General features: G+C 57.5%; 3 protein-coding genes across 9 annotated transcripts; all 3 read right to left on the bottom strand.

Moving 5' to 3' along the window:
* Nucleotides 1-28909: 28909 nt before the first annotated feature.
* Nucleotides 28910-47849, bottom strand: LOC144279299 (soluble scavenger receptor cysteine-rich domain-containing protein SSC5D-like). The gene is made up of 9 exons (XM_077840779.1): nt 47825-47849; nt 47327-47353; nt 45997-46311; nt 45301-45414; nt 35269-35595; nt 33885-34199; nt 30504-30704; nt 29178-29300; nt 28910-29007 (listed from the first exon to the last, which is right to left on the bottom strand). The coding sequence occupies exons 1-9, from the start codon at nt 47847-47849 to the stop codon at nt 28910-28912; spliced, it is 1545 nt and encodes a 514-aa protein (XP_077696905.1).
* Nucleotides 47850-49310: 1461 nt separating this feature from the next.
* On the bottom strand, nt 49311-54669 carry NAT14 (N-acetyltransferase 14 (putative)). Of its 3 annotated transcripts, none has more exons than XM_077840126.1 (3): nt 54637-54669; nt 53578-53682; nt 49311-50859 (listed from the first exon to the last, which is right to left on the bottom strand). In XM_077840126.1, the coding sequence occupies exons 2-3, from the start codon at nt 53656-53658 to the stop codon at nt 50314-50316; spliced, it is 627 nt and encodes a 208-aa protein (XP_077696252.1). In that variant the 5' UTR covers nt 53659-53682; nt 54637-54669; the 3' UTR covers nt 49311-50313. The 3 variants fall into 3 exon arrangements, with proteins under 3 accessions (XP_077696252.1, XP_077696251.1, XP_077696250.1); XM_077840125.1 differs by having other exon boundaries at nt 54610-54663; XM_077840124.1 differs by lacking the exon at nt 54637-54669 and adding an exon at nt 54237-54306.
* A 1447-nt stretch (nt 54670-56116) lies between these two features.
* Nucleotides 56117-62766, bottom strand: ZNF628 (zinc finger protein 628). 5 transcript variants are annotated; one of them, XM_077840115.1, is made up of 2 exons: nt 62600-62766; nt 56117-60140 (listed from the first exon to the last, which is right to left on the bottom strand). In XM_077840115.1, exon 2 carries the CDS (start codon nt 60127-60129, stop codon nt 57127-57129), a length of 3003 nt encoding a protein of 1000 aa, XP_077696241.1. In that variant the 5' UTR covers nt 60130-60140; nt 62600-62766; the 3' UTR covers nt 56117-57126. The 5 variants fall into 5 exon arrangements, with proteins under 5 accessions (XP_077696241.1, XP_077696239.1, XP_077696240.1 ...); XM_077840113.1 differs by lacking the exon at nt 62600-62766 and adding an exon at nt 62255-62433; XM_077840114.1 differs by lacking the exon at nt 62600-62766 and adding an exon at nt 60230-61489.
* Between the last annotated feature and the right edge of the window lie 6225 nt (nt 62767-68991).

Genomic DNA, 68991 nt, shown 5'->3' with positions numbered 1-68991 from the left:
TTGGTGTCCCTAAACCTCTGGCTGCCAGAAGCTGGGACTTGACAACAAGGGGTGGATCACTTGATAAATTGCCCTGTTCTGTTCACTCCCTCGCAAGCACCTGGCATTGGCCACTGTCGGAAGACAGGATACTGGGCTAGATGGACCATTGGGCTGACCCAGTGTGGCCATTCTCACGTGTCCCTGCAGCTGGGGGAGGGGTCCCTGCAGCCGAAGGGGGGGTCAGTGCTAGTTGGACAGAGTGTAGGTGCCAGGGAGGATGCTGCTCCAGGCCTAGTCCCACTGCGCCTAGGCTCAGCTCTCAGGCATGCCCCCACAACAGTGGCCGCTTGAGGTGCACTGTCCCTTAATCAACCCACACTAAACATAACCCCAGTTGTGTCCTGAGTGCCCGGCATGCACAATTCCCTGCCAGCATGACCCACAGCACAGACCCCTCACCTCCCCAGACCCATGACATCGAGAACCCCCAAACCCATCCGAGAACCCATGGCAAGGAGACAAACAGCCCCACGCACCCACAGGATAGACCCCCCCCCATACACATCTGGGACCCACAGCACAGAGCCCATGCACCCCAGGATCCAGAGCACAGTAATCGCCCCAGTGGAACCTCTAGCTGCATGCAACCCTGCCATTCCACAGCACCCTTCCCCACCTTGGGACACAGGGTCAGCTCCCTCCCCAGCACCCCTCTGCTCATTGGGACACAGGGACAGCTCCTTCGCCAGGGCCCCACCCCTCCACAAGGCACAGGGTCCTCTCCCTCCCCAGCGCCCCTCCGCTCCTCGGGGTGCAGGGTCCACTTGTGACGAAGTGGGAATGTTCTTAATATTTTCTCTGAATACTCTGTGTGTGCCTCAGTTTCCCCTATGCATTTCTTAAGTATCTAGGTGGTAGGATAAGGGCATATGATTGTTGCAGAGCCCTAGAGGGGAAAGGGTGTGCAGGGGTCTGCACAGAGAATGGCCGACACCCTGTCTCCTGGCAACTGATGGCCGGGGCCTCTCCCACACAAGGTGCCAACTGAAGGTGTTGGAGAACAAAGAGATCAGGTGGCCTCCTGGCTTCGGAAAGAGACAAAGGCCAGAGGAGCAGCTGGAGGGGTTTTCAGTTTGGAGCTGGCTGGGGAAACGGAGGGAGGCCCAGCATCGGGGTCTGGGTTCCCTGCCCCCAAGATGGACCTGACTGAGGGGTTCTGTTGTCTGTACCTACAAGCTCTGTTTTGGACTGTGTTCCTGTCGCCTAATAAACCTTCTGTTTTACTGGCTGGCTGAGAGTCATGGTGAATTGCAGGAAGTATGGGGTGCAGGGCCCTGACTCCCCTACATTCCATGACACCGCTCTCTCCCCAGCCCCCTCCCCTCCTCAGGACACAGGGTCAGCTCCCACCCCAGCCCCTCTCCCCTCCATGGGGCACAGGGTCAGTTCCCTCCCGGGTGCCTCTCCCCTACACAGGACACAGGGTCCTGTCCTTCCCCAGCTCCCCTCCTCAGGGCTCAGTGTCAGCTCCATTCCCAGCACCCTTCCCTCCTCGGGGCACAGGGTCAGCTTCCTCTCCAGCACCCCCCATAGACATGTGGAGGTTGGGAGCTGCAGTGGGTGCCTTGAAGGGGAGGAAAGGGTTTCCAGACACATTGTCCACCCCTTCCCTGACTGTAGGGCCCCAAACACTCCCTGAGGTTGGGCAGGGGAGCTGTGCACAGGGGGCGTCTGCATGAATGGGGAACCCTCAGGAGGAGGAGCTGCCCCAACTGCACCAGACCAAAAAGAGGATGCCCCTCCAGCCCCCAACTCCAGGACAGACAGTCACAGCCCAGAGATGCTGGGAGAGGTTACACTGGCCCAGTGTCGGCAGGGACACCAGCCAGTCGTGAGGGAACGGGTGCAGCTGCTGAGAGCAGGGGTCTGGGAGCCAGGACTCCTGGGTTCTATCCCCAGCTCTGGGAGGGACTGACTTTGATGACAGCTGTGTGCGCTGTCATGCAGACTGTTGCCATCTACTGGCCGAAGCCGGGACTCCCAAAGCCTGCAGGAGCTCGCTGTCTCTGGGCCAGTTCTGGAGGCAGCACCTTCCTTCCCTTGCAGGCACTGCTGTGCCTGGCCCCTCCGGACCCCTCTGCCCACTGCTCTCAGGAATTGGGCTGCTCCCAGTGCCTCAAGCTCTGAACCTGCTGGGGTAAGGCCCGGGCCTGCCTGTGCAGCGCCGAGCGTTTGGCAGACGCAGGCAGACACGGGGCAGTCGGTCATCCAGTGGATTCAGCTCTTTATTCGCATCTGCTCAGCCTGGGATGGCGTGCGGCACCCGGGGCTCTCCCCCTCCCGGCTCCTGCCTGTCCATGCAGCACGGACCCCTCCGGGGGAGACAGTCGTGTACCCCGAGGGGGGGAGGGTGCAGCCCCACCCCGGCGATGGCAGGGTTTATCAGGGACGGCTCCCTTGGCTGGAGTTGGAGTGATGGCCCCGGAGACCCGTGCTCCGAGCGGGGCCTGCCAGGGCGAGCTGCCCCATTGTTAGCGAGACACGAGCCCCAGTCTGTGCCAGCGTTGTGCGGCAGCCCACAGAGTGTGGCTCACAGTGGGAGGGGAATGCCCTGGGCGCCTGTGGTTCATCCCTGAAATGGGAATCCCCCCGGGCACTAACCAAGCCATGCCCCTGCACAGCCAACAGCCATCCCCGGGCTGGGCGGGCAGGGCCAGGGAGCCTGGCAGCAGAGAAGAAGGGCCTGGCAGCAGGGGGGATGCACTGAAAGCTCGGGGACGGGGTGGGGGGGAATCAATGGAAGGCCGTGGAGGAGCTGTGGCCGGCTCAGCTGTCCTGCAGGATGAAGAGAACACGGGAGGTTAGGGAGCACTGCCCATGGCCCCGGGCGAGGGCTGCAGGGAGCGCCAGGCACCTCACCCAACCGTGTGCTTCTGTCAGCCCCATTCTCACCCCTTCACTGACACAGCCAGTGCCTATGGCCACTCCCTGCCTGGACCCAGGAGTCCTGGCTCCCAGCCCCCCTGCTAGCCACCTGGATCCCACTCCCCTCCCAGAGCTGGGATAGAACCCAAGAATCCTGGCTCCCAGCCCCCCTGCTAACCACCTGGACCCCACTCCCCTCCCAGAGCTGGGAGAGAACCCAGAAGTTGTGGGGCTCCCTGTATCTCCCTCTCCCTGGCTGTGGGCATGCACCTGGCAGACCACACTGACGTCCTCCCAGTGGGTGCAGTCGTTGTAGCTCCAGAAGCGGTGGGCACATTTCTGCAAGGTCTCCTCGGTGCCTTTGCAGCGGATGTCGTCCAGCCAGATTTTCCCTGTACCCTGGCCAAAGCGGGGCCAGTCCTGCGGCTTTGGGGCCAGTGGCTCGGCTGGGCCACAGCCCAGCTCCTGGCATACCACTTGGGCGATGGTCACTGACCAGTTGTCATCGCAAACGGTGCCCCACACCCCATCATACCGCACCTCCAGCCGCCCGGAGCACTTGCTTGGGCCGTCCACCAGCCGCAGTGCGAAGGGCTCTGCGAGGAAGCGGGGGGGTCAGCTGTGTCGGTGCCCCAATGCATGCTGGGAAGGCTTGGCCTGGCTGGTGCAGGGGGCTTGCCCGGCACTGACCCCCACATCGCAGGGGCGCCAGTGCTGTGCTCTCTGTGCCCAACTAGGAGGAGCAGCTGTTGCCAGGCTCAGCTGGGGCCATGGCACACGCTGCCCCAGTGGGCAAGGAGGCCGGGGATGGCCCTGCTCCAAGGGGACCAGCTTGGCACTCAGGGGGAAAAGTGCAGCCATCCCTGTCTGACCTGGGCCTCTGGCAGGTGGTGAGGGCCTGGTACCAGCGCTGCTTTCTCACCTTGGCACATGACTCCGGTGTCCCGGTGGTGGGGGCAGTGCCGCCCCTCCCAGGCTTGGACTCGGCAGTGGGTCAGGGAGGCCTCCTGCCCGGTGCACTCCAGCTGGCCCAGCAGGATGGGTGCTGAGCTCTGACCAAACTTGCTGCAGTGGTGGGTGACGTACCGCGGGCTCCCGCAGCCTAGCTCCCGGCAGAGCACCTTGGCGTCAGTCAGGTCCCAGCCCAACCCACACACAGCACCCCAGCGGCCGTCATGGTAAATCTCCACCTGCCCACTGCAGCGCGTGCTGTTGCCCACCAACCGGACAGGTGGCTCTGGGAGCTCTGCAGCTAGAGACAGGGGGAGAGATATGAATGAGGATCAGGGAGAGATCAGGGGCTGTAGAGAGCAACTTACAGAGCTGGGAAAGACCCAGGAGTGCTGGCTCCCAGCCCCCTGCTCTAACCACTAGGCTCCACTCCCCATGTAAGGTCTGCAGCCTTTTTTCTGCAGCCATATTAGGAGAGCAGCAGCCATGAGCCAAGAAGCAGAAAGTCCCGTCCTCACATTCCATCTAAGTTACATTAAAACAATATAGTAGCGGGCTGTTAAGAAGGCTCCTGTCCTAATAGTACCCACATCACCAGATAAAGAAACAGATCTTAAGATGTTTAAATAAAATGTTGTTTGATGCATTCTGTCTGGCAAGGTACCACTTATCAACACGTGTGGGTGTGAAATCTCTACTTTATAGCTTTGCCCACTTCTCTCTTGTTTATCTGTATGGTCTCTGTCTGGTTCTTTGATTGTTTCTGTCTGTTGCAGTTTCTGTCTGTTGCATAATTAATTTTACAAGATTTAAATCAGCTATGGTGGTGGGGGCTGATTGGTTAAAGAATCGTTTCATAATGGGCTAGGGTTGTGAAAAATACTGTTTTGTAGTTTCTTAGTTTAATATAATCGGTTAAGGTATAGCTAGGCAGGACTCAAGTTTCTTTATATAAACTTGCATTCATCTCCATGCAGCTGAAGAAGTGGGGTTTTTACCCACAAAAGCTTACACCCAAATAAATCTGTTAGTCTTTAAGGTGCCACCGGACTCCTGGTTGTTTTTGTGAATACAGACTATCACAGCTACCCCTCTGATACTATATAAACTGGGGTCCAAAAGGAAGTTTTTTTAAATCAACTCCAGGACACAGCCCAAGACCAAAGCTGCCAGACCTCAACACCCTGCCAACGACACTGTGCAGAAGTTGGAGTCCCCAGATGATCTGATTTTGACTGGCCAGCAGGAAAATTTCATCTGCCTTATTGGGAGTGCTGAGCATTGTATGCTTAGCCTGTGTATTCTGTGTTGGTAACTGTTAATAAATATAGGTTAAGGGTGTGATGAAGTGGGACTGTTCTTAATGTTTCCTCTGAATACTGTAGGTGTGCCTCAGTTTCCCCATGCATTTCTTAAGTTTCTAGGTGGAGGGATAAGGGGGTGTAATTGTTGCAGAGCAAAGGGTCAGTGTACATAAATGGCCGACACGCTGTCTCCTGGCAACTGATGGCCGGGGCCCTTCTCCCCTGCAAGGTGATAGCTAAAGGTGTTGGAGAACAAAGGAATTAGGTGACCTCCTGGCCCGGGAAAGGGACAAAGCCCAGGAGAGGAGGAGGGGCTGGAGAGTGAGTGAGTTGGGGGCTGGCTGGGGAAGTGGAGTGAAGTGCAGACATGGTTGTCTGGCTCACTGTCCCTCAAAATAGACCCGGCTGAGGGGTCCTGTTCTCTGTACCTACAAGCTCTGTTTTAGACCATGTTCCTGTCATCTAATAAACCTCTGTTTTACTGGCTGGCTGAGAGTCACGTCTGACTGTGGAGTTGGGGTGCAGGACCCTCTGGCTTCCCCAGGACCCCGCCTGGGTGGACTCGCTGTGGGAAGCGCACGGAGGGGCAGAGGATGCTGAATGCTCCGAGGTCAGACCCAGGAAGGTGGAAGCTGTGTGAGCTGTTTGCCCTGCAGACAGGCTGCTCACAGAAAGGAGACTTCCCCAGAGTCCTGCCTGGCTTCGTAGGGAGCAGTTCTGGAGCATCGCCCGGGGACTCCGTGACAACTGGTATTACTGTGTAAGGCTCTTTCCCTGGAAGGCCCCACAAACCCACAGAAGGTTACACCCTGAGCCCTAGGAATTGGGTATGGGTAGCCCTGAGCCCTAAGAACTGGGTAAGGGAAGGTGTCTTTCCCCTGGAGTCCTAGGAACTGGAAAGGGTCAAGGTGCCAAAGTCAACCAGGTTACACCTTAAGCTCTAGGAAGTGGGTAAAGGTGGGTGCCCTAGAGTGTGTAGGTAACACCCTCCCAGAGCCAGGAATAGTCCTCAGGAGACCTGACTCCCAGCTCCCCAACCCACGAGAGCCCACTCCCGTCCCAGAGCTGGGGATGGAACCCAGGAGTCCTGGCTCCCAGCCCTGCTGGGAATGTATTAGTAGCAGACGGTGTGTGTGGATGCTGACCCTACTGCATGAGAGCGTTTTCCCTTCATAACCTTGCCCCATGGCACATGACAGGGAGCAGAGCCCAGGCCCTGCTTGTCCCACCCTCCGGGCCTGTCAGGTCCCCTCCCTGCTCCCTGGGCAGACTGTGCAGTGCTCACCCAGCCAGGCCGCTCAGTCAGAACTGAGCACCCTACCCTGGGACTCCAGGCATCCTCCCATCCCTCCCTTAGGGCCAGGGCTCTCCAGGCCGGCTCACCTTGGCAACGAGCCCCCGCGTCCTCATCATGCTTGCAGAAGTTCCCTGGATCCGTGTACAGGCAGCTCCCCAGCGTCGCCTCTGTCCCCTCGCACTCCACGTTCAGCATCAGGACAGGGAGTGACTCGGGGCCCGGGCCGAACACTTTACCACTCAGGGCGTCCGTGGCCTGCCCGCAGCCCAGCTGCCTGCACACCACGGCCACGTCGCTCAGGTCCCAGCCGTCGTCACACACGGTGCCCCAGCGCCCGTCCAGACGCACCTCCACCCGCCCGGCACAGCGGTGGTGGCCACCTACCAACCTTACCTCTGGCAAAGCAAACAGCTGCTGGGACACCTGCTCCGGGACTGCGCGGGGAGACCCCAGGGGCTGCAGGGACTGAAGGCCCAGCTCAGCGCGAGGCATTGCCAGCGAGTGCAGAACAGGGCAGAATGGGCTTTCCTGCAACACTAACCCTGGGCCCTTCTCCCGCACCTCCCTTCCGCCATGTGCTGCACAGACAAGTCACTGAGCCCCAGGAAATGGTGCAGCATCAGTGCCCCTGCTTTACAGAAGGGAAACTGAGGCACAGAGACAGGAAGTGACTCCATTGCAATGAGTAACAGCTCACATAGAGGCAGCTCCTAGTGCCCTGCTCCAGTTTGCTCCCGTTGTGTGCTTGAACCCAGGCAGCTCCCTTGCTCCCATTGCATGCTGGGATCTGCACTCAGGCAGCCACCTCACTTCCATTGCATGCTGGGATCTGCGTTCGGGCAGCCTCCTCACTCCTGTTGCATTCTGTGACCTAACTTCAGGCAGCTGCCTAATGCCTTTGCACTCTGGGACCTGTGCTTGGGCAGCTGACTCTCCAAAGGGTGGCCGTGGTCACCTCTGCTCAGGCCCCAGCCGTGGTGCCGGGGGGTTGGGATCCTGGCCTGGGTTCTGGCAAAGGGCAGCCCCCTGGGGGCCAGACATACTTACCTGAGGAGGAGGAGACTCCCACGTCGGCAGCTGGGGAGAGACAAGGGGGAAACTGTCAGGAGCAGAGAGGGGCCCGTGCACCCCAAAGCTTCCCAGTCCCAAGGCACCTGAAGGAAAGTGGGGCTGGGCGGGACAGAGTCCGGAGCAGTTAGAGCCAGACACAGCAATGACACATGCTGGGACCCAGGGGAACGGGGGAGCCCCAGGCCGGCTGCCCATCGGCTGCTCTGCTCTGCTCCTCTCCATGGTGCACAGACCAGCCCCATGAGGGCACTGTTTGGCCCCACTAGCACTCAGACTCAGGCCTTTTCCCTGTGGGGGGACTCGGCAGGGCGGGGCTCAGCCACATCCCCTGGTCGGGGAAGAACAGGTGAGCTCGTTGTACCCACACCGAGCCGGCACCTCCCCATGATGGGGCGGGTGCCTTCCACACCCGGAGTGGCCCTCACCGAAGCAGAGCAAGAGGCACAGCAGCAGATCCATGGCTCCCCCAGGGCGAGCAGCTCCGTCCTGCCGCGATCCGGTGCCAAGAGCTCGTCTCACCCCACACCACCCAGGAAGCCCTTTTTAAGGTCTGGCACAGGACTGCCAGGTCAGCATGGGAGGAACCGGAGTGAGGGGCCGGCCCATGAACCCATCACAAGATCATTTCCGGGCACCATGGCACTGGGCTCAGCACGTGTCCCAGGGCTGGGGGAAGGAGGGCAGGGGAGTGACACTGAGGTCAGTAGTGTTGCCTGCAAATAAACCTGCTGATGTGGCAATGGATGGCCAGTGCTGCAGGAAGCAGGGCAGGAACTCAGTGGGAGGCAGTCTCCCCGTACAGTCAGTGCTGGCCCCAGTGCTATCCCTGGCTCTGGCAGGGGAGTGGGGTCTGGTGGCTAGAGCAGGGGGCTGGGAGCCAGGACTCCTGGGTTCTATCCCTGGCTCTGGCAGGGGAGTGAGATCTGGTGGTTAGAGCGGGGGGGCTGGGAGCGGGGACCTCAGAGGCACCTCCCCACTCCATGACTGTCCCGAGTCCCATGGCTCTGGCCCAACTTTCTGGGAGCCAGCAGCTGGCTGAGTTCAGACAAACTGGTCTCCAGCTGTAACTCAAGGCTGATGTTGTGCTTATGCCTAGTGAAGGAGGTGTGACGAATGCAGGGATGCTATGGCCGCCCCTTCATAACCTGAGATCCAGGAGTGGGATGCAACCAGGTGACTCTTGGCCTGGGAAGCAAGACAAAGGCCGGAGGAGGAGCAACGGGCAGGGCAGGGGCCAGGCAGCTGGAAGCGAGTCAGTCTCCACTGGCTTGGGGCACAGGAGGAGGGCCAGAGCCCTGGCTCTGGGCTCCCTTCCTCCCAGGGCCAGCCCACAACATTTTGGCACATGAGGCGGGGAGCTCAAATGATGCCCCCATGCCCCCTCATTTGGGCCAAAACTTTGAAAGATCTCAATTCTGCCTTCTTCCTGTTCTACTCCTCTCATGGTACTGCTCTGCTACCTACCTTCATAAAGGAGAACTAACAACTTAAAATGCCTTGTTCAAAAATTTTAAGTGTAACCCGTCTGCCCGTCAGAGTTGGCAGCAACAAGGGCCGGGTTCAGTATCTAGGGGTTCCGTTTCAATAATACAATGCAAAACCGGCTCGAGCTCCCACCCAGTGACCGGGGACAAATATATACCACCCCCCCTGAGTGCCTCTAAAAGGCAATACTTCCCCTCTCGCAAGCATAGAGTCTGAGTGTAGCAAAAACCTTTTAATAAAGGAGGGAAACAATGCAGGATTATGTTGGGGAAACACCACAAACAGGATTCATAACACCAACCACGAGTAAAAGACCCACCCCCAATTAAGTTTGGCAGTGTCCTTTCCCCCTCAGGGTCTTAAGTCCAGCAATCCAATAGTCACCTTCCCCCCACCACAGTTGCTGTCCTTGGTCAGTGCAGCCCCCAGAGTTCAGAAGTTCATCTGCAGAGTTTACCTCCCAGCCTGGGTGGAAATGAAGGGAGGTATGGGGGGGGGGGCATCTTACATGCTACGCTGCTGCTCCTCGATGGCCAAGTGCCATGCCTCCCCACGGGGTTCGCCTCCCCATGGGGTTCTGCTGCAGTCTTTACCACCACCCGCACCCCTCCATCAGCTTCCCAGCTATTTGCTCTACTCTGCTATCCACGCCTCTTCAGCCGCCCAGCTATCCACTCTGCTTATCCACTCTGCTCGCCAGCCATCTACTCACTAACTTGTCTTCAGGCCCCCCCCCGGCTACTTAACACAGCTCTCAACAGCTTCAACTCTTCAGTGATTGCAGCTCTCAATGATTTTTAGCTGGTAGCAGGGGGAGCCTCAGGGCTGGTGCACCACTACCCCAAAAAGAAAAGGAGTACTTGGGGCACCTTAGAGACTAACCAATTTATTTAGTCTTTAAGTTGCCACAAGTACTCCTTTTCTTTTTGCAAATACAGACTAGGCTGTTACTCTGAAATCTGTCACTACCCCAAAGTAAATCTAATGCTTAGATCTAGGCATCAGTGATTTCAACTCTACAGCACATAACAAACAAGGCTCCTAATGGAACCCATACATAGCAAGAGAAGAGTTTAAAGTACTGTTAAAGACCCACACTACTAAATACACATACCTATCCCCAACCTCTCTCAATTCCCTGGAGTTTGGAACCCATGTCCCTTGCCTGGCAAGTGCTACTTAGCTGGGGGCGACTCCCTTTGTCATAAAATGCCAAGTACAGTTCTACTGTCCTTGATTCACATAACCAAGATAACAACGCTTTATTACTCTGCCCCAATAACAGAGAAACTGGGGATCCCACAGTAGCCTAAATTACCATTTGGTCAAGCAGCCCATCATACTAGGCAGGGTGGGTGTGCCCATGCAAACGAGAGTGCCCATGCAAATGAGATCAGTCCCTGAAGTCCTTTTCCACAGCTCACCACCGGATGTCAGGGCAGAGCTCATTCTGACTGCTTACATAAGTAACACTTAACTTTCAAATGCCTGAACAGCAAATGTAACTTTTCTCCTCTGCATAGTGAACCCTGGCATTTTCATCTGTTTGAATAGTCAAAGTGGTGCTTTCCGTGCCTTTTTGGTTGCAAAGATTTGAACTGCTGAAGGTCCACAGTCTGGGCCAGCTCATGCTCTATTGAGATGGTTTCAAAGCTGACCAGCCTCTCCTGCGTTCTTGTGGAGCATAGATGTGTTTTTTATTAACTTCAGCTTGGAAAAGCTGCGATCTCCACTGGCAACTGTTATAGGAAGTGTTAGAAGTATGCACAGAGCAACAAAAGCATTTGGAAAGAGGGTGGTCATCTTATTTGTGCACATATATTCCAGAACAGCCTATGGAGTTGATCCTGCTGAAATGTATCTTGAAAGGGCTTTCAGTTCATCACCTAAATCAGTCGCATCAATATGGCGCATGTTATCATGTGCCAACACTGTCTCTAGTGCCCTGCATTGCTGGTATAGGTCTTCTTCAGGTATAGTGAGGAGTTTTGGAATATCATATAACATCCCAAATATATTGCTGTGTTCCTTGAGCTGCATGAAACGTTCTTCAACTGACTGTATTGCACAATCTAGCACCTGATTAAAGAATTCAACTTTGAATTGTTGTTTGGGGTCTCTTATGGGATTATCCCGTGCCTCCTAATCAAAATGTCGTCTTCTTCGGTGACTCTTGTATTCTTGAATGGGTGGGAAAATCGCTTCAGTGTGAAATTCCTCTGCCAACTTCTGTGCACTCTTCAGAACGTTTTGAAATCCCTCATCTGACTGGTAAGACTGTAGGTATGACTATGCTTTGTCCAGTTGTTCCATTGCTCCAGATATATCAAGGTCAACACCTTGGAGTCTCTTGCTTACAACATTTATTTCAAACACTATGTCATGCCACAACACTAAGCCACACAGAAATTTGAAGTTATGTATGTTTCTGGTGATTCCGTTTCCCTCTACCACTGTTCTCCCATGAACAGTTCCTGTCACAGCATTATCCTCCATAATGGCAACTATGGCATCATCTATCTTCCCAATTTGGTGTTTGATAGGCTTTATCGCCTCCACTCGACTTTCCCATCGTGTGGCACTCAGTGGTCTCAGTGTCAGAGAGGATGTTCCCAGATGTTGCTTCAAAATTTGCCATCAATGAGTTGATGCAGAGAAAAATACAGAGATGCTTTGAATTACATTAAAAATTCGGCAGCCTCACTAGAAGCTGATGCTGCATCGCTGACCACCAAGGTCAATGAATGAGAACTGAACGGGACAAAAAAAGCTTGAGGGGTTTAACTCTTGGATCCATGTCTGCACTGCTCTGTTCTGTCCTCTCATGTTGGCACCATTACCGTAGACCTGACCTCTCCTGTCAGCTATCGCAATTGCCGTCTCTTCCAGCTTGTAAGAAGTACATTTGTCATACCAGCTCCTGTAGTATCATCAATGTCAATAAATTCTAGAAACTGCTCTGACAGTCACCATTGCAGGGACATTTTCACTAGGTTCTGTTGTTATTACAAAACGCACCATTGAAGTAATTTGTTTCATATGGCTGATGTCAGGTGTGCAGTCCAGAATAACAGGGGAATATCTTGCTGACTTCAGATCTGCCCCAATCTTCTGTTTGACTTTTGTTGCCAGTGACTGTATAATCTCATTTTGAATTGTTTTTCCAAGGTAGTGGTGTGTGTACATTTCTTGGGTGGTGACTCTTCTTAGATGCTCCTGGAGTACAGCATCAAACTCAGCCATCAGCTCCACAGTGTTAAGGAAGTTTCCATTGTCTGGCACATACAGCGGATCTGAAGTGCCATGCAGTGCTTGGTTTTGGGTAGCAAGCATTCTCACAATGTCAGTAAGCCTTTTCAGAACATTTTGTCAGTAAAGAGACTCTGATGCAATCTTCTCTTGATGCTGATCATCTATGGTGGCCTTTAACCTTAGTCTCATCTCAAGCTCTTTCCACCTATGGAATGAATGCTCTCTGGTGATTTGCTGCCTTCTCATGGCATGCCAGATTTCTAGCCAGATTTTTCCAGTCCTTTGTTCCTGTAGAACCCAAGGTGGCTGGAACATTAGACTGGAAGAGTTTGCAACAAAAACAGTATGCAGCATTCTGGGTTTTTGAGTACAAAAGGCATGGCCTCTCCACTTTGTCACCATTGGGGATTTCACGCCAGTAATGTGTTGGATGGAAACTTCTATTTTCATTGTCTTTGGGGAACATGAAGTATTTCACTTGCTGTGGCCCATGCAGTACAAGGAAGTCCCTCGGGCTACTGCTCAAGTGGGTCCACAGTCCTGGATCATCTAGACCAGGGGTCGGCAACCTATGGCACTCATGCCAAAGACGGCACGCGAGCCAGTTTTTAATGGCACGCTGCTGCCTGCTGGGTCCCAGCCACCGGCCCCGCTCAGTCCGCTGCCGAACCCAGGGGGAGGGGGAGAAGCGGAGGCAGAGCGCGCTCACAGCTCGGGGAGGAGGCGAAGAAGAGGTGGAGATGGGGCCTTAGGGAAGGAAGGTGGAATCAGGGCATATCCCCTCCAGTCCCCTGCCGTGAGCCGCTCTGGGCAGGAGGCTGGGAGCACCTCCAGGACCCAAGCCCACACCCCCAGCCCCCAGCCCTGACCCCTGCACCTCCCTCACACACCCCCAGCCCCCGGCCCTGATCCCTGCACCCCCCTCACACACCCCCAGCCCCCAGCTCTGATCCCTGCACCCCCCTCACACACCCCAGCCTCCTGCCCTGACCCCTGCACCTCTCCCATGACCCCAACTCTGACTCCAGCACCCCACACACATACCCAGGCCCCCCACACCTCATGCCCTGACTCCTGCACCCCCCACATTCCCACCCTCACCCTGAGCACCAAACGGGAGCTCCTGCACCCCCCCCCCCACATTCCCACCTGCACCCCTCGCACCAAATAGGAGCTGCCCTTGTAAGCACTCCACACCAAAACCTCCTGCCCCAACCCTGAGCCCCCTCCCTCATTTTAGCTCCTGGCCAGATCCTACACCCCAACCCCCACCCTGATCCTTCACCCCCAGCTCTGTGCTCAGTGCACTCCCACCCTCAACTCAGTGCAGAGAGAGAGGAAGAGAATGGGCTAGAACCAGGGAGAAGGTAGGTACCCACTCTATGTGGGCAGGGACGGGATCCCAGACCAGCAGCAGGCTGACTGGGGCTGGAGCAGCACCTGGGCCTAGTCAGTGAGCAGAGAACCGAGGGGCTGGGCACTTCCACCCACCACCCGCTTGCAGGCACCTTAGAAGGCAACTTTGGGGGAGAGATCCAGCTGGGAGATGGGTTGATCAGAAGGAGGTCGCTCCCCCAGCCTGGCTGTCCCCCAGCACCTGGGACCCCGAGACCCACTGGGACACACTTGGCCCGTCATTGTCCTGAGCTTGAGAGAGACGTCCTGACAGACTAGGATCGGGGAGGGACCCACCAACAGCACCACCTCCACCAGGCCCCACGTGGGAGGTGAGTCGGGTTCCTGCTGACACCCCGCTCCCTCATCATGGGTCCTATCCCTGCCTGCCGTGTTGTGTCTTTCTCCTGGCCTTCCCCGGCTGCCTTGGGTCTGTGAGTGTCTGGCTGGGCCAGCCCGGGCTGCCTCTTCTGGTGTGTGGCTCTCTCCTTGTGCAGCTCCCAGGTGCCCTGCCTAGCTCTCCAGCCCTCTCCTGCTGGCAGTTCCCGGGGCCTTTGCGCTCAGGGAAGCTGGTGTTAATGCCCAGGAGTAACGAGCTTTTGAGCAGATGGTGACCTGCTGGGGTCGCCGGCTGCTTCCCAAGCTCTGTCACGGAGGACGTGCCATGAACCGATCTCCCCGGCGTAGCGCTGGCCAGTCCAGGGCAGAGATGCTGGAGCCCCCTGCTGCCCGGGTTGCTGGCATGGTCAGGCCGTTAGGGTGTCTGCCAGGTGGTGCAGTGCCACCCCCTCCTCGGCCCTTGGAGCCCCAGCTGCGTCCAAACCAGGCCATACGGAACCTAGGCATCTCCCACCCAGCAGGGGAGCTCTTCCCTGGGAAGGGCCGCAGGGGCAGGGAGCTCCCCACCCCCACATGACAGGTGCTGCCCCACCCAGCTGCAGGGCAGGGCTCCTGTTCATTTAGCCCTGGGGACAGCATCCCGCTGGGGCTTCTGCATGTCCTTGTCCTTGGCCAGAGCCCAGGGGTTGGGGTGGGGGGGAGAGGGTGCAGTGCCCAGGGGTTGGTGGGTGTGTGTGCAGACCTCATGGGATGGGAGGCAAAAGCGCAGGGGTTAATGGGGGTGTGGTGCAGAGCCCAGGAGACGGGGTGGAGCGCGGAGGCCAGGGGATGGGGTCGGGTGCAGTGCCCAGGGGATGGGGCACAGAGCCCAGGGGGTGGGGTGCAGAGCCCAGGGGATAGGGTGGGGTGCAGAGCCCAGGGGATGGGGTACAGAGTCCAGGGGGGTGGAGCGCAGAACCCAGGGCATGAGGTGGGAGGAGCCAGGTCAGCGGTTCACCCTTCATATTGCACCCCATCACTCAAAGCCTCACCCAGCCCCAGGGGAAGGGGGGTGACGAAGTGGGAATTTTCTGTATAATTTTTATGACTCCTGTGTGTGCCTCAGGGTCCCTCTGTGGTTTGTATCACTATCCAGTGGGGACACAGGGGTTAACGCTGCTCTTGGAGCCAAGCAGAAGCGAGGCCCCTTGCTGGCGGGTGGCGTGACTGGGTCACTAAAGAACTGAAACCAACCCAACTCAGCAGAGGGTCCAGAGAGCCAAGGGAAGCCCCAGTGCTGATCACGGGACACTCGTGTCTCCCTGGCCTGCTATGAACTCAGCACGGCCCTGCCCGGCGCCAAGGGGGTGAGTGTGGCAGGCAGCGGCTAAGAGCTGCCTTTGGGGAGAGGCTCAGGGCTCACCTGGGACTGAAAAGGACACGGAGAGCTCAAGCCTGGCCAATGGCTTAGCCCCTGCCTCTCCGTGCTAGTCCCCGGGCTGCGGGATGCGGCAGCCAGGTGACTAATTAGTCCTGCTCTCTGTGCAAAGGCTGCTAGTGTGGCTGGGAAGGCTCCCTTGGCCAGGTGCCCTGGAGGGGCCCAGTACAAGCCTCCTGCAGGTTGGCCTGGGCTCACTGCAGGGAGCCACAGGGAGAGACGGGGTTGCTGGTACCGAGGGCATGGCCCTGCCCCTGGGGACGGGCGGGGGGCCTCAGGGCCCAGAATATTAAAGGGGTCACTTGCAGGAGACTGGTGACCTAAACCAGACCCTGTGAATCCACAATGGGAAGATGGGCAAACTGGGCAGCCAGGCCGAGGGGGCCAGCCAGCTACCCAGAGCACGGACCCCGGGGGCCCTGCATTGCAGAGCACCCTGTGCTGGGGCTACCAGGGGTTACAGGCCACTGCCCTCTGCAAACAGGGCTCCCCAGAACAGACAGACAAGCAGATGCCGCAGATCCAGCTCCTTCCTCTTTACTGGGGGCCGGGCTCAGACTGACGCCTGCAGCCCGGAGCTCGGTGCCAACGAGGGGGGCAGACGGGCGTGATCTCAGGATGGATCCCACAGAGCTCTGCACTGGAGGTTGGGGGGCAGTGCAGGCAGCAGAGGTCAGTCTCTCAGCAGGGGACAGTGCAGGCTGGAGGTGAGTTCAGCCTGGGGGGAAGTCTGTCTCTCAGCAAAGGGGCAGTGCAGGCCAGGGGCCCAAGGAATCTATCTTTCAGCAGGGGGACGGCAGTGCAGGTTGGGGGGGGTCTGTCTCTCAGCAGGGGGCAGTACAGGCAGCAGGGGTCTGTCTTTCACCGGGGGGCAGTGTGGGCTGGGGTGAGTTCAGGATAGGGGATGTCTGTCTCTCAGCAAGGGGTGGGGGTAGCAGTGCAGGCTAGGAGGGGGCTCTCTCTCAACAGTGGGGGGGAGTGCAGGCTGGGGGGGGTCTGTCTCTCAGCAGGGGGCAGTGCAGGTGGGGGGGTCTGCCTCTCAGTGGGGAGGTCTGTCAGCGGGCAGGGCAGTGTAGGCTGGGGGGGGTCTGTCTCTCAGAATGGGGGCAGTGCAGGCTGGGGGGTTGTGACGCTGTGTACCTTGGGGGAACACCCAGCACCCCCATGTTCAGCCTTGTAAAATGCTCGTGTGGTATCTAATGCAAGTTTGTCTTCGGAAGGCTCATGAAATGATGCTGAAATGAGGCTCAAAGAAGAGGAGGCTGCCCACCGAAGGGCTATGGAAGAAAAAGAGAGAGAGACGAAAGAGAGAAAAAGAGAGAGAGCGAAAACACCAACTGGGCATGCTAGAGAAGCAGAATGAGAACCCCCTGACCCCAAGGACCCCATCACTCCTAAAATCCACAAATGGGAACACTTATGCCCCGCATAGAGTGAGGACGATGATATTGCTGAAGCTCTGACTGCCTTCGAGAGGCTGTGTGTAATACAGGAAATCCCTGATGACAAGAGAGTTCCTGCCCTGATTGCGAAAGTAACTGGTAACGCTGGAAACGTCGTCAATGGAATGCCGAGTGAAGATGCTTTAGACTATTGTAAATTTAAAGATACTGTTTTGCAAAGGTTTCAGATTACCCCTGAATCAGATAGAGTGAAATTTCAGAACCTCAAGAGGGATATTGGGATGAGTAATGGGGAAGATGTGAACAAAATGAAATATTTGTGGGGAAAATGGGTGAGGGGCAAAGAGGGGGCGAGTTTTGAGGGGATGTTGGATCTTGTTGCTCAAGAGCGTTTCCTAGGCATGTGTCAGCCTGAAGTGAAGCAGAGCCTGTGCGACAAGGATGTAAAGTCTGTGGATGGGATGGCTTTTTTGGCTGATGCCTTCAAACAGACTCAGGCATCTATTGAGGGCAGGCCACAAAAAGTGCGGTTTAAAACTGGTGAGAAGGGAGGATCCCATTTTGCCCCTGGGAAGAGAGAAGGGGGCTGGGAGCCTAAACATTCTCTTACCCAAAACCATTCCTTTAACCCTCATCCCAAATCTCCTGTAAAAGCAGAAAGGAGTACTGGTGGCACCTTAGAGACTAACCAATTTATTTGAGCATAAGCTTTCGTGAGCTACAGCTCACTTCATCGGATGCATTTCCTGGAAAATACAGTGAGGAGATTTATATACACACAGAACGTGAAGGGGAAAAAAAACAAACAAAAAACCTGTAAGGAGAGCAATCACTTAAGATGAGCTATTACCAGCAGGAGAGCAGGGCGGAGGGCAGGGGTGGGGAGGGACTTTTTGTAGTGATAATCAAGGTGGGCCATTTCCAGCAGTTAACAAGAACGTCTGAGGAACAGTGGAGGGGGGGGGGAAATAAACATGGGGAAATAGTTTTACTTTGTGTAATGACCCATCCATTCCCAGTCTCTATTCAAGCCTAAATTAACTGTATCCAGTTTGCAAATTAATTCCAATTCAGCAGTCTCTCATTGGAGTCTGTTTTTGAACAGAGGGTGTGGTATCATAAAGACACTTGTAAAAACACATCTGTGATAAAAATTTTGGTATTAATGTTAAGTTTTGGGGATAAGAATTTTGACAAGGATGTTAAACCTTATGATAATGCTACTTTCCAGTTAATACCTGTAAACAGGTTTAAAGCTTATCACAGCAGAGAAACCATAAAAAACCTGGTTTGCTGTGTGTGAATGGGGAAACTGAGGCATGGTGCCTCAAGGCCTTAATGGCTGGATGCCAAGAGAACTATAACACAAACTGCCTTTGAGCTAGTCAGGGACTAACCCTCTTGCAGTAAACTAAGAGGGGAGGTGTGATGCTCTGTACCTCGAGGGAGCACCCAGCACCCCCATGCTCATTCTTGTAAAATGATTGTGTGGTATCCAATGCAAAGTTTGTCGTGTAGGGTATCTTCGGAAGGCTCATGATGTACTGAGCATTGTTGTTATAATGATATTATAGTAATTGTCGTTACAGTAATTTTATAGTAATGTTATAGGTTATAACTTCATGTATATAGTTATGAGGCTGAAAATGTGTCCCAGGCAAAAACTCTCTAAGAGCAGAGGCACAGTTCACACCTCATCAAGGCATGTATGGGACAAACTCAGCCCAGCCTCACAGGAACAAAGGACACTGGCCTAGAGAGCAACAAAGGCTCTGTTGGACTCTCTCTTCCTTTGGTCAGTTTGGAGTGCGATAAGGTAATGCTCACCTGAATCTGAAGTGGGGGGGAGGGCAAAGCCAAGAGGGAAGAAAGGACATGCTAAAAGGGAGAGACATTTGCCATGATCTCTCTCTTCCACCTACATCTACAGACACCACCACCAAGCAGCTGAAGCGCTGATCAAAGGGGAGAGCCTGGCTGAAGGGCAACCAGCTAGGCTGTGGTGAGACACATCTAAGTTTGTAAGGGCATTGAAAGTGTTAAGATCAGCTTAGAATGTGTTTTCCTTTTATTTCATTTGACCAAACCGACTTGTTATGCTTTGACTTATAATCAGTTAAAAATCTATCTTTTTAGTTAATAAATTTGTATGTTTATTCTACCTGAAGCAGTGTGTTTGGTTTGAAGTGTGTCAGAGACTCCACTTGGGATAACAAGCCTGGTACATATCAATTTCTTTGTTAAACTGACAAACTCATATAAGCTTGCAGCGTCCAGAGGGCATAACTGGACACTGCAAGATGGAAGTTCCTAGGGTTGTGTCTGGGATCGGCGCTATTGTCTAGTTTTGTTCAGTTGCACAATCCAAGGAGCAGCTTACATGCCAGAGGCTCTGCGTGAACAGCCCAGGAGTGCGGGTTCTCATAGCAGAGCAGGGTAAGGCTGGCTCCCAGAGTCGAGGATTGGAGTGACCTAGCAGATAACTGGTCCAGATAATACCAGAAGGGAATGTCACAGGGGTCTGTCTTTCAGTAGTGGGGCAGTGCATCACAGTGGCAGGGTCTGTCTGTCATGGGGGGCAATGCAGGCTGGGGGATGGGGGGGGTCTACTCTCAGCAGGGGGGCAGTGCAGGCGGGTGGGGTCTGTCTCTTAGCAAGGGGGGCAGTACAGGCAGTGGGGGTCTGTCTTTCACCAGGGAGGCAGTGCAGGTTGAGGGTGAGTTCAGGCTGGGGATGTCTGTCTCTCAGCAAGGGGGCAGTGCAGGCTGGGGGCCCGGAGGTCTGTCTGTCAGCGCGGGGGTGGGGGCAGTGCAGCCCGTGGCATCTGTCTTTCAGCGGCGGGGGGGGGGAATGCAGGGTGGGGGGGCAGTGCAGGCCGGAGGGTCTGTCTCTCAGTGTGTGTGTAATGCAGGGTGGGGGGGGGGGTCTGTCTCTCAGCAGGGGGGCAGGGGACAGTGCAGGCTGTGGGATCTGTCTCTCAGCGGAGGGGGGGGCGGGAGGGAGTGCAGGCCGTGGGATCTGCCTCTCAGCAGAGGGGGGGCAGCAGTGCAGGACAGGGGGGGTTGTCTCTCAGTGCGGGGTTAGTTCAGGCCGGGGAGGGGGTCTGTCTCTCAGTGGAGGGTTAGTTCAGGCCGGGGAGGGGGTCTGTCTCTCAGTGGGGGGTTAGTTCAGGCCAGGGAGGGGGGTCTGTCTCTCAGTGGGGGGTTAGTTCGGGCTGGGGAGGGGTCTGTCTCTCAGTGGGGGGTTAGTTCAGGCCGGGGAAGGGGTCTGTCTCTCAGTGGGGGGTTAGTTCAGGCCGGGGAGGGGGGTCTGTCTCTCAGTGGGGGGTTAGTTCGGGCTGGGGAAGGGGTCTGTCTCTCAGTGGGGGGTTAGTTCAGACCGGAGGGGGGTCTGTCTCTCAGTGGGGGGTTAGTTCAGGCTGGGGAGGGGGTCTGTCTCTCAGTGGGGCTCTTTGGTAGGTAGGTACCAGGCGAGGCTGTCAGTGTGGGGTGCAGGGCCCTGCCTGCACCACGCTGGGGGAGCTGGCTCTGCCCCCAAAGCACCTGGCTGGGCAGCTCCCCTACCAGCTGCCGTACAGCCCCCACCAGCTCGGCCAGGCTGCCAGCGATGGCTCCCAGCTGGCGACGCTCCTGCCGCTGGGTATGGACGAGGGCGTGCAAGTCCCCCCGCAGCTCCCGCACCACCTGGATCAGCTCCTGCAGCTGGGGAGATTTGTAGCCTGGCTCCTGGCAATCCCCCTTCCCCCTGACTGCCCCCAGCCCTGCAGCCGGTAAGGGGGCTCTTGTCTCCCACACCATAGTCACTGCCCCCTGGGCAGGGGGTGGAGCAGGGGTGGTGGTGGCCTGAGGGGTGGTGGTGTGGAGAGCAGTGGCCAGGGATGGGAGGGCCAGGGTTGAGGGCATGGTTGGGGGGAAGGCCGTGGGTGGGAGGGCGCGGGTGGCAGGGTGTGGCATCTCCAGGACAGGTCCCTGAGGCTGGCCTGGCGTGGTGGCAGCATCTGTGGGATGGGACACAAGAAGCCACCTGTAAAGCTCCATGCTGGACAGACACGCCCCCCCCTCCCCCCCCCCCCACGCCACTATGTGGTCTGGCCACCAGCCACTCACCCACTGACAACAGCCTTGTCTGCTACTGCACAGGCCAAGGCAGCTCTGGGAGGGGAGTGGGATTTAATGGTTAGAGCCGGGGGAGGGGGAGCTGGGAGCCAGGACTCCTGGGTTCTATCCCAGCTTTGCGAGGGGAGTGGGGTCTAGTGGGTTAGAGCAGAAGGGCTGGGAGCCAGGAGTCCTGGGTTCTATCCCAGCTCTGGGAAGGGGCATGAGGCACAGTGGGTTAGGGTGAGAGGGGACATGCTGGCCAGGACTTCAGGGTTTTCTCCCCAGCTTAGGCACTGTCTCACTTCAGAGTCCATGCCTCAGTTTATCCACCTACAAAGGTGGATAATGGTATTTTCCCCTGTGTAAAGGCCTGGGGATCCCAGAACTGGGACGATATTGGGTGGAAAGAAAAGGAGTACTTGTGGCACCTTAGAGACTAACCAATTTTGGCACCTTAGAGACTAACACGGCTGTTACTCTGAAACCTGTCATTATGCAAGGCACTGCATTTAGCCGTATGGAGTGGAATATTTCTATAAATTGGTTAGTCTCTAAGGTGCCACAAGTACTCCTTTTCTTTTTGTGAATACAGACTAACACGGCTGTTACTCTGAAACCTGATATTGGGTGGGTGTCATGGCGGAGAAGGATGGGTTATTGGAGGGCCGGGTCTGGCCCGGCCAGTCTAGGGAGGATGCTATCACCCCAGGAGGACCTAGTAGAATCCCCCTGACACACATACATAGTGACATTTCCAGTCAGCCTTGGTGTCTAGATGCTGTCCACACACCCTCTGGCCCAGGCCTTTGGACCCCCCCTTCCTGGGACCAGTGCCCCCAGACCCCTACCTGTCTGTGCAGCTGGGGTGCCTGGAAGCCAGGGCGCTCCAGGTGTCTTGGCACAACCTGTCCCATTAATTGCTGGGCTGGCATACTGCGTCCGAGTACCAGGAGGCTCTCCCTGGGGCTTGGAGGGAAAGGCCAGGCCCATCCGGGAGCTGTGGGTCTCGTCCCGAGGCTGGGTGGTTGTGGGGTTGGAGGGAGCCGGGCCCATCTGGGCGCTGTGGGTCTTGTCCCGAGGCTGGGTGGTTGTGGGGTTGGAGGGAGCCGGGCCCATCCAGGTGCTGTGGGTCTGGCTAGGAAGCTGGGTGGTTGTGGGGTTGGAGGGAGCTGGGCCCATCCGGGCGATGTGGGTCTCATCCTGAGGCTGGGTGGTTGTGGGGTTGGAGGGAGCTGGGCCCATCTGGGTACTGTGGGTCTGGCTAGGAAGCTGGGTGATTGTGGGGTTGGAGGGAGCCGGGCCCATCTGGGCACTGTGGGTTTCGTCCCGAGGCTGGGTGGTTGTGGGGTCGGAGGGAGCTGGGCCCATCCAGCTGCTGTGGGTCTCGCTAGGAAGCTGAGTGGTTGTGGGGTCGGAGAGAGCTGGACCCATCCAGGCACTGTGGGTCTCGTCCTGAGGCTGGGTGGTTGTGGGGTTGGAGGGAGCTGGGCCCATCCGGGCGCTGTGGGTCTCGTCCTGAGGCTGGGTGGTTGTGGGGTCGGAGGGAGCTGGGCCCATCTGGGCCCTGTGGGTCTGGCTAGGAAGCTGAGTGGTTGTGGAGTCAGAGGGAGCTGGGCCCATCCAGGCATTGTGGGTCTCGTCCCGAGGCTGGGTGGTTGTGGGGTCGGAGGGAGAAGGGCCCATCCAGGTACTGTGGGTCTGGCTAGGAAGCTGGGTGATTGTGGGGTCGGAGGGAGCCGGGCCCATCTGGGCACTGTGGGTCTCGTCCCGAGGCTGGGTGGTTGTGGCTTCGGAGGGAGCTGGGCCCATCCGGGCGCTGTGGGTCTCGTCCCGAGGCTGGGTGGTTGTGGGGTCGGAGGGAGCTGGGCCCATCCGGGCGCTGTGGGTCTCGTCCCGAGGCTGGGTGGTTGTGGGGTCCGAGGGAGCTGGTCTCATCCGGGAGCTGTGGGTCTCATCCCGAGGCTGGGTGGTTGTGGGGTCCGAGGGAGCTGGGCTCATCCAGGTGCTGTGGGTCTGGCTAGAAAGCTGAGTGGTTGTAGGGTCGGAGGGAGCTGGGCCCATCCAGGCGCTGAGGGTCTGGCTAGGAAGCTGGGTGGTTGTGTCGGAGGGGGAGGTGGGGGCCAGGCCTGGCCAGGTGCTGTGGGCCATGTTCAGAGACTGGGTGGTTGCCAGGATGGGGATGCTTGGGTCTGTTTGGGCTCTGTGGGTCATTGTGAGGATACGGGTGGTAGTAGGGGAGGCCAGGCCCATCTGGGTGCTGTGGAGGTGGCTGGAAAGGGGGGTGGTTGTGGGGATGGGGGAGGCTAGGCTGATCCAGGTGCTGTGGGGCTGGCTGGGAGGGTGCATGGTTTTGGGGATGGGGGTAGGGGAGGCCAGGTACATCCGGGTGCTGTGGGGCTGGCCAGGAGGGTGGGTGGTTGTGGAGGTGGGGGTAGAGGAGGCTGGGCCGGTCCAGGTGCTGTGAGGCTGGCTGGGAGGAGGGGTGGGGTTAGGGTAGGCTGGGCTGGTCCAGGCACTCTGGCGCTGGCCGGGTGTGGGGGTGGGGGTGGCTGGGCGGGTCCAGGCGCTGTGGGGCTGGCCGGGAGTTGGGGTGGCTGGGCGGGTCCAGGCGCTGTGGGGCTGGCTGGGAGTGGGGGAGGGGGTGGCTGGGCGGGTCCAGGTGCTCTGCGGCTGGCCGGGAGTGGGGGTGGCTGGGTGGGTCCAGGTGCTCTGGGGCTGGCCGGGAGTGGGAGTGGGGGTGGCTGGGAGGGTCCAGGCGCTGTGGGGCTGGCCAGAAGTGGGAGTGGCTGGGAGGGTCCAGGCGCTGTGGGGCTGGCCGGGAGTGGGAGTGGCTGGGAGGGTCCAGGCACTGTGGGGCTGGCCGGGAGTGGGAGTGGCTGGGAGGGTCCAGGCGCTGTGGGGCTGGCCGGGAGTGGGAGTGGGGGTGGCTGGGAGGGTCCAGGCGCTGTGGGGCTGGCCGGGAGTGGGAGTGGGGGTGGCTGGGCGGGTCCAGGCGCTGTGGGGCTGGCCGGGAGTGCGGGTGGGGGTGGCTGGGCGGGTCCAGGCGCTGTGGGGCTGGCCGGGAGTGCGGGTGGGGGTGGCTGGGCGGGTCCACGCGCTGTGGGGCTGGCCGGGAGTGGGAGTGGGGGTGGCTGGGCGGGTCCAGGCGCTGTGGGGCTGGCCGGGAGTGGGAGTGGGGGTGGGGGTGGGGGTGGCTGGGCGGGTCCAAGCGCTGTGGGGCTGGCCGGGAGTGGGGGTGGCTGGGCTGGTCCAGGCGCTCTGGGGCTGGCTGGAAGGGTGGGCTGCGGAGGCCACAGTCGTCAGAGTGCTATCCCCAGGCCGGCGTGGGGGACGAGGCACGTTGGGGTCAGTCTGGGCCCCAGCATGGGTCCCGAGGGTGGGGGTGGCAGCAGGAGCTCGGTGCCGGATGGCGTCTATGTAAGGAAGGGGACAGACACATGGACGCAGGTTTCCAGAGCGCTCTGGGGACGGCTGGGTCTTTCCAGCCCTGCCCCGCCCCAGTGCCCAACGGGCTCCATCCCACGACACCTTCCAGCCCGGCCCACTGTGTCCTGCACCACCTGGCAGGGGCAGAACGCACTGACCCTCCCTGGCATTTTGCCAGGACGCCAGGGTTCATACCCTGCCCCACTGACTGTTACAACCAACAGGCCCCCTTCAACACCTCCCCCGATGACCACTGTCCTACACCACGGCCCAACTGGCACCCCCTGGGCATCGGGCCAGCACAGACAGCTGGGGACAGCGCCCCCTACGGAGCCCCCCGCTCCCGGCAGCACAGAACCCCTAGCGCTACCTTGGGCATCAGGGCCAGCACAGACACCCTCTCCCATAGACCCCGAGGGCAGGCCCTGGCCACAGCACGCCGCACAGTGACACTGGTACCTGTGCGTGTCTCCAATGTTTTGGGGTGGGGCCACCGGTTCTTCGGGACGGGGTGCTGCGCCCCCGGGGCTCCATGCCATTCAGGATGGAGCCCATCCCTGGGGCTGCTCACCCCCATGGCAGCATGTGTCACAGCCTGAGCTGTGGGGACAAAGCCGCAGAGCTGGAAGGCGGGTAATGTTCCCCATGCAGAACCCCCCCAACCCTGATTGCCCTTCCAGCTGCAGCTCCAGGGGCTGGGTCCGGATGGTGGGTTTCCCCAGAGATGTGCATAGACACCAGGCCGGCACCGGCGCAGCGAGCCACTCGCTGGGCCCTGCCAGCTCCACAGGGTGGGAGACAGAGAACAGGGCCCTGCTGCTCCAGCCAATGGAGACTCCCCTCCTCTGCCTGCAGTGCAGGGCCTCTGAGCTGTGCTGCCAATTGCCTCCTGCTCCCCACACCGTACAGCCCAGCCCCAGCTCAGTCTGCTCAGCCTTACCCGACACTGCCCAGCCTACCCGGATGCTTCCCCAGCTCAGTCTGCCCACCCCGGCGCTGCCCCAGCTCAGTGTGCCCAGCCCTACTCCCACACCACCCACCCAAACCCATCCCTGCCCCAGCTCAATCTGCCCAGCCAGGCCCCACACCACCCAGCCCACCCCGGCGCTGACCCAGCTCAGTCTGCCCAGCCAGGCCCCACACTACCCACCCAAACCCAGCCCTACCCCAGCTCCGTCTGCCCAGCCAGGCCCCACACCACCCACCCAAACCCATCCCTGCCCCAGCTCAGTCTGCCCAGCCAGGCCCCACACCACCCACCCAAACCCAGCCCTGCCCCAGCTCAGTCTGCCCAGCCCGGCCCCACACCACCCAGCCTACCCTGGTGCTGCCCCAGCTCAGTGTGCCCAGCCCTACCCCCCACCACCCACCCAAACCTAGCCCTGCCCCAGCTCAGTCTGCCCAGCCCTACCCCCACACCACCCACCCAAACCCATCCCTGCCCCAGCTCAGTCTGCCCAGCCGGGCCCCACACCACCCACCCAAACCCAGCCCTGCCCCAGCTCAGTCTGCCCAGCCCGGCCCCACACCACCCAGCCCACCCTGGCACTGCCCCAGCTCAGTGTGCCCAGCCCTACCCCCCACCACCCACCCAAACCTAGCCCTGCCCCAGCTCAGTCTGCCCAGCCCTACCCCCACACCACCCACCCAAACCCATCCCTGCCCCAGCTCAGTCTGCCCAGCCAGGCCCCACACCACCCACCCAAACCCAGCCCTGCCCCAGCTCAGTCTGCCCAGCCCAGCCCCACACCACCCAGCCTACCCTGGTGCTGCCCCAGCTCAGTGTGCCCAGCCCTACCCCCCACCACCCACCCAAACCTAGCCCTGCCCCAGCTCAGTCTGCCCAGCCCTACCCCCACACCACCCACCCAAACCCATCCCTGCCCCAGCTCAGTCTGCCCAGCCGGGCTCCACACCACCCACCCAAACCCAGCCCTGCCCCAGCTCAGTCTGCCCAGCCCGGCCCCACACCACCCAGCCCACCCTGGCACTGCCCCAGCTCAGTGTGCCCAGCCCTACCCCCCACCACCCACCCAAACCTAGCCCTGCCCCAGCTCAGTCTGCCCAGCCCTACCCCCACACCACCCACCCAAACCCATCCCTGCCCCAGCTCAGTCTGCCCAGGCAGGCCCCACACCACCCACCCAAACCCAGCCCTATCTCAGCTCAGTCTGCCCAGCCAGGCCCCACACCACCCACCCAAACCCAGCCCTTCCCCAGCTCAGTCTGCCCAGCCCGGCCCCACACCACCCAGCCCAGCCTGGCGCTGACCCAGCTCAGTCTGCCCAGCCCAGCCCCGCACCGCCCACCCAAACCCAGCCCTGCCCCAGCTCAGTCTGCCCAGCCCAGCCCCACGCCAGCCAGCCCAGCCCGGCGCTGACCCAGCTCAGTCTGCCCAGCCCTGCGCCGCACCGCCCACCCAAACCCAGCCCTGCCTCAGCTCAGTCTGCCCAGCCCGGCCCCACACCACCCACCAAACCCAGCCCTGCCCCAGCTCAGTCTGCCCAGCCCGGCCCCACACTGCCCACAGCAGCACTAAGATCCATGGCCCTGTATTTGAAAGGCTGAAATAAACTGAGCTATAGAAAGTTAAAGTCACTTGTAAATCCCCTGTTAACAAGAACATAAGAATGGCCACTGGGTCAACTCAACGGTCCATCTAACACACCCATTGCACAACACACTGCCCCATACCACCCAGCGCAGCACTAACACTATCTGTCTATCCCCATACACCCCCCATCTATCCATCCCCATACACCCCCTCTATCTCTATCTATCCCATACACCCCCCTATCTGTCTATCCACATACACCCCCCATCTATCCATCCCCGTACACCCCCTCTATCTCTATCTACCCCATACACCCCCCTATCTGTCTATCCACATACACCCCCCATCTATCCATCCCCATACACCCCCTCTATCTCTCTATCTACCCCATACACCCCCCTATCTGTCTATCCACATACATCCCCCATCTATCCATCCCCATACACCCCCTCTATCTCTCTATCTACCCCATACACCCCCCTATCTGTCTATCCACATACACCCCCATCTATCCATCCCCGTACACCCCCTCTATCTCTCTATCCATCCCCATACACCCCCTCTATCTCTCTATCTACCCCATACACCCCCCTATCTGTCTATCCACATACACCCCCCATCTATCCATCCCCGTACACCCCCTCTATCTCTCTATCCATCCCCATACACCCCCTCTATCTGTCTATCCACATATACCCCCCATCTACATCCCCGTACACCCCCTCTATCTCTCTATCTACCCCATTCACCTCCTCTGTCTATCCACATACACCCCCCCTATCTCTCTATCTACCCCATACACCCCCTCTGTCTATCCACATACAACCCCCATCTATCCATCCCCGTACACCCCCTCTATCTCTCTATCTACCCCATACACCCCCTATATCTGTCTATCCCCATACACCCCCCCATCTACCCATCCCCGTACACCCCCTCTATCTCTCTATCTACCCCATTCACCTCCTCTATCTCTCTATCCCCATCCACCCCCTCTATCTATCTATCTATCTGTCTGTCTATCTATCCCCTTTGTAGCCTATGTTAATTACAAATTAGGGTTTGGCCTAACTCTTTCCCCAAGCTCCTACTCCTATCCTGCCTCTTCCCGCCCCCACTCCACCCCTGCCCCGTCTCTTCCAGCCCAGTTCCCCCCCTTCCTCCCCACCCAGCGTTTCCTGTCCCGCTCCTCCCCCTTCCTCCCAGTGCCTCCTGCATACGTGGAACAGCTGAGTGCAGGAGGGAGGGGGAGGAGTTGATCCGTGGGGCCGCCAGCAGATGGGAGGCACTGTGGGGGAAGGGCGGGAGCTGGCTGTGGTGGGTGCTAAGCACCCACTAACATTTTTTCATGGGTTCTCCAGCTCTGGAGCACCCATGGAGCTGGTGCCTATGAAAGAAACAGTTTTGCTGAATAGCAGTTAACATCCAAAGGGCACCGCTCGGTTCACTTCACTCTGCTGTCCGTGGTACACCCATCCATCTTTGGTGCGAGTATAACCGCTGTGCTGCCTACGTGGCAATCATTGAAAAGGAAAATGATTAGTTAAGCGAAGCTTGGTTTTATCCCTCCAAGTGCTGCACTGTGGCCTTTCACTGACCACGGCTTGTCAGCGCTCCAGAGGCTCGACCCTGAAAGCTAAGCTGGGTTTCATCGCACCTTTATCCTTCACAACTTCATATTAATAGCAACTGGGAACATTTCAATGTAAAGGTTGCAGAAGGTTGCATCTGACACACTAACCCTCAGTCCCCATACACCCCATCTGTCCAGCCGTCCGTCCCCATGTGCACACCCCGATAAAACCACCGCTCCCCCACTCTGCCCTCTCCACCCCTCATCTCACAGCACTTTACAAGGGAGGTGGGTAGCCACTGCCTAGCCCCAGCCCATGGGGAAGGGGGCTGGGAGATAGGACAGGCAGAGGACTGGGGGGCAGAGGGGCAGAGCAAGGATGAGGGCCTAACCCAGCCTGGTTCTTTGCCCTGGGGCTGGTTGGTGGCCCCTGGGGGCTCAGGCCCAGCCCAAGAGGGCGTCACCCACAGCACTAGCTGGCCCCTGGCTCGTCGCTTTGACAGTGAGGCCAGCGCCGTTTGAGCTGCAGGCGTCCCCTACGGGGGGAGGGGGGCAGGGAGGGTCTCTCAGGCAGAAGTGCTGGGGAGATCTGGACAGACAGCAGTGGAAAAAACAGGTGCTCTGCTGGGCGGAGCGCTCGGAGCCAGGGCAGGATGGGTACAGCGAGGATGGCTGGGCAGCTCGAGCTGCAGGTTCCCAGACTGACCTGCGGGTCCAGCAGTGGGCAGCTCTGGCTCTCCTGAGGGCGGGGGGCCCCGCGTGGTCCCCTCTGGCTGGGCGGCCTCCCTGGGGCTGGTGACCTCCAGCAAAGACAACGGCTTCCACTTCCCTGGAATACAGAGCAGCTGGCTTAGCACCCCCCACCAGCCAGGACCCCCCTCACCCACCGCCAGCCAGGACCTCCTGCCAGCCGGACCCCCCTCATCCCCCGCCAGCCAGACCCCCTCACCCTCCACCAGCTAGGACCCCCTGCCACCGGACCCCCCTTACCCTCCACCAGCCAGACCCCCTCACCCCACGCCAGCCAGGACCCCACGCCAGCCAGGACCTCCCTCATACCTCACCAGCCGGACCTGCCCCAGGCACACGGGAAACAGGAGCCCAGCCAGCAGCAGAGGGACAGCCTGGCAGCGGGGAGTACAGGGCTGGTTGGACTGCAGGGGTAGAATGAGGAGCATATGGGGGGGCTGAGGGCTGGCTGGGCGGGTGGGGCGGGATGGGGAGCAGATGGGGAGCTGTGGGCTGGCTGGACTGGAGGGGGGACTGGAGGGGCTGATGGGGGGCTGAGGGCTGGCTGGGCGGGTGGGGCGGGATGGGGGGCAGATGTGGAGCTGAGGGCTGGCTGGGCAGGTGAAGTTTGGGGCAAATGAGGGGCTGGGGGCTGGCTGGGCGGGTGAGGGCAGGATGGGGCCGGACTAAGGGCTAGTGTGCCAAGGCAGGAGTTGCCAGTACTATGTTTCTGATGGGCAGGCGTGGCAGTGCCTTACTGGGCTAGGGAGGGCTGCCAGGGGCAGGGAGGGAAGCTGCTCTGGGGCAGAGCAGGTTGAGAGGACACCACGGTGGCACGGTTCCTTCAAGAGAGTCCTGGCTTGGCCACTCTGGACAACGTCCTGCTACCCTAAGGCCTGCCCCACGCCAGGTGTCACTGTCAATCCCGGCTGAGGTGCAGGAATCCCTGCAGGGCGGCCCAGGCTCTCCCAGGAGTCTCTCAGCTGGACGCCCTGGGCAGAGCTCGCCGGGTGGAGCAGAAGGGCTGGACCCCAGAGATTCAGTCTCGGAGGCGGTGAGGCTGGTGTGGCTGATCCTGGAGGAAGATTGGGACCCCTTGGAGGTCTAGCACACTGATGGGTTCCTTCAAGGGACTGTCTAATGCAGGATCCTGAGGATCAGGGACAGATGGGTTGGGAGCTAGCAGGGGGATGGCTTTGGGTTGGGATGGGGCAGGTTGGAGGCTGGACTAGGGAGTGGGTTGATGACTGGCTGGCCCGGAACAGGGGGCTGGCTGGGGAGCGTAGTCCCACTGCTCACTCACCTGGTAGCACTGCCTGTGGGGATACCTGGGCTGGTGCCTGTGTCTCCTCCCGTGCCGCTGAAGGGGGCCGGGGCCGGGGCCGGGGCCGGGGCTTCTGTGTCCGTGACTTCTGCGTCCGTGGCTTCTGCATTCGTGGCTTCTGCATTCGTGGCTGTGGGGCCATGGGCTTGGCAAAGCGCTGCCTCACATGGGCCAATTCGTCTGTGAAAGAGATGGAGGAGTGTGACAAAGCGGGACTGTTCTTAATGTTTCCTCTGAATATTGTGGGAGTGCCTCAGTTTCCCCTATGCAGTTCTTAAGTATCTAGATGGTGGGGTAAGGGTGTATGATCATTGCAGAGCCCTAGAGGGCAGGTGTGTGCAGGGGTCTGGACACAGAGAATGGCTGACACCCTGTTTCCTGGGTGCTGATGGCCTGGGCCCTATCCCCCTGCAAGGTGAGAGTTAAAGGGTTGGAGAACAAAGGAATCCGGTGACCTCCTGGCCCGGGAAAGGGACAAAGCCCAGAGGAGGAGGGGCTGGAGAGAGTTTCAGTTTGGGGCTGGCTGGGGCTGAGGAGTGAAGTACAGACGTGGTTGTCTGGCTCACTGCCCCCCAAAATGGACCCAGCTGAGGGGTCCTGTTCTCTGCACCTACATGCTCTGTGTTAGACCATGTTCCTGTCGTCAAATAAACCTTCTGTTTTACTGGCTGGCTAAGAGTCACGTCTGACTGCGAAGTTGGGGTGCAGGACCCTCTGGCTTCCCCAAGACCCTGCCTGGGTGGACTCGCTGTGGGAAGCTCACGGAGGAGCAGAGGATGCTGAATGCTCCGAGGTCAGACCCAGGAAGGTGGAAGCTGTGTGAGCTGTTTGCCCTGCAGACAGTCTGCTCACAGAAAGGAGACTTCCCCAGAGTCCTGACTGACTTCATGGGGAGCAATTCCAGAGCATCGCCCGGGGACTCCGTGACAAGGAGATCCTAGCAACCTGAGGGGGTTGGCACAAACACACTCCCAGAGATATACACACACTGTGCACGCTATACACAGACACACTGCATGGACGCTGCCCACACTGCAAATACACACTGCCCATGCACAATTCACACTGCACACACATGCATACACTGCACACACAGACAGCACTGCGCACATGCACATTGCACACACACACTGCTGCACACAGATTGTACACTGCAAGCACATGCATACACTGCACACACTGTATGCACACACACACTGTATGCACACACACACTGTATGCACACACAATGTACCCACACACTCCGCACTGCACATATGCACTGTATGCACACACACTGCATTGCACAAAAATGCACACTGCACACACACGCTGCATGCACATACACGTGCACACACAGAGCACACAGTAAGTTGTACAGAGGTTAAACGTGCCTAGAATAGCTTGGTAAGAGCTATATGCTCCCCTGTGCCTTTGATCAGGTGCTCTCCCTCTGTTCCCCTAGCGAGGGTACTGAAGAAGGTTGCGAGATGGCCCTGGCTCATCCCATCACTTGCCCACAATCCGTGGGCAAGCAGGATCTGACTGAACTCTGCCCTATCCTCTAGTGACACAAGATGCGAGGAACAGGCTGTATTTGCATAGACACCGCCTCCTTTGCCTAGGCACTCAGCAGACAGCTGCCTGGCCAAAGTGATCCATTTGGGCTGTTAAGGGTTAAGTAGTCTTGGATGCAGGGCACCTTATTGTTATCCTTATTGCAGGAGTAAAGGGCAGCAGACCTGTACTTAGCCTGCCCTGACTGAGAGGGTCTCCCTAATCTCCTCACTAAGCAGGCACAGAGATGCCAAACCCCAGGGAAAAGCAACAGGGGCCGGAATAGGGGTTTCTAGCTGGGGGTTAAAGCGTTTTAGCTACCGTTTGATGCTTCTCCAGGGTGTAAAGAGAGCCCTGAGTGGACACCATGGAGAGGCCTGGCTTCTGCTCAGCGCTCACTAGAGCAGGACCTGGGGATGAGCCTTGGCGCGGGTGTCGGGACAGTGGGGTGGTGAAAGCACGGCAGAGGCTGCAGCAGTTAGGCTCCTCGCTGTCCAGTGAAATCCCTGCGGACGGGGCGTCAGACCACGGCATTGCAGCAAGCAGCAGTGACAGAGGTGTTGCCCAACCCCCCTTCAGGAGCAGGAGCTGAACCCTGTGAATGCCCCCCGAATTCTGGGAGTTCGCCCACCTCAGACAACCAAGTGGGGTGCAGCGCAGGGGGAGAGAAGTGGCATACTAAAGGGACACTTGTCCATTGGACTTTCACACTGCCATGTGGGAAACTGAGGCAAAGGACACTGCCGGGCGGGTGTTTTACTTACTGATTGCTTATTTGGGAGTCACTGTTGTGGTGTCTTCTCAAATTAATGCTGGGTTCCTTTTGCCTTTTCTTAGAAGTTTTCTCTTCTATACTGTACGCAGACTCAAGAGTTTGTGAGGGGGAAGCATTGCCTCTTGGAGGCACGTGGGGAGGTGGTAACTTTTCCCAGGTGGTAACTTTTCCCAGGTTACACGCCTTTTAGACACATTGGCTAAGGAATTTCCATGAGCCCAGAAGTAAGAGATGCGATGGTTAAAGCAAATCTACATCCTGCTCAGTGACCAAGCAAGTCTGACAGCCACCTAGGAGCAGAGCTTCTCTCCCTCTGTCCAACTACAGAGACCCTCCAAGGTTCAACACACAGGGGGAGCCCCGGCTGCCAGGGGTAAGTCAAGCATTAGAGAGGAGTGTAAAAAAAACCCATCTAGGAAGAGCTCACTGTGCGCCCAGACAGCTGAACGGCCTCGCGAGCAAACTAGCTGAACTCCAGCGTACAGACACATATCTCACGCCCAACTAGCCACTGTTCCTTTGTGTGCCTTACGAACCCCATCGACAGCTCTCCTTGAGCAAACCCTTGGTTGTGTTCCTTCACACATTCTCAGGCCAGAGAACTGCACTGAATGGATTCCTGTTTGCACTGCAGCGAAGTGCCTCTTGCTCTCCATTCAGTAGAGGGACATCCAGGCTGGGCCCTGCATTCAGAGGCCCGATCCAGGGTTTTGTTTCTAGCTGGGCGTCCTGCTCTAGAAGTGCGATGAGGGGTCCAGCCCAGGGAGGGGAAGGGAAGAATGCCAGATCTTGGCTCCTACCCAGGGTATAACTTTGGAATATTAAAAGAAACTGCGTAACGGAGGGATCCCAATGAACCGTCAGGCTAATTCTGATTTACATGAGAATGAACCAAACCCTCTGGCTCAGCGCAGCATGGAGGAAATGTGCCACAAACCAGCGCCATCTGCTGATGGAAGCAGCAGAGAAACCGAGAGAGTTAAAATCTGGGTGCCGGCAGGTGAGAACCCAGTGCAAGAGACGAGAGATTCCGCCCGCACACACGTTACCTGTACACACCACACCAGCGTCCTCCGCATGCTGGCAGTCGTGCACGCCCCATGGTGCAGCCCGACACCGGCTCAGTGCCGACTCATTGCCCTGGCATCGCACGTTGTCCAGCCAGATGGGACCGCTGCCCTCACCAAAAAAGGCCCCCCTGGGAGCAGAGAGTGGGTTTCCGCAGCCGAGCTCCCGGCACACCACAGCCGCACCTGGCAGCGCCCACATGTCATCACACACTGTGCCCCAGCGGCCCTGGTGGAAAACCTCCAGCCGCCCAGAGCAGGAACCAGCGCCACCCACCAGCCGCAGCACAGCACCCCCTGGGGAGAGAGCAGAGATCAGCCCCCTTGGGAAGAGAGCAGGGATCTGAGGGGGCAGTTTGTCAGGGGGTAGATAGCTCTGGGGAGAAGACTGCTCTGGGAGGTAGTTGGTCCTAGAAGGCTAGGTAGCTTTGGGAGGTAGGTAGTTTGGGGGGTGGGGAGGTAGTTCTTGGGGGGCTAGTTCTGGGAGGGGAAGAGCTCTGAAAGATAGTTGTTCCCAGGGAGGTAAATAGCTCTAAGGTAGGTAGTTTTTTTTTGGGGGGGGAAGGTAGCTCTGGGGGGTAGTTGGTCGAGGGGGTCAGTAGCTCTGGGTAGGAGGTAGGTTGGTGAGGTAAGTAGTTCGGGGCGGAGGTAGCTTTGGGGGGAAAATAGCTCAGTGGGATAGTTGGTCCTGGGGGAGAAGTAGCTCTGGGAAGTAGGTAGTTCTGGGTGGGGAGGTAGCTCTGGGGGAGGGGTAGCTCTGTGGGGTAGTAGGTCAAGGGTAGGTAGTTCTGGGGGGTAGTAGGTCAGGGAGAGGTAGCTCTGGGGGAGGGGTAGCTCTGTGGGGTAGTAGGTCAGGGAGAGGTAGCTCTGGGGAGGTAGGTAGTTCTGGAGAGTAGTTTGTCAGGGGGTAGGTAGCTCTGGGGTAGGGGTAGCTCTGGGGGGTAGCTCTGGGGGAGGGGTAGCTCTGGGGTGTAGTAGGTCAGGGGGAGGTAGCTCTGGGGTAGAGGTAGTTTTGGTGAATAGTTTATTGGGGGGTAGGTAGCTCTGGGGAGTAGTTTGTCAGGGTGGTAGGTAGTTCTGGGGGGAGGTAACTCTGGGGAAGTAGATAGTTCTGGGTGGGGGGTAGCTCTGTAGGGGAGGTAGTTCCAGGGAATACTTCGTCGGGTTGTAGGGGAGGTAGCTCTGGGGGAGGCGTAGCAAGTCGCTGGGGAGGTAGCTCTGTGGGGGAGGCAGTTCTGGGGAATAGTTTGTCAGGGGAGAGGTAGCTCTGGGGGGGAAGGTAGTTCTGGGGGAGGTAACTCTGGGGGAGGGGTAGCTCTAGGGGGTAGTTGGTCCTAGGCGGGTAGGCAGCTCCTGCGGGGATAGCTCGGAGGGGTACCTGTGCAGATGACGCTGGCATCCTCATCGTGCTGGCAGTTGGTTCGCCCCCAGGGCTGTGCCCGGCACTGCTGCAGGGACATCTCCTTCCCACTGCAGCCCACATCATCCAGCCAGATGGGGCCGGTGCCAGTCCCAAAATGCGCCCCCCCGGGGGCAGCCTGCACTGCGCCACAGCCCAGCTCCCGGCACACCACGGCACCCTCCAGCAGCCCCCAGCCGTCATCACACACCGAGCCCCACTGGCTCCCGTGAAGCACCTCCAGACGCCCCGCGCAGCTGTGGGGGCCCCCCACGAGCCGCAGGGGGGCGCCGCCTGCAGGGCAGATAATAGGTCACCAGGGGATGGGGATCACAGAGGGGCCCATAGGCCAGACTAAGAGGCTGGGGGCTCTCTGTAGAGGAAGGGGCGCCACAGGCCAGGCTGGGGCATGGGGGGGTCTTTCCAAGGGAAGGGAGCCCCACTGCCCAGGCTGATGGGTGGGGGCAAGTCTCTGACAGGGTCATGGCTCTGGCATGCTTGGTGACATCAGAGCGGACAGAAGGGGAAGCTTGTAGATTCATAGATCCCAAGGCCAGAAGGGACCCCTTTCATCATCTAGTCTGACCTCCTGAATAGCACAGGCCAGAGAACATCCCCAGAATAATTCCTCGAGCATATTGTTTACAAAAACACCCAATCTTGAGTCAAAAATTGTCCATGATGGAAAATCCACAACAACCCATGGTAAATTGTTCCAACGCTTCATTACTCTCACTGTTAAAAATGTACATCTTAGTTCCAGTCTGAATTTGTCCAGCTTCAACTTCCAGCCACTGGATCGTGTTAGACCTTCCTCTCTAGACTGAAGAGCCCATTATTAAATATTTGTTCCCCACGTAGATATCTATAGTCTGTGATCATCCTCCCTTAACCTTCTCTTTGTGAAGCTAAATAGAACGAGCTCCTTGAGTCTGTCACTCTGAGGCAGGTTTCCTAACCCTTTAATCATTGTTGTGGCTCTTCTTTGACCCCACTCCAATTTATCACTATCCTTCTTGAATTGTGGGCACCAGAACTGGTTGATCACAGAAGTGGTTACATCAGTGCCAAGTATAGAGGTAAAAATGCCTTTCTACTTCTACCTGAGATTCCCCTCCATCCCAGCATCTCATTAGCCCTTTTGGTCACAGCTTCACACTGGAAGCTCATGTTCAGCCAATTATCCACCACGATCCCCAAATCTTTTTCAGAGTCACTGCTTCCCAGGAGAGAGTTCACCATGTAAGCATGGCCTGCATTTTTTGTTCCTAGATGAATACATTTACATTCAGCCATATTAAAACACATATTGTTGCTTGCACCCACTTTATCAACTGATCCAGATCGCTCTGTGTCCATGACCTGTCCCCTTCATTATTTACCACTCCCCCAATATATGTGTCATTTGCAAACTTTATCAGTGACAATTTTATGTTTTCTTCCAAGTCATTGATAAAAATGTTAAGGAGCATAGGGTCAAGACCTGACCCTAGTGGGATCCTGCTAGAAACACTGCTGCTCGTTGATGATTCCCTTTTTACAGTTACATTTTGAGACCTATCAGCTAGCCAGTTTTTAATCCATTTAATGTGTGCCGTGTTAATTTTATATTGTTTTGTTTCATTCTAGTTGGTCATAGAATCATAGATTAGGATTGGAAGAGACCTCAGGAGGTCATCTAGTCCAACCCCCTGCTCAAAGCAGGACCAAGTCCAACTAAATAATCCCAGGCAGGGCTTTGTCAAGACAGGCCTTAAAAACCTGTAAGGATGGAGATTCCACCACCTCCCTAGGTAACCCATTCCAGTGCTTCACCACCCTCCTAGTGCAATAGTGTTTGCTAATATCCAACCTAGACTTCCCCCATTGCAACTTGAGACCATTGCTCCTTGTTCTGTCATCTGCCACCACTGAGAAAAGCTGCGCTCCATCCTCTTTGGAAACCCCTTTCAGGTAGTTGAAGGCTGCTATGAAATCCCCCCTCACTCTTCTCTTCTGCAGACTAAACAAGCCCAGTTCCCTCAGCCTCTCCTCATAAGTCATGTGCCCCAGCCCCCTAATAATTTTCGCTGCCTTCCACTGGACTCTCTCCAATTTGTCCACATCCTTTCTGTAGTGGGGGGCCCAAAACTGGATGCAGTACTCCAGATGTGGCCTCATCAGTGCCGAATAGAGGGGAATAATCACTTCCCTCGATCTGCTGGCAATGCTCCTACTAATACAGCCCAATATGCCTTTATCCTTCTTGGCAACAAGGGCACACTGTTGACTCATATCCAGCTTCTAATCCACTGTAATCCCCAGGTCCTTTTCTGCAGAAGTGCTGCTTAGCCAGTCGGCCCTCAGCCTGTAGCGGTGCATGGGATTCTTCTGTCTAAGTGCAGGACTTTGCACTTGTCCTTGTTGAACCTCATCAGATTTCTTTTGGCCCAGTCCTCCAATTTGTCTAGGTCACTCTGGACCCTATCCCTACCCTCCAGCATATCTACCTCTCCCCACAGCTTAGTGTCATCTGCGAACTTGCTGAGGGTGCAATCCATCCCACCCTCCAGATCATTAATAAAGATGTTGAACAAAACTGGCCTCAGGACCGACCCCTGGGGCACTCTGCTTAATACCGGCTGCCAACTAGACATCGAGCCATTGATCGCTACCCATTGAGCCCGAAAATCTAGCCAGCGTTCTATCCACCTTATAGTCCATTCATCCAGTCCATACTTTTGTAACTTGCTGGCAAGATAATGTGGGAGACCGTATCAAAAGCTTCGCTAAAGTCCAGATATATCATGTCCACTGCTTTCTCCATATCCACAGAGCCAGTTAACTCATTATAGAAGGCAATCAGGTTGGTCAGACATGACTTGCCCTTTGTGAATCCATGTTGACTGTTCCTGATCACCTTTCTCTCCTCCAAGTACTTCAAAATGGTTTCCTTGAGGACCTGCTCCATGATTTTTCCAGGGACTAAGGTGAGACTGACCGGTCTGTAGTTCCCCGGGTTCTCCTCCTTCCCTTTTTTAAAGATGGGCACTACATTTGCCTTTTTCCAATTGTACGGCACCTCCCCTGATCACCATGAGTTTTCAAAGATAATGGCCAATGGCTCTGCAATCACATCAGCCAAGTCCCTCAGCACCCTTGGATACATTAGATCTGGACCCATGGGCTTGTGCATGTCCAGCTTTTCTAAATAGTCCTTAACCTGTTCTTTCACCACTCACAGCTGCTCACCTCCTCCCCATACCATGCTGCCCAGGACAGCAGTCTGGGAGCTGACCTTGTCTGTGAACATGGAGGCAAAAATAGCATTGAGTACTTCAGCTTTTTCCACACCCTCTGTCACTAGGTTGCCTCCCCCATTCATTAAGGATCCGACACTTTCCCTGACCTTTTTCTTGTTTCTAACATACAGGTAGAAACCCTTCTTGTTACCCTTCACATCCCTTGCTAGCTGCAACTCCAGTTGTGCTTTGGCCTTCCTGATTACACCCCTGCATGCTCGAGCAACATTTTTATACTCCTCCCTAGTCATCTGTCCAAGTTTCCACTTCTTGTAAGCTTCCTTTTTGTGTTTAAGCTCACCAAAGAGTTCACTGTTAAGCCAAGCTGGTCGCCTGCCATATTTGCTATTCTTTCTGCACATCAGGATGGTTTGTTCCTGCGCCCTAAATAAGGCTTCTTTAAAATACAGCCAGCTTTCCTGGGCTCCTTTCCTCATCATATTAGCCTCCCAGGGGATCCTGCCCATCAGTTCCCTGAGGGAGTCAAAGTCTGCTTTTCTGAAGTCCAGGGTCCGTATTTTATTACTGTCCTTTCTTCCTTTTGTGAGGATCCTAAACTTCACTATCTCATGGTCACCGCTGCCCAGGTTGCCACCCACTTCTACTTCCCCTACCAATTCTTCCCTGTTTGTGAGCAGCAGGTCAAGAGGAGCACGGCCCCTAGTTGGTTCCTCCAGCACTTGCACCAGGAAGTTGTCCCCAACACTCTCCAAAAACTTCCTGGATTGTCTGTGCACCGCTGTATTGCTCTCCCAGCAGATGTCAGGGTGATTGAAGTCCCCCATGAGAACCAGGGCCTGTGTTCTGGAAACTTCAATTAATTGTCCAAAGAAAGCCTCGTCCACCTCATCCTCCTGGTCCGGTGGTCTATAGCACACACCCACCACGACATCATCCTTGTTGCTCTTGGTTTTAAACTTAACCCAAAGACTCTCAACAGGCTTTTCTCCAGTTTCATGCTGGAGCTCTGAGCAATCATACTGCTCTCTTATATATAGTGCAATGTTTCCACCTTTTCTCCCTGCCTGTCCTTCCTGAACAGTTTATACCCATCCATGACAGTGCTCCAGTCACGTGAGCTACCCCACCAAGTCTCTATTATTCCAATGACATCATAGTTCTTTGACTGTGCCAGGACTTCCAATTCTTTCTGCTTGTTTCCCAGGCTTCTTGCGTTCGTGTACAGGCACCTAAGATAACTAGCCGCTTGCCCTATTTTCTCAGTATGAATCAGGAGGCTGCCCCTGTTGCACCCTCCTCCTTGTGTTTTCTCCCGATATCCCACTTCCCCACTTACCTCAGGGCTTAGGTCACCGTCCCCTGGCGAACCTAGTTGAAAGTCTGCAGTGACCCACTCAAGGTCATTCTTGGCAGTATCATTGGTGCCCACGTGGGGAAGTAGGAAGGGGTAGCGGTCCGAGGGCTGAGTCTCGGCAGACACTCCATCACATCCTGAATTCTAGCTCCTGGCAAGCAGCACACTTCTCGAGTCTCTCAGTCTGGTTGGCAGATGGATGACTCTGCCCACCTGAGGAGGGAGTCCCCGATCACCACCACCCGTCTCCTCCTCTTGGGAGTGGTGGTCATGCAGTGCTAAGTCAAATGCCTCAGAGAAGTCTAAGTATATTACATTAACACTATTACCTTTATCAACCAAACTTGTCATCCCATCAAAAAAGATATCAAGTTAATTTGACAGGATCTATTTTACATAAACCCATGTTGATCTGCAATATTTACATTACTCTACTTTAATACCTTATTAGTCAAGTCCCATGTCATCTGCTCCATTATCTTGCCTAGGATTGATGTCAGGCTGACAAGCCTATAATTACCTGGGTGATCCTGTTTACCCTTTTTAAATATTAGCACAATGTTAGCTTTCTTCTAGTCCTCTGGAACTACTGCAATGCTCCAAGACTGAATGAAAATCAACAGTAATGGTCCAGTGAGTCCCTCAGGCAGCTCTTTTAAAACTCTTTGATGGAAGTCATCTGGACCTGCTGATTTAAAAACATTTCTAACTTTAGTAGCTTCTATTTCATATCCTCCAGATATTAGTGGAGTAAGAAGAGTGTTATCATCGTTCTATGATGAGACTGCATCATCTGTTTTCTTCCCATATACAGAACAGAAATAATTATTGAACACATCTGCCTTTTCTGCATTATTATTGATAATTCTACCATTTTCATCTAGTAACGCATCAATACCATGGTCAGGATTCTTTTCGTTACTACTTCACTTAAAAGTCTTCCCTAATCAATTTTATACAATTTCTAGCTTCTGATTTATATTCATTACTGCCAACTTCCTTTTTTCTTCCATTTGTTATATATATTTGTTTTTATTTTTATCACTGCTTTCGCTCCTCCTTTCAGTCAGATCAGTTTTTTTAACCAGCAAGGCCTTCTTCCTCAGTTGTGGAATTGTGGCTTTTGGAGCATCTAATTCTCAAACTATTCCCAATTCTCATACACATTTTTCTGATTAAATTCTTCCTCCCAGATGATTTGGCTCATAATTATTTTCAGCTTTGTGAAATTGTCCCTTCTAAAGCATCAAGTATACAGATTGCTGGACTGGAGTTTCTCCTTTTTGAACATTATAAATATGATCAGGTCATGCTCACTTGTGACAAAGTGGGAATTTTTGGTAACATTTTTATGAATCCTATGTGCACCTCAGTTTCCCTCTGTAGTTTGCATTGCTACGCAGTGGGATAGCACTACTGCTGGAATAGTGCAGAACACACAGGAGTGTGTGTCATCTCATTGTCTGGGTGGAACAAATGGTTCATTACGGAACTGGTTGAAACAGACCTAGAGCAACAAGGGTCCAGAGGAACAATGGAAGCTCCAAGGAGTGACCAATGGATACTCCACCATGGGTCGCGCTAGCACAGGGGAGGGAAAACTATGGCCCGCGGGCCAGATCCGGCCCGTCAGGATTGCCAGCCCCATGGCGCAGCAGGGCTAAGGCAGGCTCCCTGCCTGCCCTGGCCTCGCGCCGCTCCCAGAAGCAGCTGGCACCACATCCCTGCAGCCCCTGGGGGTGAGGGGGCAGAGGGTTCAGTGCGCTGCCCTCGCCTGCAGGCATTGCCCTCCACAGCTCCCATTGGCTGGGAATGGGGAACCATGGCCAATGGGAGCTCCGGGGGTGGTACACGAAGGCAAGGGCAGCACACGGCGGAGCCGCCTGCCCCACCCCACCCACCCCCAGGAGCCACTGCCAGACATGCTGGCCACTTCTGGGAGTGGTGCAGGGCCAGGGCAGGCAGGGAGCCTGCCTTAGCCCCACTGTGCGCCGCTGCCACCCCAGCATTGCTCGAGGTAAGCGACATTGGGCCGGAGCCTACACCCTGAACCCCTCCTGCACCCCACACCCCAACCCCCTGCCCTGAGGCCCCCTTACCCCTTGCCTTGAGCCCCCTGCTATTCCCCTCCTGCTCCCCAGCCCCCTGCCCTGAGTCCCCTCCTTCAACCCGCATCCCTCCTGCACCTCAACCCCTTGCCCTGAGACCCCTCCTGCACTCCACACCCCCTCCTGCACCCCACACTCCCTCCCGCATCCCAACCCCCACCCCAGCCCTACATTCATGGCCCTGCATACAATTTCCCCACCCAGATGTGGCCCTTGGACCAAAAAGTTTGCCCACCCCTGCTCTAGCAGGTGCAGCTGTGAATTCAACATGGCCCTGCCTGGAGACAGAGGACTGGGAGGTGACCAGCAGAGGATAATTGTAGGCTCTGGCAGAAGCTTGGGGGTTCTCACCTGGCAACTGACTAAGGAACAGAATCTGAAGATGGGGTTTGCTCCCGTTCGACTGGGTTCGGGGCTGACCAGAATGAGCTCTGCTTGACCCTTCCTCTCTCTGCGCTGCCCTAAGGACTCCCTGTGCTGCATGCCACGGGCGAACAAACCCGACTGCTTTGAAAACGCCGCCAGGTATCACTGTAAATACTGGCTGAGGTGCATGAATCCCTTCACACAGACAAGGCTCTCCCCGGAGTATGGCTCAGTTTCACATGCTGGGCAGAGCTCGTGGGGCAAAGCAGGAGGCAAGAGCCCAGAAAGCTCAGTCTCGGGGGCAGTGAGGCCCCATGGCCTGGCAGAAGAGTGAGACCCCTTGTGGGGTCTGGCACACTGAGAGGTTCCTCCAAGAGCCTGTTTAAACACTGGGGTGTAGTACCAATCCTGGGGCTCCGTGACCCTTGAACCTAAGCTGCCATTCATTGTTAGTTCTCTGATCAGTTCCTGTTTTGCAAAAATTCACGGGCCCGTGACCTGTCCATGGCTTTTACTAAAGATACCCGCCCTGACTAACACTTGGGCAGGGAAGCTGCTTGGAGCGGACGGGCGGAGGAAGTCCGGGGGCACCGTGGGTGCTGGGGGAGGTGGCCCGGGACCCCTGCTGGTTCTGGGGTGGGGGTGATCGGTGGGGCTGGCAGAGGCTTCCTACCTGGCTCCACAACCCTTCAGCTCCTAAGCAGCAGAGGCAGGCCAGGGCAGGGGCTCCACTGCTCCCACCACAAGTGCTGGCTGCCACAGCTCCCACTAACTGGGAGCTGCAGGGGGCCCAAGCCAGTGGAAGCCAGGGCGCCCCCCACCCCAAGGTAAGCACCCCCTCCCACACGCCCAAACTGCTGCTGCTGGCCCAGGGGCTGCCAGGCTCGGGCAGCCCCTCAGCCCGCACCAGCAAATTCAGAAGTCACGGAATCCATGACAGACTCACAGCCTTAGCCATGAGATAAGAAGCAGAAAGTCACATCCTCACATTCCCTCTAAATTATATCAAAGCAAAGCAATATCGGGCTGTTAAAGAGGTGCTCCTGTCCTAATGGTACCCACAATCACCAGATAAAGAAATGTTTAAAGAAAACTTTGTTTGATAGCATTCTGTCTGGCAAGGAACCACTTGCCACTGGGTGTGAAATCTACTTCTTTATTGTTTTGCCTTTTTGGTCCCCACTTCTCTCATGTTCATCTGTATGGTCTCTGTCTGGTTCTTTGATTGCTTCTGTCTGTTGCATAACCCATTTTGCAAGATTTAAATCAATTAAGGTGGTGGGGAATGATTGGTTAAAGAATTGTTTTGTAATGGGCTAGGATTGTGAAAAATACTGTTTTGTAGTACTTTAGTTTAAAACAATTGATTAAGGTATAGCTAAGCAGGACTCAAGTTTAACTATATAAATTGGGGTCCCAACTCCAAAAGGAAGTTCTTTAGAACCTAACTCCAGGACAAAGCTCAAGATCAGAGTTGCCAAACCTCAACACCCTGCCAACCACACCGTCCTGGAAGCTAGAGCCCTGGATGACCTGATCCTGACTGGACATCAGGAAAATTTCGTCTGCCTTATTGGGAGTGGTCAGCATTGTATGCTTAGCCTATGTATTCTGTGTTGGTAAGTGTTAATAAATAGAAAAGGAGTACTTGTGGCACCTTAGAGACTAACCAATTTATTTGAGCATGAGCTTCCGTGAGCTACAGCTCACTTCATCGGATGCATGGATCTGATGAAGTGAGCTGTAGCTCACGAAAGCTCATGCTCAAATAAATTGGTTAGTCTCTAAGGTGCCACAAGTACTCCTTTTCTTTTTGCGAATACAGACTAACACGGCTGTTACTCTGAAACCTGTTAATAAATAGAAGTTAAGGATATTACTGTATAAGGCTCTTTCACTGGTAAACAGGCCCCGCAAACCCGCTGATTACTTCCTGAGCCCTAAGAATGGGGGTGGGGGCCCTGAGCCCTAAGAACTGGGTACGGGTAGGTGCCTTTTGCCCATTGCCCTAGGAACTAAATCAACCGGGTTATGTCTTGAGCCCATGGTAGGGTAAAGGTGGGGTGTCCTAGAGCGTGCGGGTAACAGTTTATAGACAAGCTCAAGTGTAAAATTCCCCTGTGTTGGCTGCAGCACTCTCTGGGTTAGGAAACTGTCACCTACTATATTCTCAAAAAGAAAAGGAGTATTTGTGGCACCTTAGAGATGAACAAATTTATTTGAGCATAAGCTTTCGTGAGCTACAGCTCACTTCATCGGAATGTATCCGATGAAGTGAGCTGTAGCTCACGAAAGCTTATGCTCAAATAAATTTGTTCGTCTCTAAGGTGCCACAAATACTCCTTTCCTTTTTACAAATACAGACTAACACGACTGCTACTCTGAAACCTACAATATTCTGAAATTCCTACGACAGTTTGATCCTGGCAGTGTGAGATCTCCAGGGTAGGTCACTCCAATTGGAGGGTTTTCTCAAAGCTCTGCTCTAGGAATTACTTGGGGGATGTTCTCGGGCCTGTGTTATGCAGGAGGTCAGACTAGACATTACCACAATGGCCCCTTCTGCCTTGGAATTGAAAAGAATTGAAGTCCCCCAGGATACAGCTGTTCTTCCACACATGGTAGAGAAGTGACTCAGAAAGAAGCAATGCCACTTTTAAGGTCGGGTGCCCTCCCTCCCCGTTTGCCCACTTGAGGCTTCCTACCTAGGCTCTAATCCTTGATTTTAACATTCCAGTTCTGCGGCTTATCCCATCAGGGGTCAGTAATAGCAGCTAGCTCCAATCAATGCTCATAAATGAGCAATTCCACTTCCCCTGGGATGAAGCCCCAGGATGCTGGGGAGATAGAATGGAGGGAGGCATGTGCCAAGGAGTGGGAGGGTCATTGGGGGTCTGCTAGGGGGGGAATTGGTTTGTCTCATACTCACTGTGCTCTGGCGTGGTGGAAGCTGGCCTGGCAGTGCTCTGTGCTGGGGGGCTGTGGTCCCCAAGGGCCGGCTGCACCGAGGGCTCAGTGGTGATGATGGGCAGGAAGCGGTGAGCTGTGGGCACAGCAGGGTCAGACAGGGACACATAGACACGGCCACAGGGAGAGTGTGGCCTTTGGGCCCTGGAAGGATCGGTGCCAGCCACAATGGGCACTGAAATGGAACAGGCCATATCACCTGCGCCATACCCAGAGCCCCAGCCACACCATGCTGTAGTGGGACACAGGGCCTTCTAGGGGCATTCGCTCCGCTCCGGCCCAAGGCGGGGACTGGCTGGCTCAAGGGGCGGGGAATAGCACATGGGGCCTTCTAGGGGCATCCGCTCAGCTCTGGCCCCAGGCGGGGACCAGCTGGCTCAGGGGGTGGGGAATGGGACACGGGGCCTGTCCCCTCTATGGGGCGCCGGCTTCCATCCGGCCCCAGGCAGGCACTGGCTGGCTGAGGGGGCGGGGAACGGGACATGGGGACCTCTAGGGGGGTCCGCTCCATTCTGGCCCCAGGCGGGAACCAGCTGGCTCAGGGGGTGGGGAATGGCTCATGGGACCTGATCCCAATAGTTGTCCCAGAGCTGGGTGCGGCCTGGCACAGCTGTGTGGTTTTCCCAGCTGCCACCTCACATGCTCCGGCTGGCCCCACCTGAGCACACAGCGCTGGCGTCCTCCTCGTGGCTGCAGACATGCTGGCGCCAGCCCCGGTGACGGCAGTGGCGCAGATGTTGCTCTGAGCCCTGGCACCGCACCTCATTGAGCCAGATGGGGCCCGTGCCCTCCCCAAACCAGGCGCCCACCGGGGCGGAGAGCGCGGTGCCGCAGCCCAGCTGCCTGCACACCACGGCTGCGTCGGCCAGGTCCCACTCGTCGTCACACACCGAGCCCCAGCGGCCCTTGTAGTTGATCTCCACACGCCCCACGCACTCACTGGGGCCCCCAGCCAGACGCACCAGGAATGGGCCTGCAGGGATGGCACAGCCTGTCAGACCCACAGCCCCTCTCTCATGGCCCCTCTGACCCATAGGGCCCTCCCCTCTCCACACAGCCCCGCGGGGCCTTATCCCCACCCCCAGGGCCCCATTGCACCACTCCTTCCTCCCAGGACCCCATCCCCCCACAGTCCTATCTGCTCCACGGGACTGCTCTCCTCTAGCCCCACCCCAATAGGCCCCTTCCCTCGAGGGCCCCTCCACCCTGAGGGCCCCTCCCCACAGGAAACTCCTACCCCATATAGTCCTTCCCTCCCAGGCTCCCACCCCATAATGGGGCTGTTCCTCCCTGTGCCCATCACCCCTTGGGCCACTCCGCCCCACTGAGCCCACCCCCATGATCCTTCACTCACCTGTGAACCTTCAACCCCTTTGAGCCTCCACCCCACTGCAACACTTCACACCCCCTGCAACCTTTCACCCCACTGCAACCCTTTCACTGCACTGCGATCCTTCATACCCCTGCCTCACATGGGCTGGAGTTGTGGTTGCCCAGTCCCATCCCCATCACATCAGAAACCCTAGAGCCAGCAAGAGCTGGAGGCAGAGAGGGGACCCCCACAGACAGTGCCAGGGTGAGACAGGCAGGGGTGAACACACACACGGCTAGGGATACACTGGCCAGGCCTACGCGCAGAGTTTGCTGGCATGGCTGTTGGGCAGGGTGTGAAGAGGTGTCACCCCTGCCCAACATGGCTCTGTCAGCAGAGCCCTGAGTGGTACCTGCAGGACAGAGCTTGCATCATCAAGGTGGCTCAGCTGGGCTGGGCCAAGCACTGCTCCATGAGCTGCGTCCACACCAGGCTCACGCAGGTCCTAGGTAGTCCTGTGCCCCGCCTCCCCCCGACACACACAGGGATAGGGACACCCATACATAGGGGCACACACAGGGACAACAGATACACGCATACACACACACAGAGCCAACAGGGACACATACACAGGGACACACACAGGTGCGCACACACACCCACAATACGCAGTTACCTGTGCAGTGAAATTCCAGGAACCCAACTGAAAAACAAGAGCGCAACGGGTGAGCAGGGCCCAGCAGATGGCTAATCTCCTGCCCAGTGGGTCAGGACTGTCCTGTGGGGGGGCCTGGCTGGGTGTGGGGGAGCAGCCAGTCTGAGCCCCCAACCCGGGAATGACCAGCGTGAGCAGCACTTAGATATACACTGCAAATGCCTGTGAAAGGAGCGAGCCCTGGAGTGCAGGCACCTTGATCTCCCTGCCTGCGGTTTTGAAACTGAGTATCCCCTGCCCAGAGCTCAGCACCCACTGCCCAGTGCCCCCTGCTTGCCGCCCCCTGCCCAGCATTCAGCACCAGCTTCCCAATGCTCAGTGGCCTCTGCCCAGCACTGTGTCCCCTGCAGCCCTCAGCATCCGGGAGTTCTGACAGTGCCTGAGGTGGGACCCTGGGGCTAGGAAGGGGCTGGGCTTCCCCAGTGCCTGAGCCTCGCCCCCAAAGCGGCTGGTACTCACCAAGGAGGAGCAGGGGCAGCCGCATGGTGGCTGGTGGGGAGCAAGCCCTGGGGCCAGGTCTGCACAGTGTCAGGAAGGGGTGTTTCATGGAGCAGGACTGGCCAGGCCAGGGGATGACTCAGCCTGGCCACAATTTCTAAGGAGGGAGCCTTGCAACGCCCACAGCTCAGGGTGGTGACCTCGGAGCCTGGGAAGCCAGGGGTGGCAGGGAACCCTGTGTACAGGAGTAGGCAAGCATGACACCAGGGATGCTGGATTGGGCGAGCCCTGCCAGCCACATGTCCCAGGACAGAGAGCAGCATCCTCCAGCCAGGCCACTGGCAGGCAATGGGTTAATGAGCTGCAACAGAAACAGCTGCAACAGCTGGGCTCATGCCTGTGTGTGCAGCACAAACCAACACCCAGGGCCACACACACACCCAGCCATCCCTACATGCCCGCCCATGCGTGTGCAACTATTCATGCAAAGGGATGCACACGCACAGACACACACAGGTGCTGACATACATGTGCACACACACTGACACATGCATTGTCAATTCGTACACATGCCAACACACACACACAGTCAGTCATTCACACATATACACACACCGACATACTTGTGTGCACACACTGACACGTCCTCCTGTGATTCCAGCTGCCAGGCTGGCCTCACGCCCTGTGTGCTGTGCCATGTCCGGACCAAAGGGTGTGAGGGGACAGGGGGAGGGGTCCTGTCCTGCCACGGGGGCCCTGGCCTGGCTGGCTCTCATCTCCCCCCACAGCCCTGGGGATGTCCGGGCCTCACAGTCCCAGCCAGGGGCGAGTCATAGAAAGACTGAGTCAGTGCTGTGCGAGCCAGGCTGGCCTGCAGCCAGCAGTGCCGGGGGTAGAGGCACAGCGCAGCCCAGGCCTCTGGGACCCTGCCTGTAAACAGGGGACCCTGGCCACCTGGCACCCCATGCCAGGCACTGCCCCTGCCCAGCCAGCTGCACCGCAGGGCAGTCGCTGCTGAGGGCTGTGTTTCCAGGGTACTGGCAACCATAGCAACCTGTGTTGTCATACGACCAAACATCCCGCTAAACAGCAGCTGCCTGACCCGACGTGGATGGGAGACTGCCAAGGAACAGGCAAGCGGCTGCAAGGAGCAGGCAGGGGCTCTCTCCCCACACAGTCAGTGCTAGCCCCAATGCCCCAGGGCAGCGCTAGGGGGCTTGTGCTGCAGAAAATGGGGTGCTCAGTAGGGGGCGTTCTCCCCTGGCCATCAGCGCTGGCCCACCATGCACACTAAGATGGGAGGAGGGATATTTGCTGTTGTAAGAACATGTCTGGAGATCGAGAGACAGCTCCCATTGGCCTTTCCTGGCAGTGACTCTCCTGACGACCCCCCTGGGCTGAGTGGATCCCCTTGCTGTGTGTTCCTGCTGGCTGGCCTCTGCCTGGGGAGCTGCCTCAGGCCCATCGGGGTAGGAGATAGATGGAGCTGCTGTATCTACAATGGCAAGATTTATTCACACACATGCTCGAACATACATGTACCCACTGACAGCTGGCAGCCTGTGTGACTGCAGCAAGGTCCCATGGCCCCGGGTGGGGCAGTGTGAGCTCTGGGTGCTTGGACAGCAGCTGCCAGACTGCGGGGGCAACTGACAGCTCCAGAGTCCCCATTCTCCTGGCTGCAGCAATGCGATCCTCAGCCAGGCCCAGGCCTGGGAATTTGCCCATGGCAAACCATGGCCAAATGACTCCATCACGCAGCCAAGCTGGTGCTGGGGAGAGCCCACTCTGGGGCAGGAGAGAGACACTCCTCCACAGCCCTGCTCTAATGTTGGGGTCCCACCCACCCCTGAGGCAACACCTGCACCTCCACCCCAAGAGCAGGACATCCCCAGTCTCCAAGCTCAAGTTCCCTTTTGCTCCGCTCCATGTCAGGGTCGCCCACCCTATATTTCTTTCCCCAGAGCAGTCACCATAGAGCCTGTGATCCCCACCCACCACAGTCACAATCGGGGCTGTGATCTCCTATCGTAGAATATCAGGGTTGGAAGGGACCTCAGGAGGTCATGTAGTCCAACCCCCTGCTCAAAGCAGGACCAATCCCCAATTTTCCCCCCGATCCCTAAAAGGCCCCCTCAAGGATTGAACTCAAAACCCTGGGTTTAGCAGGCCAATGCGCAAACCACTGAGCTAACCCTCCTCCCTCCCCCGCCCAGTCACAATCAGGTCCGGCTGGTCTTGTCCTGCTGAAGCTCCAGCAAGGGACTCATCCAGAACAGGTGGTTTCCAGGCCAGGACAAGGTGGCACTGCTGTCCTGGGAGTGAAGTCCGGGATTGTCACACCCTAAATCCCACATCCCGGCCATCGCCACCCTGTGTCCCTCGGTGGCATCCATGGAGCAGAGGGACTCCTGGGCATGAGGACAGATACGGCCCGCCAGCCCTTGGCCAGAATTGCTCTCTGCAAGCCGCTCCCCCGACCCAGCAGGGCAGGGGGCAGGGAGGGGCTGCTAGAGCTCCTTGCTGAACTCCTGCAGGATGGTGTAGCCCAGCCAGCGGCGCCCGCCGGTGGGGCGGTAGCCGCTGCTCTCAAAGAGGCTGATGGCAGCCTTGGTGACCACGGCAGCGTAGAGCACCATGCGTTCGTAGCCCTGCGCCCGGGCCTGGGCCTCCAGGAAGGCCAGCAGGCGGCGCCCCACGCCGGAGCGACGGTACCAGCGGCTGACGGCCAAGCGCCTCAGTTCGGCTGTGCGGGTCGCCCCCTGCGGGTGGGGCTGCAGCGCCACGCAGCCACACACGTCGTCGCCGCCGTACACCGCCACCCAGAGCCCACGCTGCCCCGAGCGGTAGTACGCGCCCAGGCCACCAAGGTCCGGTGAGCGCCGCAGCAGCAGCTTGAGGGCCAGGATGGTGAGGAGCACGGGCCCCAGCAGCGCCGCTACAAAGGAGTTGAGCAGGAAGCGGAGGCCGCTGCTCACCACGGCCAGGAGCAGCAGCACCACGGGCCGTGTCAGGACATACAGGATCAGCCGGTTCTCCGTGTCCTTGAACCCATCCTGGGGGGAAAGGGCATGTCAGCAGGGCCTGGCACAAGGACAGCATAGGCAGGACAAGCAGGGAGGTTGGGGGGAGGGAGAGAGTGCAACATAGGGTCAGGCTGTGATGTTGGGTTCGCCCCGGTCAGCAGCTTTCCCTGAGGGATGTGACCCCACCTGAAAGGGGCACCACAGCCACAGGGGATGGTATCGAGGGCAGTGCAGGGTGCGACACGGGGCCTCAATCCCATGCATTTCTCACAGGTACTGCACACAGAGCACAAAGGCCAGGGGTAGAGGGAAAGGAGCAGGGTTCTAGCTCTGTATCTTGCAGGCCAACAGGGTTTAGTGCTCACAGCAGGAAATGGCAGGTCAAGAGCAGGTCTTGCACTGACCCTGTGTGACTTCAAGGGTCAGTTGCCTCAGCTCTCTGCACCTCAGGTCTGGTCTACACTAGGGAGGGATCGATCTAAGTTACGCAACTTCAGCGATGTGAATGACATAGCTGAAGTCGACGAACTTAGATCGACTTACCGTGGTGTCTTCACCGCAGTGAGCCGACTGCTGCCGCTCCCCCGTCGACTCTGCCTGCGCCTCTCACGGAGCTGGAGTACAGGAGTCGAGGGGAGAGCGCTCGGGGGTCGATTTATCGCGTCTAGACTAGACACAATAAATCGACCCCCGCTGGATCGATCGCTGCCCGCCAACCCTGCGGGTAGCGTAGACATACGCTTAGTTTCCTCCATGAATAATGGTATTCTCACTGACCTGCTGCAACAAGCTAGGTCGGGGTGGGCAAATTACGGCCCGTGGGCCAGAACTGGCCCCTCAGGGCTGTCAATCCAGCCTGCGGGATTGCAGCCCTGTGGCGCTTTGGGCCCTGCACCACTCCGGGAAGCGGCCGGCATCACATCCCTGCAGCCCCTAGGGGAATGATAGAATCATAGAATATCAGGGTTGGAAGGGACCTCAGGAGGTCACCTAGTCCAACCCCCTGCTCAAAGCAGGACCAATCCCCAATTAAATCATCCCAGCCAGGGCTTTGTCAAGCCTGACCTTAAAAACTTCTAAGGAAGGAGATTCTACCACCTCCCTAGGTAACGCATTCCAGTGTTTCACCACCCTCCTAGTGAAAAAGCTTTTCCTAATATCCAACCTAAACCTCCCCCACTGCAACTTGAGACCATTACTCCTTGTCCTGTCCTCTTCTACCACTGAGAATAGTCTAGAACCATCCTCTCTGGAACCACCTCTCAGGTAGTTGAAAGCAGCTATCAAATCCCCCCTCATTCGTCTCTTCTGCAGGCTAAACAATCCCAGTTCCCTCAGCCTCTCCTCATAAGTCATGTGTTCCAGACCCCTAATCATTTTTGTTGCCCTTCGCTGGACTCTCTCCAATTTATCCACATCCTTCTCGTAGTGTGGGGCCCAAAACTGGACACAGTACTCCAGATGAGGCCTCACCAATGTCGAATAGAGGGGAACGATCATGTCCCTCGATCTGCTGGCAATGCCCCTACTTATACATCCCAAAATTCCATTGGCCTTCTTGGCAACAAGGGCACACTGCTGACTCATATCCAGCTTCTCGTCCACTGTCACCCCTAGGTCCTTTTCCGCAGAACTGCTGCCTAGCCATTCGGTCCCTAGTCTGTAGCTGTGCATTGGGTTCTTCCGTCCTAAGTGCAGAACCCTGCACTTATCCTTATTGAACCTCATCAGATTTCTTTTGGCCCAATCCTCCAATTTGTCTAGGTCCCTCTGTATCCTATCCCTCCCCTCCAGCGTATCTACCACTCCTCCCAGTTTAGTATCATCCGCAAATTTGCTGAGAGTGCAATCCACACCTCCTCCAGATCGTTTATGAAGATATTGAACAAAACCGGCCCCAGGACCGACCCTTGCGGCACTCCACTTGACACCGGCTGCCAACTAGACATGGAGCCATTGATCACTACCCGTTGAGCCCGACAATCTAGCCAACTTTCTACCCACCTTATAGTGCCAGGAATGGGGAACCGCAGCCAATGGGAGCTTCGAGGGAGGTACCCACAGGCAAGGGCAGCACGTGGAGCCCTCTGCCCCCGCTCCCCCAGGGGCCGCAGGGATGTGGTGCTGGCCACTTCCCGGAGCGGCGCAGGGGCCGGGGCCAGGGCAGCAGGCAGGGAGCCTACCCTGGCCCTGGTGCGTGCCGCTGCGACCCTGGAGCTGCCTGCACCCCAATCCCCTGCTGTACCGTGCACCCCAAGCTCCTACCCCGAGCCCCCTGCCACACCCTGCACCCCTCCTGCACCCCAACCCCCTACCCTGAACCCCCTCCCGCACTCCACACCCCTCCCTGCACCACTGCACTGTGCACCCCCTCCTGCACTGTGCACCCCCTTCCCTGAGCCCCCTCGTACACCCTGCACTGCTCCTCTGCCCCAACCCCTTGCCCTGAGCCCCTTCCTTAACACCACACCCCCCTCCCACAGTCAGCACTCCCTCCTGCACCCTAACCCCAACCCCAGCCCTACATTCATGGCCCTGCATGCAATTTCCCTACCCAGACGTGGCCCTCAGGCCAAAATGTTTGCCCACCCCGAGCTAGGGGCGGGGGGACATGCAGGATCATTAACTAGCTTTGAGATCCCCACAGGGCAGGTGCTAAAGGCAGGCAAAGCATTAGAGCTTGAACGGTCAGACAGACAGACAGCTCCAAGGCTGGACAGACTGGCACTGACTGGCCCCTCCCCAGACCTTTAGCAGCTCCAGGACCATCTGCTCCTCATCTTCCTGCATCTCACGGATGGCAAGCTGGCTAGGGTCCAGCATGGGCATCACGTCTGGCAGGAGTGAGAGCACCTGCAAGGCAGGAGACAAGGCTGAGTGCTGGGGCTTTCTCTTTCCCCTTGCAGACCTGGTGAGGCTCCGAATGGCTCACTCCCCCAGCACTGAGAGCAGGCCCTGCTGAGCCAGCTCTGCCCCCAGGCCAGTGCCACCCATCACTGCCCTAGAGTCATTCAGCGACTGCAGCACAGAGAAGAGCTGGGCAGGTCCAGGAGGCTGAATCCACAGGGTGTTCCCAGGCAGGAGCAGAGAGAGCACCCCCTAGAGTGGAAAGGCCCCACGTCCCATTCTCTACCCCCTAAGCCAGCCATTCCCCGCCCTGGGGCCGGGTGGGAGCTGGAGCCCCCTACAGGGGGAAGGCCCCACGTCCCATTCCCCACCCGGGGGCTGGGTGGTAGCTGGAGCTCCCTAGAGGGGGAAGGCCCCACGTCCCATTCCCTGCCCCCCTGAGCCAGCCATTCCCCACCCTGGGGCCAGGTGGGAGCCAGCACGCCCTAGAGGGGAAAGGGCCCCATGGCCCAGGTGGCAGAGGGGTCAGAGAAACAAGGTGGGGCAGAAGCAGCTCTCACCACTGATGAGATCTTTGCTCTCCTGCTGCTGCCCCGCCAGAGCAGAGTAGCCCCCTCACAGGGAGAGCTCCCGCCCCCACTGCCCTAGAGAAAATGGAGATATGTCCCTCCCCCCATGAAAGAGAAAGGGACTGCCCACCCCTGCCCCCACGGCCCCTCCCCCCATTAAAGGGAATGGGACTGCCCCCCTCCCCCATTAAAGAAATGGGACTGCCCGCCCCTGCAACCACCTCCTCCCCCCAAGAACAGAATGGTACAGTCCTCCTCCCCAGAAAATGCGACCCCTGCAGCACATGCGATGGAGCTCCCCAGCAGCCCACAAGAATAGAACCTCCCACAACCCGCCATCCCCCCGCTGCTGTGAGCAATGGACCTGCTCCACGGTCTCAGAGCCTCTCACCCCAGCCCAGTGCGCAGGCACCGGCGGCCTCGCTCCTCCTGCCCAGTACGCATGCGCCGTAGCTCACGCCTCCGACTCTTCCCCCACCCGCCCTGGCACTACCTAGCAACCGTTGCTAAGGCAGCAAGTGCGGCCCAGCGGGCCGCATAGGGCCTGCCTCGCAGTGAGGGGGCGCAAGGAGGCCGAGGCCGGGTCCTGCAGGAGGACAGTGGGGTGTGTGCAAGGATGGGGGCTCCTCCTGGGGCACTCACCAAACGGGCACCAATCCCTGGGCATGGTCTCTACCCATGGCACTGCTATGAGGGTTCTTGCAATGGCCCCCCCAAAGCCAGGCTCCTGCCATGCTGGCCTGCACGTTCGGACAAGATGCCAGGACTGCCCCCACCTCTTGCCTGATCTGCAGCCATGACCAGGCCAGCGGCCCTGCCCAGCCTGCTGCAGAGGCCTCCCCACAAACTGCCGCCAGCCAGCCAGAGGCCAGCCTGGGTCTCTGTGGATGGATGCGCCGTGGGGCAGGCTGAGCCAGACTGTGACCCAGGAGGGAAGGGAGCAAACTGAGCTGTACTCAGTGACCCAGCAGGTGGCCCGACCCCAATCCACTGACCAGTGAGTGAGGGGGCGGGCCGAGCCAGACCCCGTGATCGGGCTTGCAAGCCAAGCCGGACCTGGTGGCTATTGAGTGAGGGGGTGAGCCAAGCTGGACCCAGGGGGACCTGGTGACCAATGAGTTAGAGGGCGAGCCAGTCTGGATCCACTGACCCAGTGTGCAGGCGAAGCCAGATCTAGCAACCAATGAGCGAAGCAAGTCGGACCCAGTGTGTGAGCCAAGCCAGATCCGGTGACCAAGTGAACAGACAAGCTGAGCCAGACCCAATGACTGAGCTGAGCTGGACCCAGTGAGCCAGGCCAGACCTGGTGACCATTGAGCAAGGGGACAAGCCAAGATGGACCCAGTGACCTGACAGGCAGGCCCCACCCAACACATATTCAGGGGTCAAATGTACAGTGCAGGATATGGGGGGGCAAAGGGGCCCTTGCCGAGCCCCACCCCACTCTCTGCAGTACAGGCCCCCAAGCACCATCCTGGGGCATTAGGACCAGCACTGATTGCTGCTTTCCTGTGGCAAAGCCCTGCAGCCCCCAGCACAAGAATTATCTGATGAACACTCCTCAAGCTTGGCAGGTCCCCGGGTCCCTCTACCCCAGCTGCTCCAGCACAGGGACCCATCTCTGTGTCTGAGCACATACTGATCTGTTTCATGCATCCACAGCTGCCGGGCTGAGCCTGCAGGCACGCACCAGCCACAGCTAGGTTCGGCATAGGGGCTGCAGCTGTGGTGGCAGCAGGAGGGCACCATCTACCAGCTGGGCCCAGTTCTCATGCTGCCCTGTGTAGTACCTGCCGGCTCAGCCCTAGTGAGATGGGAGTGGACGTGAGGCCATGTCCCCCCCATGCACTGAACAAACCAGATAGAGGCGCTTTTGAAGCAGTCATTTATTTGCCTTCTAAGCTGAAGGAACCACACCCCCTGGGGCAGTGCCAGGTGCCATCATACACAGTGGGCTCTGGAAGAGACTGGGGGTGTTTTGCCTACAGAGGAGGCCATATGGGCATTGGGGGAATAGGCCAAGGCTTCAGGAAGCAGGTATTACCTGGTTGCCAGGACAGGGATACAGGAGGTGGCAGTTGCTCTCATGCCAGTCTTCTGTCTGCCAGAGTCATGGGGAACCCCCCACCTCTGCAGAGTGACAAGTGCCAGCTGCTCCCCTCACCTGGTGATTGCAGAACTCCCAACTTTTATTCATGCACCCTGAGTGCTAGCCCCCACCCACAGCAGTGAAAACGCCACAGCCAGGGAGGGACTTGCTCAGGGTCACCCAGCCCCCCACAGAACCCAGGAGTCCTAGCTCCCAAACCATTCCCCCTCCTGCCCTCCCCACATACACTTTAACCATTAGACCCCACTCCCCTCCCAGAGCCAGGGACGGAACCCAGGAATCCTGGCTCCCACACCTCTTCTTTAACTAATAGGCAGGAGTATCTGTCACCGTCTTTAAGCCTGACATGGAGGAGTGTCAGGAATGGCAATGGATGAGGGCCCTGCTCAGCTCGCCACGCTGACCCCGCCAAGGGGTGGGTTAAGGGCTCCTTTTGTGCCAGGTCCTGCCCCTCCTAGATCACAGTGCTGCTGGGCAATCCTGTCCCAGCACAGTTAATACCAGCATGGCTCTGACTGCGGCACAGACACCAGCCCTGCATCCCAGAAGGCTGTAGCCAAGATAGCGAGGGCGAAGCAGAGTTAAGCTGCCTGCATAAGTCCCACAGCTTTCTGCCCATGCTGGTCATCATGTGGGGGCATCCCGCTGTCTCCATGCTGCCTGGGCAGGACAATGGGTGTGGGGGACGCCGACAGGGAGCAAGAGCTCTGGCAGATCCTGCGATGCCAACCCAAGCTGCACACCCTCTGGCTGGCGTCTGTGGAAAGGTGCTCAGAAGGTGTGAACCAGCTGCACGCTGGGCACCGTTTGCACAATCTGGATGGAGGAAAGTTCCTGTGGGGGTGGCACTGGGCTTGGTAGCAACTGTACCATCTGGGTGCTGGTGGTGGAGGGCTGCCCACCAGCTGGCCCCCCTCGCCCCACACCACTGCCAGAGCCCACATTCTCCAGGACTTGCAGGGTCTGCTCACCGGGCGCGCTGCGGATGATGAAGAGCTTCTGCCCTGAGGATGGTGCCAGGGCCCCCACGCCACTGTCTGGGGGCAGTTCCTGCAGGTTCTCCACCTCCTGCACACAGAGTCGGGTCTGCTCACCATCAGCACCACGCAGCACCAGCACACTCTGCACCCCCTCCTCTGTCTGCAGTGTCTCCAGATGCACACCTACCTCGCCACCCGACCCCAGCAGCTCCTCCCCTGGCCCGCTCTGCACCACCAGCAGGTCCTGGCTCTCCTGCAGGCCTGGCACCTCTGGCCCAGAACCCACAGTGTCCGGAAGGGCTGAGGAGCAGGGCAGGGGCTGCTCCTCACCCCCTGCTGGGGGAGGCTGCGGCAGAGTTTGCAGCTGCATGCTGCCCAGTTCCGGGGGCTGAGGCAGAGCCTGCATGCTGGATGCCTCAGCAGGGGGTGGTGGCAGGGCCTGCAGCTGGATGCTGGCCACCTCCTGAGGCTGAGCCTGGATCTGGACACCAGACACCTCTGCAGGGGCCTGATCAGCCATGTTCTGCAGAACAATGATGTTCTGCCCAGCCGGAAGGACTGGTGCCCGCTGTGTGCCTGGCATCGCCTGGATCTGCACACTGGGCAGCGCCGGCCCACCTCCCGGCACCAGGATAATGTTCTGAGGGTTGCCAGGTGCTGCCAGCTTCCTAGCCTTGCTCTGCTGGCGCGGGGCAGGATTGCTTGGGGCCACAGGGCTGCTGGGCACCAGTGTGAAATTGGGGGTGTTCTGGAGGATGGGCACTTTCTGCTGCGTGGGCACCAGCTGCGTGCTGGGCAGAAGCAGCAGCTTCTGGGGGCTCTGCTGGACACTGGGGATGAGCTGCAGTCCCTGAGCCGTCTGCACCAGCAGGAAGGTCTGCGAGTTGGGGGCACTGGGGGCGGTGCCCACCTCCAGGTTGAGGGTGGCCTGCAGGTTGGGCACAATGTGCACCTCCTGGGTGGCAGGCGGGGCAGAAAGGCCTGGGGCCGGGCCCTCCCCCTTGGTCTCGGCCGCGTGGGTCCGCAGGTGGCGCTGCAGGTAGGAGGCCATGACGAAGCCCTTGGCGCAGATGGAGCACTTGAAGGGGCGCTCGCTGGAGTGCGTGCGCTGGTGGAGCTGCAAGTTGGAGGAGTGGGTGAAGCTCTTGCCACACTCCTGGCAGCTGTAGGGGCGCTCGCCCGTGTGGGTGCGCTGGTGCTGCCGCAGGTTGGAGGTCTGGGTGAAGGCCTTGCCGCACACCAGGCAGGCGAAGGGGCGCTCGCCCGTGTGCAGCTGGCGGTGCCGCCGCAGGCACGAGGTGTTCTTGAAGGCCTTGCCGCAGTCGGCACAGCCGTAGGGGCGCTCGCCCGTGTGCAGGCGCAGGTGGTACTGGTAATGCGACGACCACTTGAAGGTGAGGCCGCACTCGGCACACTTGAAGGCGCGCAGGCCGGTGTGCACACGCTGGTGGATGGACAGCAGCGAGGAGCGCTTGAAGGCCTTGCCGCACTCGGAGCACTTGTAGGGGCGCTCGCCGGTGTGGTCACGCAGGTGGTAGCGCAGCCCCGACGAGCCTTTGAAGGCCTTGCCGCACTCGGTGCACTTGTAGGGGCGCTCAGCCGCCTCGGGAGGCACGGGGGGTGGGACCGGCTCGGCTGTGGTCTGGGGACAGGTGACCTCGGCCTCAGCCTGGATGAGCTGCTGCTCGGCCGGGTGGCTGCGCTGGTGCCCCAGCAGGCTGGAGAGCTGCACAAATGTCTTCTCGCAGATGGAGCACTTATAGGGGCGCTCGCCCACATGGCTGTGCTGGTGGCGTGCCAGGCCCGAGCCATTCTTGAAGGTCTTGCCACAGGTAGCGCAGGAGTAGAGTGGTGGGATGGGTGGCTCAGCGGGTGCAGCAGGGGTCAGGTGGCTCTGCTGGTGGCCCAGCAGCAGCTCCTCGCTGGGGAAGGTCAGCTCGCATTCCCCACACTTCCACAGCATCTCCACCGTTTCTACTGGCTCGGCTGGAGCCAGGAAGAGCTTGGCCGGTGTGCAGGCCAGCTCCGCTTCGCCGTAGGGTGCCAGCGGCTTGACCGCGTGCGTCTGCAGGTGTTTCTGCAGGTAGGCGTCCGAGATGAAGGCCTTGCCGCAGGCCTGGCACTTGTGGGCCCGGCCCCCGGCGTGGGTGCGCTGGTGCAACAGCAGATTGGAGGAGTGGGTGAAGGTCTTGGGGCACTCGGTGCACTGGTAGGGGCGCTCGCCCGTGTGGATGCGCTGGTGCTGCCGCAGGTTGGTGGACTGGGTGAAGGCCTTGCCGCAGGCGGCGCAGACGTAGGGGCGCTCGCCCGTGTGGATGTTGCGGTGGCGCCGCAGGCTGGAGGAGTTCTTGAAGGCCTTCTCACACAGCGTGCATTTGTAGGGGCGCTCGCCTGTGTGCTGGCGCACGTGGTACTGGTAGTGAGACGACCACTTGAAGGCCATGCCGCACAGAGCGCACTTGAAGGCGCGCAGGCCCGTATGCACGCTCTGGTGGATCTGCAGCAGCGACGAGCGTTTGAAGGCCTTGCCACAGTCAGCACACTTGTAGGGGCGCTCGCCCGTATGGCTGCGCTGGTGGTAGAGCAGTGCTGACGAACCCTTGAAGGCCTTGGGGCACTCGGAGCACTTGTAGGGGCGCTCACCCGTGTGCGTGCGCTGGTGGTGAATCAGCCGCGACGACCACTTGAACACCTTGCCACACTCCAGACACTCGTACTGGTGGTCGCTGGTGCCTGGCTGCGGCATTGGCGCTGGCTGCATCTCCGCCATCTCCAGCTGCTGAGCTCCCACCATCTCACCCAAGCCTGCAGGGAAAGAGGGGGCAGGTCAGCAGAACACCAACAACCGGGCCAGAGCCCGCAGTCGCCCACTGCCAGCCAGAGCCCACACCTACCCAGAGCCCACTGGCAGCCAGGGCCAAGCCAGAATCTGCAGCCACTCAGAGCCCAGTGTCACCCAGAGCCCAAGCCGCCCAGAGCCAGCCAACGATGGCAGGGTAACTCCAGATCAGTCGTGGGGGAACTGAGATCAGAATCCTGATCCCCCAGCAGTCATGGGGTGACTCCAGCTTTACTCTGGAATACAAAGGGGGGATTTGTCTTCGAATTATGAACTTCATGGTTCACATTAACCCCTTGGTTGCTGGGACTCTCTGTGGCATTCTTTCAAAGCAGGATTACTAAAGGAATCAGTCCTTCACCTACTGCTCTGGCTCCCACCTGCTTACCATGCAACTGATTACAGCCTGCTGTTACCTGAGTGGATGCTGACCCCACTTTGGGAGTACCAGCTAAGATGTGTCCTGGTGCTGCGTTGGTGACAGCCTAGATCCCTGGGACCACAGGCTTGAAATGCGGCTGCCTCTGGTCTGGGATGTGGTGGCTGTTAACAAATCCAGCAGTGATTTCTGAGATCCAAACAGGATTTTGGCTGGAAACTTGCTAGATGTCAAAAAGCCGAACCACATCCCCACTCGTCCCTGTCACTGGGCCTGGCACCTCCTGCCCTGACTCACGCTCCACTGTTCTGTCATGCTGTTAATAAGATTCAAAGACCAAAAAAGACCACTGTGATCATCTAGTCTGACCTCCTGCATAGCACAGGCCAGAGACCTGCCCCAAAATAAGACCTAGAGCAGAGCTTTTAGAGAAACATCAAGTCTGGACTTAAAAATTGTCAGCGATCGAGAATGCATCATAACCCTTAGTCAATTGTTCTAAGGGTTAATTAATTTCACCATTATAAATTTACACCTTATTTCCAGTCTGAATTTGTGCAGCTTCAACTTCCATTCATTAGCTCATGTTCTACCTTTCAATTGAGAGCCCATTATTAAATATTGGTTCCCATGTAGGTACTTATAGATGGTAATCAGGTTACCATTTAACCTTCTCTTGTTAAGCTAAATAGATTGAGCTCCTTGAGTCTGTCACTCTGAGGCACTTTTCTAGTCCTTTAATCATTCTCATGGCTCTTCTCTGACCCCTCTCCAATTCATCAACATCCTTCTTCAATTGAGGGCACCAGGACTGGGCAGAGGATCCCAGCTGTGGTTCCACCGGGGCCACATAAAGAGAGAAAATAACCTCTCTGCTTCCACCTACAATCCGCCAGCTACTCCAGCTCAACATCTCACGGGCCCCCTTGCTGCGGCAACACGCAGGGAGCTTGTGTGAAGAGCTATTTGCCCCCCCACCTTCTCAGTGTTACACAGCCCACGCCCCCCACGTACAGCCCTCTCTAGTTATACAGCCTCCCTGGGTAAAGCCTCCTCCCTCCCGTGTTACACAGCCCCCTGGGTACAGCCTCCTCCCCCATGAGTATAGTCCCCCAGCCACACAGCCCCCCCATCTCACACAGCCCCCCTGGGTACAGCCCCCCTGGGTAAAGGCCCCCCCATGTCACACAGTCCCCCTGGGTAAAGGCCCCCGTTTCACACAACCCCCCTGGGTAAAGGCCCCCCTGTGTCACACAGCCCCCCCCATGTCACACAGCCCCCCTGGGTAAAGGCCCCCCTGTGTCACACACCCCCTGGGTACAGCCCCCTGTGTCACACAGCCCCCCGGGTAAAGGCCCCCCCATGTCACACAGCCCCCCCCCCCGTGTCACACAGCCCCCCTGGGTACAGCCCCCTGTGTCACACAGCCCCCCTGGGTAAAGGCCCCCCCGTGTCACACAGCCCCCCCCCGTGTCACACAGGCCCCCTGGGTAAAGGCCCCCCCCCGTGTCACACAGGCCCCCGGGTACATTTCCCTGGCAAAAACAAGGAGGAGTCTGGTGGCAGCTCAGAGACTCAGGGATTTATTGGGGCGGAAGCTCTCGAGGGCAAACCCCCCTCCCGGGGTACGAAGTGACAGTTCCGCCCAAATAAGCCCGCCAGGCCTCGCGGCTCCTCGCGGGGCTCGCGCTGCAGACTCACAGGGCCGCCCCCGGCGGCTCCTCGGCCAGGCGCCCTCCCCCCGCGGCCTGGAGGGCAGCACACACGGGGCGCGTTTCCCCCGGGGCCGACAGCACCGCCCCATAGAGGAGCGGGGACTTCCCCTTTAACGGCAGCACCGCCTGCCCCTTTAACCGCCCTGCCGCCCCGGGTCCCCACCCAGCTTCGGGCCGGCCCCGCATCTTTAAGAGCCATTCGCCCCGCCCCGTGACACAGGCCAGCGGACACAAAATCGGCGTCGCGTGCCTGCCCCTTTAAGAGCGGCCCCGCCCCTTTAAACACAGCGCCCACCGCGCCGCCCCTCCCTCTAGGCCCCTGCAATCTCACCTGCGGAAGGGAGGGGCTGTTCTCCCGCCTCGCTGCCTCGTGCTCCGGGCCCCTTCCCAGCGGGGGGGAGAGGGCAGCCGCCCTGCGGGGGGAGCGAGGGGGCGGGGCCGCTCCTGCCTCCCAACGGCCGCCGGCGCGAGACACCCAACCTTTACCGCGCGCACACTAACCACCGGGCCGCGCGCGGGCCCTGCCCCCTCCGCCCGCGCCCATTGGCCGGCTGCCTCCGCGCGGGGCAGCCTGGTAGACGGAGTCCATTAGACGGCCCGAACGAGGCGGGCGGCCATGTTGGGTGAGGGCAGCTGGGGGCGGGGCTAATCCGAGCCCGGGAGGGCGAGAAGCCCCGCCTCCCGGTAGAGTGACTTCATCGCCCTATGGGGACGTCACCACGCGGTGAGGCAAGGCCTCCCCACACCCACAGAGGGATGACGTCAGGGCGTAGGTCACCGGGGGGCTGCCAATGAGGGGCTGCGCGGGGGGCCAGGCGGAGCATCATCAGACTCGCCCCCCCATGACCCCTACATGGTGACCCCCGACCCCGCGGTGACCCCGCTGGCCTCGGCCCTGAGGCGCTTCAGCTCCTGCCCCCCCTCCCCCCTCCGGCGCGGGCGGCTCCGCAGTGTGGCCCCTCGGGAGGCCTGGGCCGGTCCCCACGGGCGGGGCAGCTCGGGGCGGGGCGTCTGGGCCCGACGTTGGGCCGCGTCGCGGCTCCTTCCCCCGGCCTGTGCGTCCCCGGGAGAGCGCCCGGGCGCCCTGGCCCCCCGCCCCACGGCTCCTGCCCCTTGGGTGACGTAGCGCTGCCGCGCCAGGGCTCGGCCGTGGGGTACTGCCCCCGCAGGGTGGGGCCGCAGGGAACCGGTCCTGGCCCACAGGACCGGCGGCGCCCGGGATTGACCTGGCCCCTCCCCTGCCCCAGGCCCTGCATCGCCCCCTTGCCGCTCCCGCTCCGCGTCCACACACGCCTCAGCTCCCCGAGCCTGCCCCCAGCTCCTCCCCGCCCGGGGCTCCCCACTGTCCGCCTTGGGGCGCGCTGGCGCCGCGGATCCGAGTTCGGTTGGGCAGCCCAGCCCTTGGCTGCGGCGGTCCCGGCCGGCAGGGGGGGGTTCTCCTGCGGGACCACAGCCCGCCAGCCTCCCCAGCGCTCCAGGGCCCAGATCTTGCACCCCCTGTCCCTCGCCGACAGAGCCCGCTGGGCGGGGAATAGGGCACACAGCACTGCAGGAGGCAATGGATTGCGTGATGCACACATACCAAGGCCCCCCCGGCACACTGAGCCACGTACACACATAGACCCCCCCACACACACCAAACCCTCCACGAGCAGCTGGGTGCACGCGTAGTTCTACACACACAGCCCTATGCCAGCCCCCCAGTCAGCTACACGCATACACAGCTCTACACACATATACACAGCTACTCACACATAATCACAGAGCTCAGCTATGCAAATTCACACTCAGCTTTGCACAGGTAAACACAGCTGTGTCCACACACACACACAGAGCTTTGTGCACACACACAGCTCTACACTCACACACTGCTGTCACATATACACTGGCAAGGGGTCCTGCAGTGGCTCAGGGCAGATTGTTTTTTGAAGCAGGGCACATGGCCCAAACTGGGTGTGAGTTCTAGACTTACATTTCACCAGCCAAGTATCCAGTGTGAACTCTTCAAGCGTTATATAGCCTGACCAGGGAGTCACAGACAGTCCCCTTGGGTTCTTCAAGCTGCCTTGCTGCCTGGATGAGCTTACCTCTGTGATAGATGGTCCCTTATTCCAAAGATCACAGCAATATGCAGGTTACTCCCAAAGGACCAGTCGCTTACCCCAGCATGGGCGGCGCTTGCAAGTTATATGGGCCCATGGTGCCCGTGCTCCACCAACATTCAGGAATGTGGGCCTGGCTCCACCAATGTTTGGGCTTATATTTAATCAGAGGATGGACCGGGGCAACCACCCTGGGCCCTGTGCTTTGGGGAGCCCCGCGCTTCAGGGGGATGCAGAGTCCAGGGCGGCCTGGGGGATTAGCGGGGGGCCTGCCACTGGCAGCAGCGAGCAACCTCACCCCAGCCTGACCCGCCTTTTCCGGCCCCTGGTCTACCCCCGCCCCACCTCCACTCCACCCCTTTCCCCAAGCCCCTGCACCGCCTCTTCCCACCCCTCCTCCCAAGCCCCCTCCCCGCCTCTTTCTGTCTTCCGGCCCCTCCCCTGAGCAACAGTGGGAGCCAGCAGGGTGGGGCAGAGTGGGCTGGGGCCAGGTCACTTGCAGCTGCCGGCATCAGGACCCCCACTAACTCCCCAGGCCGCCCTGGACCCCGCATCTCCCTGAAAGGCAGGGCTCCCCAAGGGACGGGGTCCAGGGCGGTTGCCCCAATCCGTCCTATGGAGGGGACGGCTCTGCTTGCACCCATTCTGAGCACCACCAAAAATTACACAAACCTGGCACCCATGTATCCCAGGTCAATTGCACCTTATATCTCACACCAAAAACAATGCTTGCAGCCAGTCCTGTTACAAACTAAAGATTTATTTTACAGGAAAAGTTTCAGAGGAACAGCCGTGTTAGTCTGTATTCGCAAAAAGAAAAGGAGTACTTGTGGCACCTTAGAGACTAAACAATTTATTTGAGCATGAGCTTTCGTGAGTTACAGCTCACTTCATCGGATGCATACCGTGGAAACTGCAGCAGACTTTATATACACACAGAGATCATAAAACAATACCTCCTCCCACCCCACTGTCCTGCTGGTAATAGCTTATCTAAAGTGATCATCAAGTTGGGCCATTTCCAGCACAAATCCAGGTTTTCTCACCCACCACCCCCCACACACAAACTCACTCTCCTGCTGGTAATAGCCCATCCAAAGTGACAACTCTCTACACAATGTGCATGATAATCAAAGTGGGCCATTTCCTGCACAAATCCAGGTTCTCTCACCCCCTCACCCCCCTCCAAAAAAAAAAAAACAAAAAAAAACAAACAAACAAAAACACACACACACACACAAACTCACTATCCTGCTGGTAATAGCTCAACCTGAGTGACCACTCTCCCTACAATGTGCATGATAATCAAGGTGGGCCATTTCCAGCACAAATCCAGGTTTTCTCAATTTGTGCTGGAAATGGCCCACCTTGATTATCATGCACATTGTAGGGAGAGTGGTCACTTTGGATGAGCTATTACCAGCAGGATAGTGAGTTTGTGTGTGTGGGTTTTTTTTGTTTGTTTGTTTGTTTGTTTGTTTTTGGAAGGGGGTGAGGGGGTGAGAGAACCTGGATTTGTGCAGGAAATGGCCCACCTTGATTATCATGCACATTTTTAGAGAGTTGTCACTTTGGATGGGCTACCACCAGCAGGAGAGTGAGTTTGTGTGTGGGGGGGTGGAGGGTGAGAAAACCTGGATTTGTGCTGGAAATGGCCCAACTTGATGATCACTTTAGATAAGCTATTACCAGCAGGACAGTGGGGTGGGAGGAGGTATTGTTTTATGATCTCTGTGTGTATATAAAGTCTGCTGCAGTTTCCACGGTATGCATCCGATGAAGTGAGCTGTAGCTCACGAAAGCTCATGCTCAGATAAATTGGTTAGTCTCTAAGGTGCCACGAGTACTCCTTTTCTTTTTACAGGAAAAGGAAATCAGAGTTATTTACAAGGTTAAAGCAGGTACACAAATGAGTTTCAGTTTTAAGTTTCAAAAAGTAATAGAAGCTTGGATGCTAAGCAAGCTCTATGTGTCCTTCAGGGCTAACCCATGCTAAGCACTGGGGATCTTTTGCTTGTGCTTAGTGATCCTTGCCCCTCAGGCAATGTCTACACAGCAATTAGGCACCTGGGGCTGGCCCATGCCAGCAGACTTGGACTGCGGGGCTGTTTCATTGCTGTCAGGTTTCAGAGTGGTAGCCGTGTTAGTCTGTATCAGCAAACAGAATGAGGAGGACTTGTGGCACCTTAGAGACTAACACATTTATTTGGGCATAAGCTTTCGTGGGCTAAAACCCACTTCATCAGATGCTTGCAGTGGAGAATACAGTAGGACTATATATATACACAGAGAACATGAAACAATGGGTGTTGCCATACCAACTCTAACGAGACTAATCAATTAAAGTGGGCTATTATCAGCAGGAGAAAAAAACCTTTTCTAATTGGTATGGCAACACGCATTGTTTCATGTTCTCTGTGTATATACAGTACTGACCCATTTACGCGTGAATCCGCTTAAAGCACGGTAGTGCCATGCCTCCCAGTGCCACCTATTTAAAATATGAGACTCGTTAACATGCGCTACAGGAACTTGCTATGTAGCACTACAGATTTGCTCACTAACTCACTGACATAGAAATCGACAGGAAGTACAGAACAGAATCGTGTTTACCGATATTGGTGAAGATGTATCACGCACGCTGAATCATTGTCACGCTACAGAGAGATATAATATATAGTAGTTATATAGTAATATATATACTACATTAGAAAATTTTAACCATAGGCCTAAAATAATGGCAGAGGGCAAGCGTCAGCATTCCTACAGTGTAGAAGAAAACTAGCTGTAACAGATCGAGTAAATAGCGGAGAAACCCAGGCCAAAGTTTCAAAAGATCTTGGCATTGCCGAATCTACTCTCCAAGGATGACTAAAAAAGAATTCTAAACTGAACGGCTTGGTACAAAATATCAATTCTGCCACAGGGCTTAAGCAAAAACATGTGCGCTATTCAGCAAAACCCACAGTAGACAAAGCCACGCACACAGGGTTTGCTCAGGAAAGGCTGAAAGGAAGGGGGGAGGGATAGCTCAGTGGTTTGAGCATTGGCCTGCTAAATCCAGGGTTGTGAGTTCAATCCTTAAGGGGGCCATTCTGGGATCTGGGCCAAAAATTGGGGATTGGTTCTACTTTGAGTAGGGGGTTAGACTAGATGACCTCCTGAGGTCCCTTCCAACCCTGATAGTCTATGATTCTATGAATGCCACTAAGGGGGCCAATTCTTCAAGCCCAAGCAACAAAATTTGGAAATTTAATGGGGGATGAATCATTCCAAGCCAGCAAGGGGTTCATAAGTCATTTTAAAAAGCTTCATGGCATAGCGCAGGTATCGATTTCTGGAGAAAGCCGATCAGCCGATGAATCAGCCGGGAACGCGAATGACAGACTTCCTAAGAAAGAAAACAAGTGCGAGCCAGACCTAGCAGAAAATAACAGCATTTTTTTCTAAGTGAATCATAGACACTTTTTTCAGCATGGCCCTCCTAACCTGCAGTCCGTTAACATGTGGGAGTGATGGCTTGACTCCCGACATCCACGCATAAACGGGTCTGTACTGTATATCTTCCGACTGTATTTTCCACTGCATGCATCTGATGAAGTGGGTTTTAGCCCACGAAAGCTTGTGCCCAAATAAATTTGTTAGTCTCTAAAGTGCCACACGTACTCCTTGTTCTTTTTTCATTGCAATGTAGACCTCCTGGCTCAGGTGGGAGTCCGAGCTCTGGGATCTTCTCACCTCACAGAGTCCAAGAACCTGGACTCCAGTCCGAGCCCAGAAGTTTACACAACAATGAAACAGCCCCCGCAGCCTGAGCCCCTAGAGCCCGAGTCAGCTGGCACAGGCCAGCCGTGAGTGTCTCGTTGCTGTGTACACATGCTCTCACAATCCCAGCAGCATACAGTTCCTCCTTGTTAGGACTTTTTATTCTTCCCTCCTGCTTTGAGCTGCAAGTTCAGTTGATGGAAGGAATTCGCTTGCCATCTCCTCTTTGCGAGGTGAGGGAGCAAACAACAAAGTCTTTTGTCCTCTGATATTCCACATAGTTCCTCTAGTGTTGATGGGCCTTCTTGTTGGTCAGGGGATAACACCTCCTGTTGGCAGCTAGTATTTCAAACTGGTTAATGCTTCTCTCCTGTCTGGCGATTTATAGTTACAGAGCAAATGCTCACAAATAGTCTTATAGCGCGGGATGCAGCTGTTATAAGTGAGATTAATGCATGCAGCAACTCACAAGCATTTCACAAAGTCTAAGCACTAAACACATTCTTATAACTCTAATACCTATTATGACAACCCTAACACACAGAGGAGCCAGACTGGATCCAGCGATGGGTTTGTCGGTGTTCAGTCAAGACCTAGGGGCTTGGCGTGAGCTGGCACCTGGTCTGCCAGCGTCACACACAGATGTAGAGCTATGCACACACATACACACATACAGAGCTTGACAGGACAGCAGCCAGTGTGCTGATCCCTGGAATGGTGATGAGAGATCTCACCCACGCAGCTAAATTTGTTGCATGTGAAGCAACACCCCTCCTCCACCCTCCACCCCCCTGTTACACAACAGCCCTCTGGCTGCCATCCAGCCACGGCAGGAGTGCACCAAGGGCATAGCTAG

The sequence above is a fragment of the Eretmochelys imbricata genome, chromosome 23 (genome assembly GCF_965152235.1).
Source record: "Eretmochelys imbricata isolate rEreImb1 chromosome 23, rEreImb1.hap1, whole genome shotgun sequence".
NCBI lineage: Eukaryota > Metazoa > Chordata > Testudines > Cheloniidae > Eretmochelys > Eretmochelys imbricata.
This window is presented reverse-complemented; position numbering and strand designations above follow the sequence as displayed.

Coding starts and splice junctions, on each gene's coding strand:
- LOC144279299 (XM_077840779.1), bottom strand. CDS start 47,849: ATGCGGCTGCCCCTGCTCCTCCTTG. Junction 34,200..35,268: donor CTGCACAGGTACCCCTCCGA/GCTATCCCCGCA, acceptor CTCTCTCCCCAG/GGGGTGCTGTGCTGCGGCTG. Junction 29,301..30,503: donor CCCACAGGCAGTGCTACCAG/GTGAGTGAGCAG, acceptor TCTGTATTCCAG/GGAAGTGGAAGCCGTTGTCT.
- NAT14 (XM_077840126.1), bottom strand. CDS start 53,658: ATGCCCATGCTGGACCCTAGCCAGCTTGCCATCCGTGAGATGCAGGAA. Junction 50,860..53,577: donor TGGTCCTGGAGCTGCTAAAG/GTCTGGGGAGGG, acceptor CTTTCCCCCCAG/GATGGGTTCAAGGACACGGA.
- ZNF628 (XM_077840113.1), bottom strand. CDS start 62,357: ATGGGGCGGTGCTGTCGGCCCCGGGGGAAACGCGCCCCGTGTGTGCTG. Junction 60,141..62,254: donor GAGCCGCCGGGGGCGGCCCT/GTGAGTCTGCAG, acceptor CTTTCCCTGCAG/GCTTGGGTGAGATGGTGGGA.